The following is a 72089-nucleotide window of genomic DNA, read 5'->3' as shown; positions in this document are numbered from 1 at the left end:
TTGGCGGTGGGTCAGTCATGGTGTGGGGTGGCATTTCTTTGGGGGGCCGCACAGCCCTCCATGTGCTCGCCAGAGGTAGCCTGACTGCCATTAGGTACCGAGATGAGATCCTCAGACCCCTTGTGAGACCATATGCTGGTGCGGTTTGCCCTGGGTTCCTCCTAATGCAAGACAATGATAGACCTCATGTGGCTGGAGTGTTTCCGCAGTTCCTGCAAGAGGAAGGCATTGATGCTATGGACTGGCCCGCCCGTTCCCCAGACCTGAATCCAATTGAGCAAATCTGGGACATCATGTCTCGCTCCATCCACCAACGCCACGTTGCACCACAGACTGTCCAGGAGTTGGCGGATGCTTTAGTCCAGGTCTGGGAGGAGATCCCTCAGGAGACCATCCGCCACCTCATCAGGAGCATGCCCAGGCGTTGTAGGGAGGTCATACAGGCACGTGGAGGCCACACACACTACTGAGCCTCATTTTGACTTGTTTTAATGACATTACATCAAAGTTGGATCAGCCTGTAGTGTGGTTTTCCACTTTAATTTTGAGTGCGACTCCAAATCCAGACCTCCATGGGTTGATAAATTGGATTTCCATTGATTATTTTTGTGTGATTTTGTTGTCAGCACATTCAACTATGTAAAGAAAAAAGTATTTAATAGGATTATTTCTTTCATTCAGATCTAGGATGTGTTGTTTAAGTGTTCCCTTTATTTTTTTGAGCAGTGTATATATATATATATACACATATATACACACACACTACTATTCAAAAGTTTGGGGTCACTTAGAAATGTCCTTGTTTTTGAAAGAAAAGCACATTTTTTGTCCATTAAAATAACATCAAATTGATCAGAAATACAGTGTATACATTGTTAATGTTGTAAATGACTATTGTAGCTGGAAACATCTGATTTTTAATGGAATATCTACATAGGTGTACAGAGGCCCATTATCAGCAACCATCACTCCTGTGTTTCAATGGCACGTTGTGTTAGCTAATCCAAATTTATCATTTTAAAAGGCTAATTGATCATTAGAAAACCCTTTTGCAATTATGTTTGCACAGCTGAAAACTATTGTGCTGATTAAATAAGCAATAAAACTGTCCTTCTTTAGACAGTTGAGTATCTGGAGCATCAGCATTTATGGGTTCGATTACAGGCTCAAAATGGCCAGAAACAAAGCACTTTCTTCTGAAACTCATCAGTCTATTCTTGTTCTGAGAAATGAAGGCTATTCCATGTGAGAAATTGTCAAGAAACTGAAGAGCTCGTACAACGCTGTGTACTTATCCCTTCACAGAACAGCGCAAACTGGCTCTAACCAGAATCGAAAGAGGACTGGGAGGCCCCGGTGCACAATTGAGCAAGAGGACAAGTACATTAGAGTGTCTAGTTTGAGATACAGACGCCTCACGAGTCTTGAACTGGCAGCTTCATTAAATAGTACCCACAAAACACCAGTCTCAACGTCAACAGTGAAGAGGTGACTCCAGGATGCTGGCCTTCTAGGCAGAGTTGCACAGAAAAAGCCATATCTCAGACTGGCCAATAAAAATTAAAAGGAACTCTGCCTCAAAGGCCAGCATCCCGGAGTCGCCTCTTCACTGTTGACGTTGAGACTGGTGTTTTGCTGGTACTATTTAATGAAACTGCCAGTTGAGGACTTGTAAGCCGTTTCTAGCTACAAATGTCAGTTACAACATTAACAATATTTACACCGTATTTCTGATCAATTTGATGTTATTTTAATGGACAAAAAAATGTGCTTTCCTTTCAAAAACAAGGACATTTCTAAGTGACCCCTAACTTTTGAACGGTAGTGTATATGACTATTACAGTATTGCATGGTTATACTTTAGTCAATACACACGTGGGAGTTAAATTGGGCCATTGCACCCTCTAGTGTTAGTAATGGAGAATACATTACATGAAATGACATATTGGCTTTGATAAAGACACACAGTGCATGCTTGCCCTCTGCTGGTCAAAATATCAAAGTTGAAGGTTTGTGATAAAAACTGTATGGAAAAGTGTGTGCGAGATAATCTGGTAGATTTAGGGTTGGCTACTAATCAGTTTAGCTGACTGGTAAATCGGTTGGATGGCTTGTCCTCGCATTGCTTATCAGTGAGGAGGTGGATTGGTCCCTGAGATGTGTTGACCTAATCCCACCAATCGGGTTCATCCTGATTCACTACACCAACATTTAAGTGGTTACATCACAGCGAAGGCAGGAGGCAGGCACAGGAGAGCACTGAAAAAGAAGTGAATGAGGTCAATGGACAAATGGATTCTGAGTAGAGAGAGTTCTAGTGGTTCTTGGAAAGGTTCTGTCTTTACCTTCTGTGCCAGATAGTAGCGTTTGTGATGAACTGCAAACTCCCACAGCTGTCGATTACATCCACCCCGCATCAATTAGTTATGTAATGCAATGAGATATGATGGGTGTTTTGGGTAGGTTGAATGAGGTCACGCATGCCTAATCTTTATGTATGTAGGAGGCTATTCTCACTAAGATAAAATACAGTTTTCAAGACGAAGTGGTTAAAACAAGTATTTTAAACATTGCTGTCGTGGATTTTGGGCTCTCTTTGGCCTTGCACAAATCAATCAGATCCCTTGACTGCCTCTAATTGCATGAGAGACTCCTTCATGCTGTCATGTCACACAGCCACTTTCTCTGTGAAAGATGGATGTCAGCGCGACCCAAGCCCCCCATGGGGACACAGATCAGGGTGACGGAGGGTGCTGGATCTCCGTTTGGAACAGTGACGTGCGGGCGGGGTGAGGCGGCCCTAGCAGGAACAGATGGAGCCGAGCTGCTGCTCAGGGGACTGAAGCTACCTGATGACGTTCTGCTCCACTGAGACCCCCAGGCCCATGGCTGCCCGGCCTTCCTTCCCCTCCATCCATCCGGGGTGGTTTGTACAACGACCGGGGGCACAGAGCTGAGCCATAACATGTTTTTTTCCTGTGCAGATTTGTGAAGAGATATACTATGGAATCAAGCTTGATGCATTGCATTTTATAGTGAGCAGTGTTACTTCTCTTTGGTAAATGTTACATGAATGGATCTGGATGAATCAGTCTCATTCTCAGATTCATTTATTTTCATGTGACACTGGAGTGAGCGTTATGAACACTGACTCTAATTTCCCACCTGCATAGCCTCTCGTTTGACATTCACAGTAACGACACTAGAAATGACAGTTTCAGCATATACTGTAGCCTCTAATTCATCTCTGACAGATGATTTTAAAAGACAAAATGGGATAAGAGAGAAACCTCCTTCCTCTGGGTATCCAGTCAGGTAAGAAACAGCACAATGTGACTTGATTTCCTCCTCTTTGCGTCCTCCATTCTCTCTGCCTTGCAGTCTAACCAAGCCTACGCATGAGGTTATAGTTTCACACTCTCCCTCAACCATCATAGATCCTGCTTGTCAAATGTTTGACCCCAAAACCAACCTGCTTCATCTTCATCAACCACTCTGTCATGTAAAAGGGTGTCTATTCTGTCTAACCACCCTGGTACCTTTGGACTTCTTCATTGTACTGTAAGTTAATGCAGGGCAGGAGCAGAGAGACCAAGCTGGTACTTCTGACATGAATCATTGTCCAAATTCAGTACTTCAGCATAACATGTACTATATGTTTCTCAAATTGTTTTGATAACGTTAAGAACACTTTCCATAAAAACCACAACTTTAGTAACATTCAGAGAACGTTCTAAGAATGTTATTAAAAACATATATACATTCTGTTATCGGCATCAACAAAACTCTCTCTATCCTGTCTTGTTAAAGAGCGACTGCCTTTGAAAAGCAACAAATTCCTTTGGAAAAGGCCTATGTGGCATCGATATGAATCAGAAACAATTATTATAGTGTCAAAATTGACTACATAATGTAAATAATAATTTTGGTCATAAAGTCAGTCATCTAAAATGGAGTTTGGAACATCCATGGTAAACAGGTAACAGGTAAATTAAGGTTGGGTTTTGATGTCCATTAGCCCAGTAATATGGGATGAACAGCTGCGGTGATTGCATTCTATCCAATAGCATAAAGAGTGTGACAGAGCTGCTCAGCAGCTCCGACTGTTTAGATAGGATAACACCTCACACATTTTTTTTACTTGAGAAATACTGCAGCAAACACCTTAGTTCGATGTAGTATTGCGCAACTAAAACTACCTCTGCAAAAATTTCCAAATTAATTACAGATTTCTTGAGTTATCTTGGATTCATTCCGGGGATTTTGAGGAAGTGTTCAGTGGCTCTTTAAGTGTGTTCAGGTCTGTTGGCCGCGCCCACTAATTGACCACACCTGACTTTATAAGTGCTTTTTTCCATTTGAAATGGGGTTTGTTTGAATAGACAAAAATGAACAGCTTTGTATCTGTCAAAAAACATGGCATGCTAGCTCCATCCTGGTGGCGCAGTGGACTAATTCCATGGATAGAGAACAGAAGGTCATAGAGATGTGTTTGCGTGATTAACGCCTTAAGATCCTGCTTGTCAAACGTTCGACCCTAAACCACCCTCCTTCAACATCTTCATCAAACACTCTGTCATGTAATAGGGTGTCTATTCTGTCTAACCACTGTGGTGGAGGAATCAGAATTAGTTGGGTAACATAGATAATTAAGATGTTTTATTAGTATAATATGCTTATGTGAGATACTTGTCATTAGAAAGTGTCTTTTGGACTCTGGTGTCTTTCAGTTGCACGTTTCCCTTAGCTGGGGTTCAGACACTTGGGGCCCAGAGAGGGGAGAGGTCAGACTTGTTTTTTTACATGTCTCTGTTGCTATGCAGAATATCAGCAAGAGAGGACAGAATGAAATATTGTCTTCATATGTGAATGTCTTTACCTATTCTTAAACCATGTGAAGGGATGGCGTGATTAATGGGGAACCAATTATTTGTTTCCACAATGTCTGTGCGCAGATCACTCCCCTCAGTGAGCTTGTCCAGGAGTGGGAACAAGATGTGTCTTACTGAGGATGGGCCACTATGAGATAGCACTGACAGAGGAGATGTATGATGTATTTTGATAAGAACGCCTAAAAAGCATTCCAGAGGACATGAGCGAATGGTTCTGTTCAATACCGTACCAGGGAGGGACGGTTCTAGGGAGACCAGACACCGGTCTATATAATGAACACTGTTGAGATAGCAGTTGCTGTCTGCTGTGCTTTATAGATATCTTTTCATACAAAACTTAACCTTTGTGAACTGTTCCTAAGATTTGTGGTTCGTCAATGTACGTTGAAGGGGTGGTTCTTGGGTATAAAATATCTCAGTAGCCATTGTGTTAAAACCTTCCTGGTTCATTCGAGAGAGTGCATTATTGAAGGTCAAATATGCTTTTGCAAAAGTATCTTAAGTATTAAAGATGTAGTTAACTCGGACTGGTGTGTTTGTAACTCTCCTCATTTGGTAATGCAGAAATTTGCCACCACACCACCCTGGTACCTTTGAACTTCTTGATTGTATAGGATTGACCTGGGGTCAGTGCTTTGTGCATGTTGGTATGATGTGAATGTTAGTGACAGAGTTTGGAGCTGTACCGTAGACAAGAGAGAGCGCAGCAGCTCATCTGTGAAAGATACTGTGTGCAGCTTACCATTAGAGACCCTTTTTGTCTGTGTGTGTATACTGTATGAGTGCGTGACTCTGTGTGTGTGTGTGTGTGTGTGTGTGTGTGTGTGTGTGTGTGTGTGTGTGTGTGTGTGTGTGTGTGTGTGTGTGTGTATGTGTGTGTGTGTGTGTGTGTGTGTGTGTGTGTGTGTGTGTGTGTGTAGCCTTTTTTGCACTACAGTGAAATCACTGCACCTTAGGCATACAGTTGAAGTCGGAAGTTTATATACACCTTAGCCAAATACATTTAAACTCTGTTTTTCACAATTGCTGACATTTAATCCAAGTAAAAATTCCCTGTCTTAGTTCAGTTAGGATCACTACTTTATTTTAAGAATGTAAAATGCCAGAATAATAGTAGAGAATTATTTATTTCAGCTTTTATTTCTTTCATCACATTCCCAGTGGGTCATAAGTTTACATACACTCAATTAGTATTTGCCTTTAAATTATTTAACTTGGGTCAAATGTTTTGAGTAGCCTTCCACAAGCTTCCCACAATAAGTTGGGTGAATTTTGACCAATTCCTCCTGACAGAGGTGGTGTAACTGAGTCAGGTTTGTAGGCCTCCTTGCTTGCACACGCTTTTTCAGTTCTGCCCACAAATTATCTATAGGATTGAGGTCAGGGCTTTGTGATGGCCACTCTAATACCTTGACTTTGTTGTCCTAAAGCCATTTTGCCACAACTTTGGAAGTATGCTTGAGGTCATTGTCCATTTGGAAGACCCATTTGTGAACAAGCTTTAACTTCCTGATTGATGTCTTGAGATGTTGCTTCAATATATCCACTTCATTTTCCGTTCACATGATGCCATTATTTTGTGAAGTGCACCAGTCCCTCCTGCAGCAAAGCACCCCCACAACATGATGCTGCCACCCCCGTGCTTCACAGTTGGGATAGTGTCTCCCTCCCTGGTCTCCCTTTTTCCTCCAAACATAATGATGGTCATTATGGCCAAACAGTTCTATTTTTGTTTCATCAGACCAGAGGACATTTCTCCAAAAAGTACAATCTTTGTCCCCATGTGCAGTTGAAAACCGTAGTCTGGCTTTTTTATGGCGGTTTTGGAGCAGTGGCTTCTTCCTTGCTGAGTGGCCTTTCAGGTTATGTCGATATAGGACTTGTTTTACTGTGGATATAGATACTTTTGTACCGGTTTCCTCCAGCATCTTCACAAGGTCCTTTGTTGTTGTTCTGGGATTGATTTGCACTTTTTGCACCAAAGTACATTCATCTCTAGGAGACAGAACGCATCTCCTTCCTGAGCGGTATCACGGCTTCGTGGTCCCATGGTGTTTATACTTGCGTACTATTGTTTGTACAGATGAACGTGGTACCTTCAGGCATTTGGAAATTGCTCCCAAGGATGAACCAGACTTGTGGAGGTCTGCTGATTTCTTTTGATTTTCCCATGATGTCAAGCAAAGAGGCACTGAGTTTGAAGGTAGGCCTTGAAATAGATCCACAGGTACACCTCCAATTGACTCAAATTATGTCAATTAGCCGATCATAAGCTTCTAAAGCCATGACATTATTTTCTGGAATTTTCCAAGCTGTTTAAAGGCACAGTCAACTTAGTGTATGTAAACTTCTGACCCACTGGATTTGTGATACAGTGAATTATAAGTGAAATAATCTGTAAACTATTGTTGGAAAAATGACTTGTGTCATGCACAAAGTAGATGTCCTAACCAACTTGCCAAAACTATAGTTTCTTTACAAGAAATTTGTGGAGTGGTTGAAAAACAAGTTTTAATGACTCCAACATAAGTGTATGTAAACTTCCAACTTCAACTGTATGTGCCCTTCTCTCCAGTATGTTGTTAGGGATAAATAAATGATATCCTAGAGCAGAGAGAGGGATATCCTCCCATCTAGGAGCCTCCTGGTGGGCATGTAGAAAGCACAGCATGATAGGTTAATTTAGCCTCTCTGATGGTGTGGAACTGAGTATGAATCAGTTTTAATGTGCAGAACGATGGCATTCACAGGAGCAGTCATGTCTATCCTTACCCCCATTGCTGACTTATTAGGGTGTGTTTGTTTGTGAAGGTACTGGGGCCCACTGAGCGAGTGCACAGATCTGTGGCATGGATGTTTTGGATGTTTAGGGATAGCATTCAACCAGCCTTGGTTCAATGATTCATGCCATTTGGGGCGGGTCGATGTCCAACCAGAGATGCATTTTAACGTGTTAGCCTGGCCAAGTGTGTTCAGGAGCCGTCATGTCCATCCTTATCCCCATTGCTGACATATTTGTGAGGTCAGGTTACTTGAGGGTGCATGAGAAATGAGAAATGTCCATGGGAAATGAGTCAATCTAAGGACACACAAAATGAGATGCACCAGAGGTTGAAAATAAATTCACCTGACTGTGATGGTTCTAGACACCCAGTGGTCAATGACTCAGGTCAGAAGTACTATTTTGGTCTTTCTGCTTCTGCCCTGCATTAACTTATAGTCCCCTTTATTTTCTACAGTCTTAATGGTGCACTAGGTGCATTTCTAAAGAATAAAAGCTTAAATAAGGGACTACCTGCTGAGAACTTTGAAGGTAGTAATATCCCTGCAGTCAAACTGTTGGTCCATTTGACTCAGGCCCAAAGTGTTTTAAGATGACAAGGTAACTTTGTGTTTTAGACAACAGTAAGAAAAGCAAAGTCAATGTTAAGTGCCAACTGTACAGTTTATTTTTATTTTTTTATAATTTAAAGGCTCAGTGCAGTCAATTTTCTGTATTTCCTGTGTTTTGTATCACATTGTACAACAGCTGATGAAACTAACACTGTAAAAGTGTGGAAGAATGTGATATATTTGCGGTTTGAAAAAATCATTTACATAGGACCTTCTAATCAGCAGGTTTTTGCATGGGTGGAGTTGTGGCTTACCTGGTGACATCACCAGGCGATATAAGTTAATAGACCAATAACAAAGGAGGGTATTTAGTATGCTCACTTACTTACTTTATTGTGTATTTCATATTTCTTATTCTTATTTCTTGTGTTTTTTTCTAGTAATACATCGTTATTGATTATTGCATTGTTAGGTTTTGAGTTTGCAAGAAAGACATTTCAAAGTACTTGTGCATGTGACATTAAAACTTGAAACAAATCATTCCAAATTTCTCTACCAATGCTAGTTTTCAGGTTACATATCCCTCCCATTAAGCCCCTCCAATTAGGCCCCTCTATCAGGCCACTTCCACACAGTCCTAACAAAATTCTTGCTTGAAAGTATTTTTTGCTTATAAGTTATTTTTGACCATTGTTTTTAATGGAAACATCACAGTAAAGTACTGAATTGTTACCCAGAAAGGGTTTGATATTGAAATAAAAATGGCTGCTTTGGGCCTTTAAGCATGGTGAATTTAAAAAACGTTAAAAAAATATACTAACAGACCATCGCTTTGTGAGGAGTTCACATTGATTTTCTGCAGGATATCTGGCGATCGGTAACAGTCATGGCAGTTGCATGACATTTGAGTGCAGATGAACCCAGTGATGTGGAAGCATCACCTCTAAGCTAACACAAATTATTCCCTAAGGTCCCTACGGTTCTGCTTTGAAAAACATACATTTCTCACAAAGAGTTGAACTTGATCTGAGGGCACAACAGCAACATATAGGGAATAGAGTCCCTCAGGAGGACTATGTTCTGCTGCTATGAAGCTGTGATAGAGAAGACTCAACATGTACTAAGAGTACAAAACATTAGGAACACCTTCCTAATATTGAGTGGCACACCCTTTTGCCCTCAGAACAGCCTCAAATATTTGGGCCATGGACTCTACAAGGTGTCTAAAGCATTCTAAAGGGATGCTGGCCCATGTTGACGCCAATACTTCCCACTGTTGTGTCAAGTTTGCTGGTGTCCTTTGGACCATTCTTGAGACACACAGGAAACTATTAAGTGTGAAAAGCCCAGCAGCATTGCAGTTCTTGACACACTCAAACCGGTGCACGTTGCATCTACTACATACCTTGTTCAAAGGCACTTAACTTTTGTCTTGCCCATTCACCCTCTGAATGGCACACATACACAATCCATAGCTGCAGTTCAAACACGTTATTTTTACCCCCTTAGCCCTCGCGCTAGCCACTTTCCCTTTGGGGAATCACCGTCGAAACCGGATGCAGTTTGATTGCCATCGTAAGTGGAGGTCCAATTCACAAACGTTGCACCCTCGATTTAGCTTGAAGGAGCGAGTGAAGAATTTTGAATCACTTGTGGGGTTGATATGACCCACAATTCAATGCAAACTCCAGTGGCTGAGAAGTGTCAAATTTAATCAACACAACTGCATTTTCGGCATGTAAGACAAAAATTATAATGCTAGCTTGCAAAAAAAATATATATAGATGACATTGATTTCAGTATTAGCAAATTGGCTTAGTCTCATAGTGTGGTGCCTATAAAACGTAGCATTTATTGGAATAAATGACCAAACAATAAAATTAGCTAGCCAGCTATGGGTAACTTTAGCTAGCTACCTGACAGGAGTGCTTGCTATCTACGTTAGCTTGCTAGTTACATTAATAGCTTTAGGTTGAGTGTTTCTAAACTCAACTTCAAGATTTCCATCATGGTTTGTTGCCTCTCTGATCATCACACTCCCTAGCTTGGGCAAGGGACATTTAAGGTACACTCTGATGTGATGATGTAAAATGTAATTTTAGGGCTGAGGTTTTAAGTCCGAGGGCTGTCTACATTGAGTTTGGACTGTAGCCCATGTCTTAATGGTCTCGAAGACTTAAACATCCTTCTTTAACCTGTCTATTCCCTTTCATCTACACTGACTGAAGTGGATTTAACGAGTTACATAAATAAGGGATCATACCTTTTCAGTTGGTCAGTCTGTCATGGAAAGAGCACGTTCCCAATGTGTTGTACACTCAGTGTATAATTCATGAACAGCAACCGTTTTCACAGAACCAGCAACATCCTCAGTAATAGGGTACATTCACGCTCTGTGCCAGAAAGGGGGAGTTCTTTTTTTAAGCTAAACTGCCACTCTGGCTCAGAGAGAAGACATCATGCTGCTGCTTTCACAACTACTGCTGAAAACCTGACCCTGCTTCAACCCTGCTCCAAAAAGTGCTAGACCGAAAGTTAGGGGCACTGTATAGTTTTGTTCTGTTTTGTATAACGTCAAATCCAGCTAAAACATACATTGTGTTTTGTTATGTTTCTGTTGACAATAAACACCACTTTGCCAGTGGGTGTACTTTAACTGAGGGCTGTGACATAACTGCCTTTCAAAACTACACATTCTGCATAGCGCAGTTATCGTCTTTAAGTGGAGAGAGAAATGGGAAGGAGGTTACCTTTTCTTGTCACCCTGTTAACAACCAAATAGTGTTTTATTTTGAGAGAAGAACAGCAGCTAGTCCTATGGTGCTGTGAGCATTACACTTGAGCTCTTTCACTTTTTTCGCTATTATGAGATGTTTTAATTTTGAAATGGCTTAGAGGTATCCCCCCAAAAAAGGTGACCTTAAAAGTCTTACTTCAATTTGAAGTCACATGCAAAGGAAATTCATATTTTCTCATTTCATTATGAATTCGACCTGAACCTGATGGATTAACAACACAAGAGGAACTTGAGAATAATAGATACTGTATGTAATGTGTTTCCACTTTTGAAATACAGTACCTTGACGATGTTTTTATTTACGTTTTTGTACTACATGAGGAGAAATGCACAATTGCACTGCATAATCTTTGTTTTCAAGACCTAGGGCAAGTTTCAGAAGATTATTTTGCTTCATTACCCCATATGAACTGAAAATCCCTCCCGTCAGCAGAATCCGTAACAAGCTCTATTTGAAGCTCTTTGCCCATTACTAGAACAAAATTAGGAATTTGCATGTCAAATCCATTAAGAGAGGAGAAAACTGCCCTAACGGACCTAGTAACAGTGTCCTATCCGTCTCTCCAACAATCGCTTTACCTACGTGAGAGGGACAAACACACCATTGCACGTGCACTGTAGCATTAATGGGTCTCAATGTGATAAATTAACGTGGCAAAGTGAACGATAGAATACTTAATGTTGAGTGAACAAATTAGAGCAGTGGTCACCAACTGTTTCTTAGTCAAGATCACTTTCGCAGTCAAAAAGCAAGCTGAGATCTACCGCTCAGAATTTGTTTTAAACATGACTTAAACAATGTAACATTAAGCTAATAAAAACAGTTCTGTAGGAATGAGGTTTGTGTAGTACACTTGGTTACTCATTCATTGCAGCTGCAGCGCTAGTGGCTGTAGGGAGAAGTGGGTTTTGGAATAGTGTTGACAGTGCTGAACAAAAACTTAGACATGAACTCACTCATAAAAAAGCATCTCTTCGCTGTATCATTTGTCAATCTATCTCTGGTCATGGTTATAAAAGCTATGAAATCTCACGTATGCTAGTATTAAACTTTTGTGTGGCCAAGGTCGTGATTTGAGCTATCCGATTGGTCAGCGCAGTAGGCACACTTGATTTAACCACAGATCTCGTGGTTTTTGTTTTTTCAGACAAATAAAATTGTTCAAAATGGGAACACTTTGCCTACTCGATGCGCACGGCTTGAATCAAGTGCACGTACCGCCAACTGCGCAACACATAACAAAAAGGAGCATTTTATGCCCTTACGTTGGCTTTCTACAGAAATGTTTGGGTATCAACGAGGAATGCCTTGAATTAGGCCACTGCAGTAGAGGGTTAATGTGCAGAATCAGTCGGAGGGCCACTGAAAATAATAAATAAAATTGTTAAAGATTGTGCATTCACTGCAAGGACTGAAGAAGAAAGCAAGTAAGCTGAGTACCATAAGTTGGTGGACATATTGAGGTTTAAAGAGGCAGCCATCCACACGGAGTTGTTCTCAGGAGTGATGTGAAGTTCATCAGTACAATGACAGGGATATACCATAAAACCAACCAGTCTCCACCTATTTTGGAGAGGCTATTATTCATCATTAGTGGGGTTTGACTCTGCTGAGTGTACTTGTTGTGATGGTTGCAGTAATCCTACAGATGTGCAAGTGGACGTAACAAGCCACTCAGTGCATCCACAATACATTAGTCAGCATCAGCCCCCATTGTGTTCTCATTCCATTGAACAAGACTCCGTGCACTCTCCCGGTCACATGCTATAGCTACATTACTGTAAGCATTATCATGAGCTGAGGTGGTGGTGGGAGCTGTTTCAGGGGAAAAGGGGAGAAAGGTTGATGAGTATGATGGAATGGGGCCGAAACACGACCCGAGTGTCCCCCCTGCCACTGGTTCGTTGGTGCTAATGCAACACGAACCAAACACAAATAATGTCACTAGGATGCACGACTGGCGAATTACAGCGAGCATCATGCTTTTCTCAGAAACGTACGCAAAAGTACACCGCCATGGGTGGTTTGTGAATATAGCTGGCATGTGAGCCAAGATGAAAATAACTCTTGCTCAAGAAGTGCATAACCACGCTGCACTCTGATCCCCCAGCAGCAAGGAATGGGAAATTGGGATGTGGGTGGATACAGTAGGATGTAGGAAAATTGTCAATAACTGCACATCTCTTGACAGAGAAATTGATAACATTATCAGCTTGGCAATGTTAGAATTGCTTACAAGACTGCAACAATTGTTTACAACATTTTTCAGTACATTTTTTATTTAACTACAAAGACTCAATTTAACTATATGAGTCTCTCCTTGTAGATTTTCTAGTGCAAAATTCCTCCCAAAGGAGTTTATAAGCTCCAGCTGATGCCTTTTCAGTACATGAGCAACATGAGCAACTACTAAAGACAATTTAATGGTACTGTACAACACACTCGTTTCATATTTGATCTCCAGCCATGCAACAATATGGCACAAGCTGGAGCAAAACACTGTTCAGTGCCATATAAAGATGGCATTTTGAACTTAGACAGAAATTTGGCCTTCCCAAGTGTCCCCTGCGATAGAAAATGTACATATTTACCTGGTTTATTTGATATTAATGGTTAACAATTAATATGTAACTAATAGTAAGACATTCTAATAGTAAGACATCCTTACATCTGGGAAACTAAGTCAGGGTGGGATTAAGACAACAACCCACATGCAGATAACAACAGGATGAACCCAGAGTGACTTATGATGCTCCTTGGTCTAAATAAAGGGGGGTTGAACCAACCATGACTGAGCATTGTTAGTGTCAGCCATATATAGTACTCTGCATTTGTGTAAAGGTTAGGTTACTCGGTCCTACACTCAAGGGTGGGGGGTTGACCAGCCTCGTTATTGCAATAATTAATCGATGTTGAATAAAGATGATTGTTTTAATAATTGTCCGAGTCCTCCTCAAGAACCTCCTCAAGCACTTGTCCCAGTCCAGACTCGGGTGCGAAGGTGTAGCGCTTTCCTGCAGTCAAATGACCTAATGAGCTCATGGGTGGAATGGTATTAATATTTTTCAGAATGAATAAACATTCTTTCAAAAAAGCCGCCGAAAAGCTGGTGTTTCTATGGCAAACGGTTTTGTTTCAGTCTTCTGAGATGTGTATGTAAAGTCTAATATTTGGATGCAAAATCAGTATTTTATACATTTGAACTCTATCTGACATGGTACAGGTGTCTTCTTTTTTAAAAGCCCATAAGCATGTGTGTGAGGTGTATACTTTTGTTTCAAAGTAGATTTGTTTAAGACTACCAAGAAACACTTTTGTGTGACCCTGATTTAGCCCACTGCAGTTAAAGGTTAAACATCTGTTGGGAGTGTGTGGTGGTTGAGGCAGGTTCGTACCTATTACGGTTCGCCTGCCAATGTATGTGTTTAATCATATGACGCATAAGCTGCCGAGCATCCACGCATCCCACACAGTACCATTATGAATGCTGTGACTGTGATAGAGTGCAGTGAGGTCATCCCCTTGGAGTCTAGTAATTCATGACATACAGTAGAGAGAAGAGATGTGATTTGTTGTCATATACTATTGGTATAATAATATGTGTAGTACTGTAATAGTACATAAGGCGCAGCACTGATACACATTATCTATAGTACTACAGTAGTACTAATAGTAGTAGTTCATTCTTATTGGTGGGTGTAACAATGTGTTTGACTAAATAGGGAATATGTACTAATGAAAACTCAACAAACAGTATATACGGAATACTACTGTTTGCCAAAGGGGAAGTCCATCCTAATTTGCCCTGTGACGCTCACTCCTACTTTAGGGATACAGTGCCCTTGGCACAGAGCTTAAGGACAGATATCGATTCAGGTTTTAATGAGTTTGACCCGAATCCCATTCATCTTAGACAGAAAGGGAGATACAGATGATGGCAAGAGAAGAGGTCTAAAGCTGTGGCTGACACGCTCTGACAGACTCCATCTCAAGTATCTAAACATTGGCAAAATACTGTATTTCAATTGGATGTCAAGACTAGAAGCAGCAGCACAGTGTGTTAAGTGTGTTACAGGAAATTGAAGCGAAGACTTTTATTTTGGCTCTATACTTTCGATCAAATGTTACATATGAGGAGACAGTACAGAATGTCCAATTTGTTGGGGGTGTTTTCATACGACTAGTTCATTTCCCTAGTTAAATAAAGGTTAAATAAAATAAATAAATAAATCAAATACATATCTGTTTTACCATTTAGGAATGAAAGCGCTTTATGTATCTAGTCCCCCTATTTGAAGAAGTCATAAGTATCTGGACAAATTCACTTAAATGTGCATTAAAGTAGTCAAAATTGTAGTTTTTGATCCCATTTTTCTAGCACTCAATGACTAGATCAAGCTTGTCTACTCTGCAAACTTGTTGGATGCATTTGCAGTTTGTTTTGGTTGTATTTCAGATTACATTGTGACCAATAGTAATGAATGGTAAATAATATATTGTCATTTTGGAGTCACTTATATTCTAAATAAGAATAGAATATGTTAATGTGGATGCTTCCATGATTATGGATAATCATGAATGAATTGTAAATGACTGAGAAATGCTAACCTTCCCTGTTATTGGTAATGGTGAGAGGTTAGCATGTCTTGGGGGTATGATCTTTGTGCCTCTAACTTTCTCACTCATCATTATTCCAAATTCTTTTAGGATTATCTGTAATAATGGTAGCATCCACATGAATATAGAAGTGTTCAAAATCTTATTATTGTCACGTCTGCTCCTGCTCCTCCCCTCCGGCGTACAACGTTGCCAGAGTACTAACCCCCGGTCCTGGGATTCATCATTATGCACACCTGTGAATCATTATGATTCACACCTGTACTCCATTACTTTCAGAATTTCCTCCCCTTTATATGTCACTCTCCCATGTTCACTCATCAGTTGGTATTGTTCTGTGTATCGGCGTACTGCCGTATGTTAGTGCTGTGGTCTTGGTTTTGTTGTTTTATTAAAACGTTGCACCTGCTTCCGACTCACCGCTCCACCGCTCCATCATTACAGAATACCAACTCAAAATATGGAAGCAGCAGGACAACCGGATATCTCCCAGATGATCAATGAACAAGGTGACCTTCTTCATCAACACCATGATCAGTTGGCTCAACTGGGGACTGCCATGCAAGATGTTCTCCTCAGTCTACAACGTCTCAACAGCGGAGGATATTCTAGAGCCAGTCTACCCAACGAGTCAGCACACCAGCCCATTCAGCAACCCGCTCAGGTCAGCGACGCCCGTCTATCCCGCCCGGAGAATATGACGGGACACCATCCAAATGCCGTGGCTTCCTCCTTCAGTGCTCCCTCTATTTCGCACATCAGATGGGAGCTCCCACCACGATAGGTCTAAGGTTGCCACGGTTTTTTCTCTGCTGACTGGGCGGGCATTGGAGTGGGCTACGGCCGTCTGGGAGAGAGGAGGAGCTTGAGTCTTATAAGGGGTTCATGGCTCTATTTAAATGTATTTTTGATCCCAGATGAGCGACAGAATCTCCACACTAGATCACGATGACTGAATGGATTTGGCCTAGTTAGTGGCGCAGGTTTTTGATGACGACTAGCTACATAAAGTGCTTTAGTTTCTAAATGGTAAATCAGATATGAATAACAATGCCCTCCAATGAAAGGGGACATTCTGTGCTGTCCCCTCTTATGAAACATTTGATCTCAAATCCAAAATACTGGAGTATAGAGACAAATGAAAAGTTTCATCTTCACTGTCCAAATAAATACGTAGGGTAGTGTAACTTCAATGTGTGTCGTTCCTGGTATTTGCTCAGTGGAGCATCACCTGCACGAACAAAAATGACAGTGACATCAAAAACCTGCGCCACTAACTAGGCCAAATCCATTCAGTCATCGTGATCTAGTGTGGAGATTCTGTCGCTTAATCATGAACCTTACCTGGAACGAGGAGATAGACCGTGGCATGTCACCAAGCCATACTAGGCCTACCGGGAATCAGGTCATTAAAGTTACAGTAGTTCTGAGAACATGCTACATTACCTTCCAGACCTTTCTAACAATGCCAAAGGGGCCAAATTTACACATCACACGTCAAATCAAATCAAATCAAATGTATTTGTCACATACACATGGTTAGCAGGTGTTAATGCAAGTGTAGCGAAATGCTTGTGCTTCTAGTTCCGACTATGCAGTAATATCTAACAAGTAATATAACCTAACAATTTCACAACAACTACCTTGTACACACAAGTGTAAAGGAATGAATACGAATATGTACATACAAATATATAAATGAGTGATGGCCGAACGGCATAGGCAAGATGCAGTAGATGGTATAGAGTACAGTATATACATATGAGATGAGTAATGTAGGGTATGAAAACATATAAAGCGGCATTGTTTAAAGTGGCTAGTGATACATTACATCAAGATGGAAAGATGCAGTAGATGGTATGGCGTACAGTATATACATATGAGATGAGTAATGTAGGGTATGAAAACATTATATAAAGTGGCATTGTTTAAAGTGGCTAGTGATACATTTAATTACATCAAGATGGCAAGATGCAGTAGATGGTATAGCGTACAGTGTATACATATGAGATGACCAGCTTATTGTTTGTTTTTGATTACCATGTATTCTTGTGGGAGAAGCATCTCATTTGGAAGTGAGAGAGGCAATCTATCTGCCAATAAACATTTGAGTGTCCTGGCAGTTTTTAATAATGTTCTGTTCATAGATTCAGTCAGGTGCCACACGCAGTGTCCTCCTCTAATAATCCAAAGTCAGTCAATGCTTGTCCAAATCCAAACATAAATCTAAAGGTACAACTTATTGAGGGGAGACATGACTAACAGATTGCTAGAGGTGTAAGCTCTTTCTGAAGAGAAACTCTGCTAATATGTCATTGTGCGCTAGATGGACAGATCTGTTTTTGAAAATCACTGAAGCATTCACCAGTTTCCCTGTGGACAATAATACGATTCATGTAAGAAATATTTTAGGCAGAAACGGAGAGGCTTTTTATGACCAATTTCTCTTTTGAAATGAAAAGCTAAGGGGGGTGAATGAGTAAAGACTCCTTTTGAATAGCCACTGAAAACTGTACACTGGGCATCTGGGCTTCAGGGAAGGTGGCCATCATTATTATCTAACGTGGAGGCAAGTGCAAAGGGGGTGAAAACAACAAAACAAAAAAATATTACTATATTTAGGCGTTGGTTCATGCAGTGATAATTTCAATTCAGGAAAGTTAATGGGTAGCTATTAAGACAAACTTTGTAAGTTACCCAAGGCTTCTTTTTAAAACAATTCCATTCCCAAATTGAAAAGTTGAATAAGAACACTGACTACCCAAATGTTAAATCTGTTTTGAAAGGGTGATATGCTTCTGAATCTTCAGAGGATTTCTCTAGATGTCATCATTTCATCAACAGGGGAAAGCTTTACCCTCTCATCAAAGTAACTCCAAGAGGAATGTTTTGTATACTCAAGAGGTCATCTTTCTCTTATCTTAGTGTAGAGTGTGATTCCTCATGAAACTCAGACCAAATAATACCATGATTTTCACAAAATGTAATGCATTGAATAGTCCTTTGGAGGTAGGAGTGTTGACATATATCTGACATTTTTGTATCTAAAAGCATAATTGAGAAATAATCGAAGTTTGCACATTTATTGCATTTTGACTTCATAATGTTTCTTTATCTTTAGAATAAGAATGAAAATACATGTCTATTGCATATATACTGAACAAAAATATAAAACGCAACATGCAACAATTTCAAATACTTTACGGATTTATAATTCATATAAGGAAATCAGTCAATTGAAATACATTCATTCGATCCTATTCTATGGATTTCACATGACTGGGAATACAGATAGGCATTTGTTGGTCACAGATACCTTTTTTATTTTTGGAGCGTGGACCAGAAAACCAGTCAGTATCTGGTGTGACCAACATTTGCCTCATGCAGCGCGACACATCTCCTTGGCATACAGTGATTTGCGAAAGTATTCCCCCCCCTTGGCATTTTTCCTATTTTGTTGCCTTACAACCTGGAATTAAAATAGATTTTTTGGGGGTTTGTATTATTTGATTTACACAACATACTTCTTTGAAGATGCAAAATGTTTTTTTTTATAATTGTGAAACAAACAAGAAATAAGACAAAAAAACTGAAAACTTGATTGTGGACAACTATTCACCCCCCCAAGTCAATACTTTCTAGAGCCACCTTGTGCAGCAATTACAGCTTCATTGGTGCCGCTTGCTTGGTGGTGCCCCTTGCTTAGTGGTGTTGCAGATTCTGGGTCCTTTCAGAACAGGTGTATATATACTGAGGTCATGTGACAGATCCTGTGACTTATGAAGGGAATTGGTTGCACCAGATCTTAATTAGGGGCTTCATAGCAAAGGGGGTGAATACATATGTACGCACCACTTTCCGTATTTTTTTGTTGTTGAATTTTTTGAAACAAGTTATTTTTTTAATTTCACTTCACCAATTTGTACATGTCCATTACATAAAATCCAAATAAAAATCAATTTAAATTACAGGTTGTAGTGCAACAAAATAGGAAAAACGCCAACGGGGATGAATACTTTTGCAAGACACTGTAGAGTTGAACAGGCTGTTGATTGTGGCCTATAGAATGTTGTCCCACTCCTCTTCAATGGCTGTGTGAATTTTCCTGATATTGGCGGGAACTAGAACACAGTCGTACATATCAATCCAGAGCATCCCAAATATTCTCAATGGGTGATGTGTCTGGTGAGTATGCAGGCAATGGAAGAATTGTGTACAGATCCTTGAGACGTGGCAGTCAGCAGGCAATTTGCACATTCCCTCAAATCTTGAGAGATCTGGGGCATTGTTGTGACAAAATTTCAGAGTGGACTTTTATTGTCCCCAGCACAAGGTGCACCTGTGTAATAATAATACTGTTTAATAAGCTTCTTGATATGCCACATTTGTCAGGTGAATAGATTATCTTGGTAAAGGATAAATGCTCACTATCAGAGATGCAAACACATTTGTGCCCAAAATGTTAGAGAAATACATTTTTTGTGCATATATGACATTTCTGGGGTCTTCTATTCCAGCTCATAAAATACTTTACATGTTGGTTTATATTTTTTTTGTGTGTGTGTGTGTGTGTGTGTGTGTGTGTGTGTGTGTGTGTGTATGTATATATATACAGATGAAGTCAGAAGTTTACATACACCTTAGCCAAATAGATTTAAACTCAGTTTTTCACAATTCCTGACATTTAATCCTGATAAAAATTCCCTGTCTTAGGTCAGTTAGGATCACCACTTTATTTTAAGAATGTGAAACGTCAGAATAATAGTAGCGAGAATTATTTATTTCAGCTTTTATTTCTTTCATCACATTCCCAGTGGGTCAGAAGTATACATACACTCAGGTTTGTAGGCCCCCTTGCTCGCACACGCTTTTCAGTTCTGCCCACAAATTTTCTATAGGATTGAGGTCAGGGCTTTGTGATGGCCACTCCGATACCTTGACTTTGTTGTCCTTAAGCCATTTTGCCACAACTTTGGAAGTATGCTTGGGGTCATTGTCCATTTGGAAGACCCATTTCAGACCAAGCTTTAACTTCCTGACTGATTTCTTGAGATGTTGCTTCAATATATTCACATAATTGTCCTCCCTCATGATGCCATCTATTTTGTGAAGTGCACCAGTCCCTCCTGCAGCAAAGCTCCCCCACAACATGATGCTGCCACCCTTCACGGTTGGGATGGTGATCTTTGGCTTGCAAGCATCCCCCTTTTTCCTCCAAAGATAACGATGGTCATTATGGCCAAACAGTTCTATTTTTGTTTCATCAGACCAGAGGACATTTCTTCAAAAAGTACAATCTTTGTCCCCATGTGCAGTTGCAAACCGTAGTCTGGCTTGTTTATAGCAGTTTGGAGCAGTGGCTTCTTCCTTGCTGAGCGGCCTTTCAGGTTATGTCGATATAGGACTCGTTTTACTGTGGATATAGATACTTTTGTACCTGTTTCCTCCAGCATCTTCACAAGGTCCTTTGCCGTTGTTCTGGGATTGATTTGCACTTTTCGCACCAAAGTACGTTCATATCTAGGAGACAGAACGCGTCTCCTTCCTGAGTGGTATGACGGCTGCGTGGTCCCATGGTGTTTATACTTGTGTACTATGGTTTGTACAGATGAACGTGGTACCTTCAGGCGTTTGGAAATTGTCTCAAGGATGAACCAGACTTGTGGAGGTCTACAATTTTCTTTCTGAGGACTTGGCTGATTTCTTTAGATTTTCCCATGATGTCAAGCAAAGAGGCACTGAGTTTTAAGGTAGGCCTTGAAATACATCCACAGGTAAATCTCCAATTGACGCAAATTATGTCAATTAGCCTATCAGATGCTTCTAAAGCCATGATATAATTTTCTGGAATTTTCCAAGCTGTTTAAAGGCTCAGTTAACTTAGTGTATGTAAACTTCTGACCCACTGGAATTGTGATACAGATATAAGTGAAATAATCTGTTTGTAAACAATTGTTGGAAAAATAACTTGTGTCATGCACAAAGTAGATGTCCTAACCAACCTCACAAAACTATAGTTTGTTAACAAGAAATTTGTGGAGTGGTTGAAAAACGAGTTTTAATGACTCCAACCTAAGTGTATGTAAACTTACGACTTCAACTGTATATACACACAGTACCAACAAAAGTTTGGACACACCTACTCATTCAAGTTTTTTTTCCTACATTGTTGAATAGTGAAGACATCAAAACTATGAAATAACACATATGGAATCATGTAGTAACCAAAAAAGTGTTCAACAAATCAAAATATATTTTAGATTCTTCAAAGTAGCCACCCTGTCACGGAATCCCCGGTACTGCTGCTCATTCCGTTTACCAGCTCCGGAGGTCTACGTCACCGGCCTTTTAGGAGTCACTGAACTGGATCATTACCACCAACCCCGGACTGTCTTGTCTCATTTCGCACACCTGGTTCTCATTCCCCCTGATTAGTGTGTGTTTATGTGCCCTCTGTTCCCCATTGTCCATGTTGATTATTGTTCCATGTCCGTTGGTCTTGTGAGTACCTGTGCTCAGTTGTATGGCTTGCATGTTACCGTGTTAGTGTGCACTTGTTATTACGGGTCTCGTTCCGTCTATTTATTAGAGGTTTACACCTCGCTCTTTGTTTGGGTTACAGCCCTGTGTTTTATATATATATATATATATATATATATATATATATCCTGTTAGGGCTATATATATATATATATATATATATATATATATATATATCCTGTTAGGGCTAGGGGGCAGTATTTACATGGCCGGATAAAAAACGTACCCGATTTAATCTGGTTACTACTCCTACCCAGTCACTAGAATATGCATATAATTATTGGCTTTGGATAGAAAACACCCTAAAGTTTCTAAAACTGTTTGAATGGTGTCTGTGAGTATAACAGAACTCATATGGCAGCCAAAAACCTGAGAAGATTCCTTAAAGGAAGTGCCCTCTCTGACAAGATCTTGTTCTTCTTGTCTCTGTTTATTGAAGACTGAGGATCTTTGCTGTAACGTGACACTTCCTACGGCTCCCATAGGCTCTCAGAGCCCGGGAAAAAGCTGAATGATGTCATTCCAGCCCCAGGCTGAAACACATTTGCGCTTTTGGCAAGTGGCCGATAAGAGGATAATGGGCTTAGGCGCGTGCACGAGTCGATCCATCCCGTGCTTTATTTTCTTTCGTCTATTTACCTAAACGCAGATTCCCGGTCGGAATATTATCGCTTTTTTACTAGAAAAATGGCATAAAAATTTATTTTAAACAGCGGTTGACATGCTTCTAGGTACGGTAATGGAATATTTAGAATTTTTTTGTCACGAAATGCGCCATGCTCGTAACCCTTATTTACCATTCGGATAGTGTCTTGAACGCACGAACAAAACGCCGCTGTTTCAACATAACTATGGATTATTTGGGACCAAACCAACATTTGTTATTGAAGTAGAAGTCCTGGGAGTGCATTCTGACAAAGAACACCAAAGGTAATCAAACTTTTCTAATAGTAAATCGGAGTTTGGTGAAGGCTAAACTTGCTGGGTGTCTAAATAGCTAGCCCTGTGATGCCGGGCTATCTACTTAGAATATTGCAAAATGTGCATTCACCAAAAAGCTATTTTAAAATCGGACATATCGAGTGCATAGAGGAGTTCTGTATCTATAATTCTTAAAATAATTGTTATGCTTTTTGTGAACGTTTATCGTGAGTAATTTAGTAAATTGTTAGTATATTCGCCGGAAGTTTGCGGGGGGTATGCTAGTTCTGAACGTCACATGCTAATGTAAAAAGCTGTTTTTTGATATAAATATGAACTTGATTGAACAAAACATGCATGTATTGTATAACATAATGTCCTAGGTGTGTCATCTGATGAAGATCATCAAAGGTTAGTGCTGCATTTAGCTGTCTTCTGGGTTTTTGTGACATTATATGCTAGCTTGAAAAATGGGTGTCTGATTATTTCTGGCTGGGTACTCTGCTGACATAATCTAATGTTTTGCTTTCGTTGTAAAGCCTTTTTGAAATCGGACAGTGTGGTTAGATTAACGAGAGTCTTGTCTTTAAAATGCTGTAAAATAGTCATATGTTTGAGAAATTGAAGTAATAGCATTTCTAAGGTATTTGAATAACGCGCCACAGGATTCCACTGGCTGTTACGTAGGTGGGACGATTTGGTGCCACCTACCCTAGAGAGGATATATACACACACACGTGTTTGTTGTGGGCTTCGTCCATGTCATGTTCATGACGTACACTATTTTCGGTAGACAAATAACACCTGTTTCGTATTCCTGCGCCTATCTCCTATCATTATACAACATGACACACCCTTTCCCTTGATGACAGTTTTCCACACTCTTGCCATTTTCTCCAACAGCTTCATGAGGTAGTCACCTGGGATGCTTTTCCAACAGTCTTGAAGGAGTTCCCACATATGCTGAGCACTTGTTAGCTGCTTTTCCTTCACTCTGCCGTCCAACTCATCCCAAACCATCTCAACTGGGTTGAGGTCGGGTGATTGTGGAGCCCAGGTCATCTGATGCAGCACTCCATCACTCTCCTTCTTGGTAAAATCGCCCTAACACAGCCTGGAGGTGTGTATTGGGTCATTGTCCTGTTGAAAAACAAATGATAGTCCCACTGAGCGCAAACCAGATGTGATGGCGTATCAATGCAGAATGCTGTAGTTGCCATGCTGGTTAAGTGTGCCTTGAATTCTAAATAAATCACAGACAGTGTCACCAGCAAAGCCCCCCACACCATCACACCTCCTCCTCCATGCTTCACAGTGTGAACCACACATGCAGAGATCATCCGGTTGGAACCAAAAATCTAAAATTTGGACTCATCAGACCAAAGGACAGATTTCCACTGGGCCATGTCCATTTCTCGTGTTTCTTGGCACAAGCAAGTCTCTTCTTCTTATGTGTGTCCTTTAGTAGTGGTTTCTTTGCAGCAATTTGACCATGAAGGCCTGATTCATGCAGTCTCCTCTGAACAGTTGATGTTGATGTGTCTGTTACTTGAACTCTGTGAAGCATTTATTGGTAAGTTGGTGGTTGATGGTAAGTTGGTGGTTGAAGTTATCCCTCTAGTGGTGTGGGGGCTGTGCTTTGGCAAAGTGGGTGGGGTTATATCCTTCCTGTCTGGCCCTGTCCGGGGGTATCGTTGGATGGGGCCACAGTGTCTCCTGACCCCTCCTGTCTCAGCCTCCAGTATTTATGCTGCAGTAGTTTGTGTCGGGGGGCTAGGGTCAGTGTGTTATATCTGGAGTATTTCTCTTGTCTTATCCGGTGTCCTGTGTGAATTTAAGTATGCTCTCTCTAATTCTCTCTTTCTTTCTTTCTCTCTCTCGGAGGACCTGAGCCCTAGGACCACGCCTCAGGACTACCTGGCATGATGACTCCTTGCTGTCCCCAGTCCACCTGGCCGTGCTGCTGCTCCAGTTTCAACTGTTCTGCCTGCGGCTATGGAACCCTGACTTGTTCACCGGACATGCTACCTGTCCCAGACCTGCTGTTTTCAACTCTCTAGAGACAGCAGGAGCGGTAGAGATACTCTCAATGATTGGCAATGAAAAGCCAACTGACATTTACTCTTGAAGTGCTGACTTGTTACACCCTCGACAACTGTGAATATTATTATTTGACCATGCTGGTCATTTATGAACATTTGAACATCTTGGCCATATTCTGTTATAATCTCCTCCCGGCACAGCCAGAAGAGGACTGGCCACCCCTCATAGCCTGGTTCCTCTCTAGGTTTCTTCCTAGGTTTTGGCCTTTCTAGGGAGTTTTTCCTAGCCAACGTGCTTCTACACCTGCATTGCTTGCTGTTTGGGGTTTTAGGCTGGGTAGCTGTACAGCACTTTGAGAGATCAGCTGATGTAAGAAGGGCTATATAAATACATTTGATTTGATTTGGCCTGCAATTTCTGAGGCTGGTAACTCTAATTAACTTATCCTGCAGCAGAGGTAACTCTGGGTCTTTCATTCCAGTGGTGGTCCTCATGAGAGCCAGTTTCATCATAGCGCTTGATGGTTTTTGGGACTACACTTGAATAAACTTTCACAGTTCTTGAAATGTTCCGTATTGACTGACCTTCATGTCTTAAAGTAATGATGGACTGTCATTTTTCTTTGCTTATTTGAGCTGTTCTTGCCATAATATGGACTTGGTCTTTTACAAAATAGGGCTATATTAGGTATACCCCCCCCCCCATCTTGTCACAACACAACTGATTGGCTCAAATGCATTGAGAAGGAAATAAATTCCACAAATTAACTTTTAAGAAGGCACACCTGTTAATTGAAATGCATTCCAGGCGACTACCTCATGAAGCTGGTTGAGAAAATGTTAATAGTGCGCAAAGCTGTCATCAAGGCAAAGGGTGGCTTCTTTGAATAATCTCAACTATAAAATATATTTTGATTTGTTTAACACTTTTTTGGTTATTACATGATTCCATATGTGATAGTTTTGATGTTTTCACTATTATTCCAGAATGTAAAAATGTGTAAAAATAAAGAAAATCCTTTGAATGAGTAGGTGTTCTAAAACTTTTCATGTAACACGTACTTTTGGGTGTCAGTGAAAATGTATGGAGTAAAAAGTACATTATTTTCTTTAGGAATGTAGTGAAGTAAAAGTTGTCAAAAATATAAAAAGTAAAGTACAGATACCCAAGAAAACTACTTAAGTAGTACTTTAAAGTATTTTTACTTAAGTACTTTACACCACTGCCATCAACATGTTTTCTGTCTGAGTTAGAATCAGGGGCGGACTGGGAGCAATAAGAATCTCTGGCATTTCTGACAAATGGGCCAATTCTTTCCCCCCTTGAGGCCCCCACACTGGCCCATTTTGTTCCTTGAGGACCCGATTATTAGCCAGATAATGATCATTTTGTGCAAAAAAACAAAAACAAGTTAAGACAGGCCTATTAGGCTAAAAATGGAGCAGCCCATCTGGCATTTGCACGAAATGCCAATGGCCAGTCCAATCATGTTTACAAGGGGGAATAACAGAGCTTGCCTATCTTGTGTCAATTAACTCAAACATAAATACATAATTCAAGTATCCATCTCCAATAGAATGTCCTCCCCTCAAAACATATGAGGGAAAAGGGGATGTAGTGAGTAGAAGTGTCAGAGTTTAACTGTCAAAGGCAAACTTGCATCAATAATTCTGCAAGGTTGCCTTGCACGCCTGCAGCACGAATCCACTGGGTGGGCTCTTCCATTAAGTGCGTTTAGACGAATCAAGATCGTGCTGTTCCAGCGAAGCGTAGTAGTGTGCACCACGGATGAGACGTCGCTGAATACGAAGCTTTCGTACTCAATCTTACATTTTACACACTGCTAGTGTATTGAATTTTCTAACAGCCTGCCGATTTCCGAACCCCATTAACCCAATGATGGAGTTATCCTTGATGTCAGCGCAGGTAAGAAACCTTCAACGACATCACGGTTTTAAGGCTACAATTACGCTAATCAAGTAATGTAGTGAACACTTATTATGAGATTTCGGACAGACTACTGTTTTTCAAGGTAGGCTACGTCATAGCACGTGTGGCGCAACAGTAGCCTGCAGTGTCTCACTTACTTCAGCACAGGTGGATGGCATTTGGATGCAGACAGGTGACCAACATGGTGCGCGCTGTTGTGTCGGGTAGGCTATCAGGTGCAGTAGAGGGTCTGAAAGGGATTAGGCTATTTCTTGCTGTTGGTAAATGAATGACTGCGGAAAATGATCACCTCTGGCAAATTGTTCCATTAGGAATATTGTGCTTTTTTTGTTGTTGAGTATAAACCTGGTAACTTAGTACTTTTACTAGCCTACCTCAACCTCCACCACTACTAATAACAGCCTAATAATAAGCATAATCATTGTCATCCATTTATAATGAGATGGAAATTATAGCCTAATTATCATGCAGATTTGACACTGAGTTTACCTTTCACTGACATCCATGTGTGTACATACCCAGTGCTATTGCATTATTCCTTTTAAATTCAGAGGTTTCCTGGACTCCTGCTGGTTATTGCAACAATTTACATTACCCACTTCATCATTTTTTGAAAGGTTATGTACACGGAACAAACATAAACACAACATGCAACAATTTCAAATATTTTACAGCGTTACAGTTCATATAAGGAAACCAGTCAATTTAAATAAATTCATTAGGCCCTGATCTATGGATTTCACGTGAGTGGGAATACAGACATACATCTGTTGGTCACAGATACCTTGAAAAAAGAAGTAGGGGCGTGGATTAGAAAACCAGTCAGTATGAACCTTATGCAGCGTGACACATCTCCTTTGCATAGAGTTGATCAGGCTGTTGATTGTGGAATGTTGTCCCACTCCTCTTCAATGGCTGTGTGAAGTTATTGGTGGGAACTGGAACACGCTGTTGTACACGTCAATCCAGAGCATCCCAAACATGCTCAATCAATAGGTGACGTACCTGGTGAGTATACTGGCCATGGAAGAACTGGGACATTTTCAGCTTCCAGGAAATTTGTACAGATCTTTCCGACATGGGCCCGTGCATTATCATGCTGAAACATGAGGTGATGATGGCGGATGAATGGTACGACAATGGGCTTCAGGTTCTCGTCACATTATCTCTGTGCATTCAAATTGCTTATGCCTGCCTGCCTGCCCATACCATAACCCCACCGTCAGCATGGGGCACTCTGTTCACAACATTATCTGCAAACCGCTCGCCCACACAACTCCATACATGCTGTTTGTCGTCTGCCCGGTACAGTCAAAACCTGGATTAATCCGTGAAGAACACACATCTCCAGCATACCAGTGGCCATCGAAGGTGAGCATTTGCCCACTGAAGTCTCTTACGACGTCGAACTGCAGTCAGGTCAAGACCCTGGTGAGGACGACGAGCGGGCAGATGAGCTTCCCTGAGACGGTTTCTGACAGTTTGTGCAGAAATTCTTCAGTTGTGCAAACCCACAGTTTTATCAGCTGTCCGGGTGGCTGGTCTCAGACGATCCCACAGGTGAAGAAGCTGGATGTGGACGTCCTGGGCTGGCCTGGTTACAAGTGGTCTGCAGTTTTAAGGCTTGTTGGACATACTGACAAATTCTCTAAAATGACGTTGGAGGTGGCTTATGGTAGAGAAATGAACATTAAATTCTCTGGCAACCGCTCTGGTGGACATTCCTGCAGTTAGCATGCCAGTTGCACACTCCCTCAACTTGAGACATCTGTGGCCTTGTGTTGTGACAAAACTGCACATTTTAGAGTGGTCTTTCATTGTCCCCAGCACAAGGTAATCAACTGTTTAATCAGCTTCTTGATATGCCACACCTGTGAGGTGGATGGATTATCTTGACAAAGGAGAAATGCTCACTAACAGGAATGTAAACAAATTTGTGCACAATTTGAGAGAAATAAGCTTTTTGTGCGTCTGGAAAATTTTTGCAATATTTTGTAAAAACAAATATATATACTACCGTTCAAAAGTTTGGGGTCACTTAGAAATGTCCTTGTTTTTGAAAGAAAGGCTAATTTTTTATCCATTAAAATAACATCAAATTGATCAGAAATACAGTGTAGACATTGTTAATGTTGTAACTGACTATTGTAGCTGGAAACGGCTCACAAGTCCTCAACTGGCAGCTTCATTAAATAGTGCCCGCAAAACACCAGTCTCAACGTCAACAGTGAAGAGACGACTCCGGGATGCTGGCCTTCGAGGCAGAGTTCCTCTGTCCAGTGTCTGTATTCTTTTGTCCATCTTAATCTTTTCTTTTTATTGGCCAGTCTGAGATATGGCTTTTTCTTTGCAACTCTGCCTAGAAGGCCAGCATCCCGGAGTCGCCTCTTCACTGTTGACGTTGAGACTGGTGTTTTGCGGGTACTATTTAATGAAGCTGCCAGTTATCATTTATTTTCCTGAGGCCCCTTTTGTCATTGAAATGCTCATTCTTATTGTGTGGGCGTGTTGATAAAAATGTTAAATACTTACATAAACAGCCCTGATTTGCAGATCATCTAGACTCTAGAGCCTACCCTGCTAACCCCTTCAAAGTGGGAGGATACATAAGCAAATAAAAGATGACTGGTCATTAGTCAGAATAATCAGATCTGATTGGGATGTCATGCTGTGGGTCAGAAACTTCACTCCCACCTAAACAGTCTGAAATTCCAGGCCAAGAAATGTAATAAAATATCCTACACTAAAAGGGCATTATCATAATTTTAACAATTTCAGTGTTATTTCAACCTCCTAGTGCGGAAATATCATTAAAAAAGCATTGACTGCACTGCTCATACTTAGGCCTATTGCATTCTCAATTATTTACTTTGAATCACATTTCATGTTAGATGCTAAGATCCTAAACCGATAGAAAGGCACGTAATTTAAAAACATACTTTGTTTTTACAGCTTTTTCCTTTGTTTGTACATGTACATTCTACACACATTTTTACATTCATGGCACTTTTTTGATTTTACGGTAGTTACAGCAAAAATAAAGTATTTGATGTTTTGATGTAATGTACATCTAGATATGACTGAAAACATGATTTATAATGTATAAGTACTAACTATTATACAGTGCATTCAGAAAGTATTCATACTCCTTTTTCCACATTTTGTTACATTACAGCCTTATTCTAAAATTGATTAAATATTTTTTTCTTCATCAATCTACACATAATACGCCATAATGACAAAGTGAAAACATTTTTATAAATGTATATAAAAAAATGAAAACACGTTCACATAAGTATGTATTCAGACCCTTTACTCAGTACTTTGTTGAAGCACCTTTGGCAGCGATTACAGCCTCGCGTCTTCTTGGGTATGACGTTACAAGCTTGGCACACCTGTATTTGGGGAGTTTCTTCCATTCTTCTCTGCAGATCCTCTCAAGCTCTGTCAGGTTGGATGGGGAGTGTCGCTGCACAGCTATTTTCAGGTCTCTCCAGAGATGTTCGATTGGGTTCAAGTCCGGAATTATGTATTCCATTTCAGAATAAGGCTGCAACGTAACAAAATGTGGAAAAGTCAAGGGGTCTGAATACTTTCCGAATGCACTGTAACTTTAACCCATTGTATATCAGATTCTCTAAAACTTGAAATAGTCCAGGTATTTATATATAAATTCTAGTTGTACTTCAGAATCTGCTATGAATACCAGACCTGGTTTCCTAGAGTGATCTATTGTTTCAAGTACTTGTCTTATATTATCGTCAATGTATCTTCCATGTAAAAAACCTGTCTGATCAGGATGAATAATATCCGACAACACCTTTTTTAATTTTATATGCTATGCATTTTGCGAGGATGTTTGCATTACAACACTGAAGTGGCCTCCAGGTGTTTTTGACTGTATCTTTATACTTACCACCTCCGTACTGTTTCAGTAATAGTGAAATCAAACCTTCTTGCTGAGTACCTGATAGTTTACCATTTTTATAGCAGTGGTTAAAACATGCTAATAGTGGATCTTTGAGAAGATCAAAAAAGGTTTCATATATCTCAACTGGTATGCCAACATGCCCTGGATTTTCTCCTGGACTACAGACTTTAATTGCATCAAGAAGTTCCTCCCCTGCAATTTCGCCCTCACACAAGTCTTTCAGTATAGGTGTTAATTTTACACTATTATTAGGAAAAAAATCCTTACAGTTAACTATAGTTAGTGGAAATGGAGGAGGCTGAAAAGAGAACATATGCTTAAAGTACTTTGCTTCTTCTTTCAAAATAATTTCTTGCTTTTATAAACGTTATGTAAAAGTTTTGAATTTTCAAAAGTTAACCTCTCTGGGGTTTGTGGGATGCTCGCCAACAGCCAGTGAAATAGCAGGGCGCCAAATTCAAAACAACAAAAATCTCATAATCAAAATTTCTGAAACATACAAGTATAATACACCATTTTAAAGATAAACTTATCGTTAATCCAACCACAGTGTTCAAAAAGGCTTTACGGCGAAAGCATACCATTAGATTATGTTAGGACAGCACCTAGACAAGAAAAACCACACAGCCATTTTCCAAGCAAGGAGAGGCGTCACAAAAACCAGAAATACAGCTAAAATGAATCACTAACCTTTGACAATCTTCTTCAGATGACACTCCCAGGACTCAATGTTACACAATACATGTATGTTTTGCTCGATAAAGTTCATATTTATATCCAAAACCCCCATTTTACATTGGCGTGTAATGCTCCAAAACTGCCGGTGAATGAGCACATCAATTTACAGAAATACTCATCATAAACGATGATAAAATATACAAGTGTTATGCATAGAATTAAAGATAAACTTCTCCTTAATGCAACCGCTGTGTCAGATTTCAAAAAAGCTTTACGGCGAAAGCACACCTTGCAATAATCTGAGTACAGCGCTCAGTCACCAAAACAAGCCATACAGATACCCGCCATGTTGTGGAGTCAACAAAAGTCAGAAATAGCATTATAAATATTCACTTACCTTTGATGATCTTCATTGGAATGCACTCCCAGGAATCCCAGTTCCACAATACATGTTTGTTTTGCTTCGATAAAGTCCATATTTATGTCCAAATACCTCCTTTTTGTTCGCGCGTTCAGTTCACTATTCCAAATGCAAAATGCGTGAACACTAAGTTCAGACGAAAAGTCAAAAAAGTTCTATTACAGTTCGTAGAAACATGTCAAACGATGTATAGAATCAATCTTTAGGATGTTTTTATCATAAATCTTCAATAATATTCCAACCGGACAATTCCTTTGTCTTTACAAATGAAAAGGAACTCAGCTCGCTCTCACGGCCGCATGCGTGACTGAGCTCATGGCATTTTTCCAGACACCTGGTTCAAATAGCTCTTATTCTCTCCCCATTCACAGTAGAATCCTGAAACAACGTTCTAAAGACTGTTGACATCTAGTGGAAGCCTGAGGAAGTGCAATATGACCCCACAGACAGTGTATATTGGATAGGCAATTACTTGAAAAACTACAACCTCAGATTTCCCACTTCCTGGTTGGATTTTTCTCAGGTTTTTGCCTGCCACATGAGTTCTGTTATACTCACAGACATCATTCAAACAGTTTTAGAAACTTCAGAGTGTTTTCTATCCAAATCTACTATACTATACTATACTATACTATACTATACTATACTATACTATGCATATCCTAGCTTCTGGGCCTGAGTAGCAGGCAGTTTACTCTGGGCACGCTTTTCATCCGGACGTGAAAATACTGCCCCCTACCCCAAAGAAGTTAAGGCATATAAACTCAAACAATCTCCTCCATTATTTGGATTATTTTACAGCTGAGTGAACTTGATGGAAGGGCATAAGCAGCTGGTAATAGTTTAATTAACCTCTTTATTTAGCTTTTTTTTATCAAGTGGCAGAATGAAGTAGGGCACAGGCTTGCATGTACTGAGCATCTCCTCCATTGCCAAGCTGGTATAGTTATACTGTAGAAACACAATGTTTGACAGTAAAAGCCATCGAGTGCTATGCTTATTAAATGTCTATAGACACAATTTCAAACTGATTTAGTATATAGTCCTCATTCTTGAACTGTAAGTGAGGAAATGTTTAGTTTTTTCAACATGTTTTTCTCCACGTGTGCACACGAGGAACAGTGGCATTGTTTTGTATTGACAAATTGTGCTTGTATTGACAGATCATGCCAAAGTGTGATGGAAGGAACAAAGTTGAGCCAAAGAGTTTCACCATAATGTCTGTGGCACAACAAGGCACACAGTAGATACAGGTGGAGGATGATGGTAACTGACAGAGACTGTCAAGTGCAGCGACTCCACTGCACTTGAAATGTACTAGGTCATCCTCTTTCAAGAGATTTACTGTCACAGGCCAACAATCCCCTTCAGAATGTGCGTGCGTGCATAGATGCTTGCATTTGCGTGTATGTACATGCATGTGACCAAATAAGTGCGTGAGAGTGCAGAGCATATGTGAATGAGGTTGAGTAAATAAGAAAGCAACAGTGAGGATGTGTATGTTTCAGTGTGCCCTTATCTCTCGGGTTTATGTGAACTTCTGGTCAGCTTCATCTGTCGTTAGTTCTCAGTCCTCTGGTCATCGCAGCAGATGGAGAGTCAATTATTGTGGCTTACAAGCATTGGACCAGACATCCCTGTTTTTTTGTGTTTTCTTTTTTACCATATACATCCTCTGTCCAGACTGTAATTCCTCTATGCTCCATGGACTTTTGGATGGGGGGCATAATTGAGAGGGTGGGGGACTGGGGGTGGAGAGGGTGATGAAGCGTTAATAATGGAACAAAATGAGTCACATTGCAGCTGAGAATTGGGATACATAGTGGCTAAACTACTGTTATCCTAATGGCCATGTAACCGGGACTCTTGAGTTAGTCATAACACCTAATACAAATGCATCAGGGGGTGGGTTACAAGATCATAGAAATGTTTAGTGTCCACATTAACAGTGGAAATGTTCGCTTGTGGTATTATCCTACTTTAAAAAATAATAATTTATTCTTCATGGTCCAGTTTGACAACGACACATCCGAGTCTCCATAGAAAATGTAATTGGTTGCACTTTAAATGCTTCCGCAAGCTAATCTCATGCAAAATGACTCAGATGTGCCTATAATAACTTTAGTAAAAGAGAGCTTTGCTACTTTCAACTCGATTTGGTTAATGTCTTTGTTTTCTGGGAGCTGAACCAAGGCCATTTCCAATTTGAATAATAATGAAAAGTAAACCGCTTACGGCAATCTAACAAATCAGCCAATACAATTTTTATATTCTACCTTTTGGGAACTGTTTTATCTGAGAGTTTAACGTCTCCAGAGAATTTGTAGTGGATAAAATGGTCAGATAACTTCTTAAATCGAAAAAGAATGTCTGAAAGTTGTGTATTATCCACTGACTCGCTGGAGAAGGGTTGGGTAACTTTGATGGGAGTGGGGGGCCACAAAAAATCTGAACTCGTCATGAGGGGCTGTAGTGGCTTGCTAGTTCTGCGTACCCACATCCATACCCACACATGCTGTCAGAGCCAGCCCTACCCTTTTGGGGGCCCTAATCCCCAAGAGTGACCAAAAAAAAATGGGTTCCCCCAGTCGGTAATTCGACCATGATTGCTACAAGTTTAGATTAGAGGTCGACCGATTATGATTTTTCAACGTCGATACCGATTATTGGAGGGCCAAAAAAGACCGATACCGATTAATTGGCCGATTTTTATATATATACACAATGGGGAAAACAAGTATTTGATACACTGCCGATTTTGCAGGTTTTCCTACTTACAAAGCATGTAGAGGTCTGTAATGTTTTATCATAGGTACACTTTAACTGTGAGAGACGGAATCTAAAACAAAAATCCAGAAAATCATATTATATGATTTTTAAGTAATTAATTTGCATTTTATTGCATGACATAAGTATTTGATACATCAGAAAAGCAGAACTTAATATTTGGTACAGAAACCTTTGTTTGCAATTACAGAGATCATACGTTTCCTGTAGTTCTTGACCAGGTTTGCACACACTGCAGCAGGGATTTTGGCCCACTCCTCCATACAGACCTTCTCCAGATCCTGCAGGTTTCGGGGCTGTCGCTGGGCAATACGGACTTTCAGCTCCCTCCAAAGATTTTCTATTGGGTTCAGGTCTGGAGACTGGCTAGGCCACTCCAGGACCTTGAGATGCTTCTTACGGAGCCACTTCTTAGTTGCCCTGGCTGTGTGTTTCGGGTCGTTGTCATGCTGGAAGACCCAGCCACGACCCATCTTCAATGCTCTTACTGAGGGAAGGAGGTTGTTGGCAAGTAGTTAAAGAGCAGCAGTAAAATAACAATAGCAAGACTATATACAGGGGGTACCGGTACAGAGTCAATGTGCGGGGGCACCAGTTAGTAGAGGTAATTGAGGTAATATGTACATATAGGTATAGTTATTAAAATGACTGCATAGATAATAACAGAGAGTAGCAGCGGCGTAAAAGAGAGGGGGGGGGGCAATGCAAATAGTCTTGGTAGCCATTTGATTAGATGTTCAGGAGTCTTATGGCTTTGGGGTAGAAGCTGTTTAGAAGCCTCTTGGACCTAGACTTGGTGCTCCGCTTGCTGTGTTGTAGCAGAGAGAACAGTCTATGACTAGGGTGGCTGGAGACTTTGACAATTTTTAGGGCCTTCCTCTGACACCGCCTGGTATAGAGGTCCTGGATGGCACAAAGCTTGGCCCTAGTGATGTACTGGGCCATACGCACTACCCTCTGTAGTGCCTTGCGGTCGGAGGCCGAGCAGTTGCCATACCAGGCAGTGATGCAACCAGTCAGGATGCTCTCGATGGTGCAGCTGTAGAACCTTTTGAGGATCTGAGGACCCATGCCAAATCTTTTCAGTCTCCTAAGGGGGAATAGGTTTTGTCGTGCCCTCTTTATGGCTGACTGTCTTGGTGTGCTTGGACCATGTTAGTTTGTTGGTGATGTGGACACCAAGGAACTTGAAGCTCTCTAAAGCTCACTAAAGCCCCATCGATGAGAATGGGGGCGTGCTCGGTCCTCCTTTTTCTGTAGTCCACAATCATCTCCTTTGTCTTGATCACGTTGAGAGAGAGGTTGTTGTCTTGGCACCACATGGCCAGGTCTCTGACCTCCTCCCTATAGGCTGTCTCGTCGTTGTCAGTGATCAGGTCTGCCACTGTTGTGTCATCGGCAAACTTAATGATGGTGTTGGAGTTGTGCCTGGCTGTGCAGTCATGAGTGAACAAGGAGTACAGGAGGGGACTGAGCACGCACCCCTGAGGGGCCCCTGTGTTGAGGATCAGCGTGACAGATGTTGTTACCTACCCTAACCACCTGTGGGTGTCCCGTCAGGAAGTCCAGGATCCAGTTACAGAGGGAGGTGTTTAGTCCCAGGGTCCTTAGCTTATTGATGAACGCTGAGCTGTAGTCAGGGCAGTGTGGAGTGCAATAGAGATTGCATCATCTGTGGATCTGTTGTGGCGGTATGCAAATTGGAGTGGGTCTAGGGTTTCTGGAATAATGGTGTTGATGTACAGTATATATTGTTTTCCCTTTTTTGGGATATTGATCCGCGGGCCAACAAAAGGGGAGCATGGCCCGCAGGCTGCCAGTTGCCATCCCTACACTAGAGGAACCAAAGGAGACATGCAAAGTACCTTCCTCCCCTAAGCCACCCAGTGAGAAGAGCCCTGTACCATCTTACCTCCAGGGGCACTGGCGCATCCGAGTTTGACGGATCCTGTCACTTTGGGATCCAAACAATGGCAATCAAATAAATGTGCTCTCTCATGTCATCTGGGACGATAGCATGGCAAACCTGTCCAATTAATAGGGGATAACATAGAGGAGCAGATGAAGTTACTTATATAACCCAGAGCCCTGTTTTGAGGAGATGACAAAACCCCGTGTTAACAAAAATAATCTACAGTTAATTCCCACATGAAAAAAGGGATCATCCATCCACACACACACCAGATAATCTGACAGTGCTGGAGTAATGGACACAATGCTTTGTGCTGCTCACTGGGATGAGAGAAGAGATGGAGGATTTAAGAGCTATTCAGGCGTTGAAAAGATGAGGGTGCATTAGGGGAATCTGATGCCCTCAGAATGGACATTCTATCCCAGTGCTTAATACTGACCATAGGTTTACATACACACCAATAATCGAGGAGAGCTACTTTAGTACAAGATAATCACCATGGTTATCCACCATCACATGGAACAACAATTGGACATCATCACATCCTCCTTTTGAACGCACAACCCCTCCTGACCTGAAATCAAGGGACTGTAGTGTTCCGTTCAATTATGACTAGATGAAACTACCGCTACTGTGTAGCGGCCTCATCTCCCACCAATGAAATGTATACATGTATACAAATAAGTTTCATGCTGTCACGGAAGTCGGCTCCTCTCCTTGTTCAGGCGGCGCTCTGCGGTCGACGTCACCGGCTTTCTAGCCATCGCCGCTCCATTTTTCATTGATCCATTTGTTTTGTCTTGTTCCCTGCACACCTGGTTTACATTCCCCAATCACACTGCATGTATTTATTCCTCTGTTCCCCCTCATGTCTTTGTGTGATATTGTTTGTGTTACGTGTTATTTGTGACGCGCCAGACTGGTGTTCTTATATTCCGTGTTGTTCACGAGGTATGTTTATTTGTTAAACAATATTTTTGTGACTGTTTGCGCGTTTTTGCACTTTTGCCAATTTGCTGGAGGTTTTGACGCTGTTGCGTCCGTCTGTTGCTTTCTCCTGCCTCAATAAAGTGTGTGCCTGTTCACAACCCTCTGCTCTCCTTCACCTGATTTCGCTACCAGTACGCACACCGTTGACACATGCGATGCTCTCAACTCAGCAGTTCTCTCAAGCATGATGAACATGCATGTGTGGAAAAGCTTAACAGTGCTAACATGTCAATTCAACAGAGGAGGGTGTAAGCAAATTGAGCTGTTTGTGTGCGTGTGCAGAGAGAGTACTGTGAGTGTGTGTGTATGTATGTGTGTGTGTGTGTGTGTGTGTATGTGTGTGTGTGTGTGTGTGTGTGTGTGTGTGTGTGTGTGTGTGTGTGTGTGTGTGTGTGTGTGTGTGTGTGTGTGTGTGTGTGTGTGTGTGTGTGTGTGTGTATGGGTGTGCAGTTGAAGTCCACTGTATAGCACAGTGAGTTTTTAGAAGTGGGGTAAAGCAAGTCAGACAGTTAGCACTGTGTACCCCTTCCTTTCTCCCCTCGCTCCAGGCCAAATCCAGCCACTTTTCATGTTCATAGTGCATTTCTCTTCAACTTGTCAGGGGCTCTTCAATAAAAGAGAACACACGACCATTTTATTGTTTTTGTCAATGAATGTTCTGAAAAGAAATTGCAGACAATATGGCTCACTACAAGAGTAGGCAATACACAAGACATAGACGGACATGCCATAACAGTGAGTTTGGACTTTAAGTGGATGGGGAGACTGGTGTGATGTAGAAAAGCCCATTGTTGTGTCTGTCTGTCACCTCATGAAGACAATCTTTCATCCCCAGGGATAATTAGATGGACAATTATAATCCCCCCCAAAATCAGTTTAGATCAGAGTTGGAAACTCATCACTCCGTATAGTACTTTAGACTTGTGATCTGGGGTAATCTATCTGAAGGAAACGTTGTTATGAATATAACTTCTGTTCCCTGAAGTAGGGAATGAGGTACAGTATAACATATTATGGGAAGTCAACGACCAATCATATTCACCTGAAGATGGGCCAATGGATGCCGAGCCCGCCCTCGGAAGCCCCGTCTTCCTGGCCAAACCCCTTGATGGTGCGGGGCCAAAATGTGTTATACATCATTCCCTTCAGGGAACAGTAGTTATATTCATAACTGTATGTTCCCTTTCAGTTGGTCACTCTGTATAACATACTATGTGGACATACAATCACGCCCCATGATGGCTCAGAGGCTACCAAACTAGGAGGCCCACGGCAGCCCAAGCACACCCAGTTCCCACCGGCTCCAAAAAGGGTTTTACAGAAGACACCTTTTTCCCTAATACTCACCCAAGAAGCCTGAACTGTCAGAGCCCCATATAGGGAACCAGAACCTGCTGCTTCATGGCTATACGCACTGACAAGCTGCCAATAGACCCCACTGTTCCAAGAACATTACTTACCTTGCGAACCTGAAATGTCAGAACTTATACAAGGAACCACAAGTCCAAAATAACAGAACTCCTGACTTGGTGAAGTGCACGGCAGCCCGAGGCTCAAACCCACTGGAAACCTACAGTAACCCGGAAACTGTGTACTCACACGTTGCCACGACAGCCCGAGGCTCAAACCCACAGGAAACTGTGGTAACCCTGATAATGCACACTTTACGCTGTGCCGCACCTCAAGTCAGCCCAAGGCGCAAATCCACAGGGAACTGTGGTAACCCAGACAAGTCCGCAACCTGGACGCTGCCTAACACCCACTTCCGGACTCAGCCATAAGAACACTATGAGCCACACTGGGAGCAGTTACATTCAAGCGATAAAATCTCACAAAGGTATGTGGGGAACCCCAACTCGCTGCGGCTCAGATATCACCAATCGTCAGGCCCCTGAACAATGCCCAATAAGCCACCACACCCCAAGTGGAGTGGGCACGCACACTGCTAGGCAACCTTTGTCCTTTGCTGTCACGTGACAGGGAGATAGCATCCTAAATCCAATGAGAAAGTGCCCTACCCCGAGCTGGATTAGCGAAACAGACAAAAAGCTGGGCACAAACGTAGATATCCTTGTTCCTATCTATATACGTGCGTAAAGCGCTCACCGGACACAGGCCATGCAACCTCGGTTGTTCACTGGAAGCAAACGGAGGGGTGGGAAAGGGAACATCTTGACAGTCAGGGACCTGTAAAACATAGCTATAATCTTGGGAACAAAAGCTGGATTAGGAAGTAACATCACTTTGAAGTTGCCAGGCTCGAACTCCAAACAGGAAGGGTGTACTGATAGTGTTGAGATATATGGAGATTCCCAACGTTCTTGGCCGACACCAAGGCCATGAGCAGGGCAGTTTTGAAGGAAAGGACCTTTAGGTCCACAGACTCAAATGGTTCAAACGGAGGCTCACACAGAGCGTCCAGCACCAAAGCTAGGTCCCAGGTCAGTGCCATAGGCTTAGACACTGGTTTGAGCTGACGAACACCTTTCAGAAACCAGACCACCAGAGGATGAGTCCCTGGGGTAGAGCCATCAAGCCCAGCATGACACGCCGAGATGGCTGCCATATAAAACTTCAATGTGGAAAAAGAAAGGCCCTGCTCAAAAAGCTCTCGCAAGAACGTCAACATTACCACCAAAGTGCTCTGAAAATGAGAAACGCCTTTAACCTAACACCAACCCTCAAACGTGCACCACTTTTATATAAATACTAGCCTCTCGTAGAGGGTGCGCACGCTGACTGTGTAGCCTTAATCACATTCCAGGGTAAACCCATAGCCATCAAATTCAACCTCTCAGGGAAAAGGTTTTTCTGAGAGTTTCATGTCTCCAGAGAAATTGTAGTGGAGTAAATGGTCAGATGACTTTTTAAATCGAAAAAGAATGTCTGAAAGTTGTATATTATCCACTGACTCACTGGAGCAGGGACGGGCAACTTTGATGGGGGTGAGAGGGCACAAAAAATCTGAACTGATCACATCTATACCCACATATGCAGTCAGAGCCTTTTGGGGGCCCTAAGTGGGCAAAACCTTTTCGCCCCTGTCTCCTGAGGTGAGGTTGACCAAAAAATATATATGGGTACCCCCCAGTCGGTAATTCAACAATGATCACTACAAGATTAGATAGCTGGCTAGACTAATTTTCCAATCTAAAAATGTTTTGCTGACATAAGCTAATGGAGTGACTGTTAGTGACAACAAGAGAAACTGCTGATACACAACCACATTTCGATATTGAACCTGTGCGTTCTGCTATTCTAACTCTAAGTAAGTTGAGACCCCAACTTAGCTTCAATAAAAACATTTATATACTCTGTGTGTGTGTATGTATATACAGTACCAGTCAAAAGTTTGGACACACCTACTCATTCAAAGGTTTTTATTTATTTTTACTATTTTCTACATTGTAGAATAAAAGTGAAGACATCAAAACTATGAAATAACACATGGAATCATGTAGTAACCAAAAAAGTGTGAAACAAATCTAAATATATTTTAGATTCTTCAAAGTAGCCACCCTTTGCATTGATGACAGCTTTGCACACTTGGCATTCTCTCAACCAACTTCATGAGGTAGTCACCTGGAATGCATTTCAATTAACAGGTGTGTCTTGTTAAAAGTTAATTTGTGGAATTTCCTTTCTTAATGCAATTGAGCCAATCAGCTGTGTTGTGACAAGGTAGGGTTGGTATACAGAAGATAGCCCTATTTGGTAAAAGACCAAGTCCATATTATGGCAAGAACAGCTCAAATAAGCAAAAAAAATTAACAGTCCATCATTACTTTAAGACATGAAAGTCAGTCAATCCGGAAAATTTAAAACACTTTGAAAATTTCTTCAAGTGCAGTCGCAAAAACCATCAAGCGCTATGATGAAACTGGCTCTCATGAGGACTGCCACAGGAAAGGAAGACCCAGAGTTACCTCTGCTGCAGATGATAAGTTCATTAGAGTTACCAGCCTCAGAAATTGCAGCCCAAATAAATGCTTCACAGAGTTCAAGTAACAGACACATCTCAACATCAACTGTTCAGAGGAGACTGCGTGAATCAGGCCTTCGTGGTCGAATTGCTGCAAAGAAACCACTACTTAAGGACACCGATAAGAAAGAGACTTGCTTGGGCCAAGAAACACAAGCAATAACATTAGACCGGTGGAAATCTGTCCTTTGGTCTGATGAGTCCAAATTTGAGATTTTTAGTTCCAACTGCCGTTTCTTTGTGAGACGCAGAGTAGGTGAACGGATTATCTCTGCATGTGTAGTTTCCACCATAAAACATGGAGGAGGAGGGGTGGGGGTGCTTTGCTGGTGACACTGTCTGTGATTTATTTAGAATTCAAGGCACACTTAACCAGCATGGCTACCACAGCATTCTGCAGCGATACGCCATCCCATCTGATTTGCGTTTAGTGGGACTATCATTTGTTTTTCAAAAGGACAATGACCAAGAAGGAGAGTGATGGAGGGCTGCATCAGATGACCTGCCTCCACAATCACCCAACCTCAAACCAGTTGAGATGGTTTGGAATGAGTTGGACCGCAGAGTGAAGGAAAAGCAGCCAACAAGTGCTCAGCAAATGTGGAACTACTTCAAGACTGTTGGAAAAGCATTCCTCATGAAGCTGATTGAGGGAATGCGAAGAGTGTGCAAAGCTGTCATCAAGGCAAAGTGTGGCCAGAATCTAAAATATATTATGATTTGTTTAACACTTTTTTGGTTACTACATGTTTCCATTTGTGATATTTCATAGTGTTGATGTCTTCACTATTATTCTACAATGTAGAAAATAGTAAAAATAAAGAAAAACCTTGAATCAGTAGGTATGTCCAAACTTTAACTGGTACTACATATATATATTTTTGGTGGGGGGTATTGATTGGCCGGCCTACAAAAGGGGGGCATGGCCCCGGCCCACCACTTGCCCATCCCTATACTCGAGGAACCAAAGGAGACTTAGATCCCTGTAGTCTTATTGAAAACAGTCAGATGATGTGCTCAGTCCCTAAGCCACCCAGTAAGAAATGAAGAGCCTTGTAGCATCTTACCTCCTGTGGCACTGGCGTATCAGTTTGATGGATCCCATCCCAACAATGGCGGGGCGAATTGACTCTGCTTGTTCTCATTGGATTTGCATGGCAATAAAATAAATGCCCTCTCTCATGTCATCTGGGACGATAGCATGGCAAACCAGTCCAATTAATAGGGGATAACATAGAGGAGCAGATGAAGTTACTTATATAACCCAGAGCCCTGTTTTGAGGAGATGACAAACCCCCGTGTTAACAAAACAAATATACGGTTAATTCCCACACGAAAAAAAGGGATCATCCGTCCACACACACACACCAGATAATCTGACAGTGGTGGAGTAATGGACACAATGCTTTGTGCTGCTCACTGGGATGAGAGAAGAGATGGAGGATTTAAGAGCTATTCAGGCGTTGAAAAGATGAGGGTGCATTAGGGGAATCTGATGCCCTCAGAATGGACATTCTATCCCAGTGCTTAATACTGACCATAGGTTTACATACACACCAATAATTGAGGAGAGCTACTTTAGTACAGGAGAATCACCATGGTTATCCACCATCACATGGAGCAACCATTGCAACAACCAAATGCAGTAAAATCTATAGTATTTTGCTCTGACTACATGTTCAGAACAGTTATTATATTAATGTGAGGCTTAGGTTTTAGTGCTGTAGTGTTCCATAAAAAATGACTAGATGAAACTCAAAACGATGCTTGCGTAGCGGCCTCATCTCCCACCAATGAAATGTATACATGTATACAAATACGTCTCATGCGATGCTCTCAACTCAGCACTTCTCTCAAGCGTGATGAACATGCATGTGTAGAAAAGCTTAACAGTGCTGGTATGTCAGTTCAACAGGGGAGGGTGTAAGCAAATTGAGCTGAATAGAGTGAGTAGAAAGATGTGTGTGTGTGTGTGTGTGTGTGCGTGCGTGCGTGCGTGCGTGCGTGCGTGTGTGTAAGAGCAGTGGTTGAAAAAGTATGGTGGAAGTAAAGATACCTTAATAGAAAATGACTCAAGTATAAGTGAAGTTAATCCAATAAAAAGTCTAAAAGTATTTGGTTTTAAATATACTTAAGTATCAAAAGTAAATGTAATTGCAAAAATATACTTAGGTATCAAAAGTAAACGTAAAAGTAGAAATAATTTCAAATTGCGAATATTAAGCAAACCAGACGGCACAATTTTCTTGTTCTTTATTTATTTACGGATAGCCGGCGAGACACTCCAACACTCAGACATAATTTACAAACAAAGCATTTGTGTTTAGTGAGTCCACCAGATCAGAGGCAGTATGGATGAGACGAGGTGTTCATTTGAGTGATGAATTGGACCATTTTCCTGTCCTGTTAAGCATTAAAAATGTAATGACTACTTTTGAGTGTCAGGGAAAATGTATGCAGTAAAAAGTACATTTATTTTCTTTAGGAATGTGGTGAAGTAAAAGTTGTCCAAAATATAAATAGTAAAGTACAGATACCTCAACAAAATACTTACAGTTGAAGTCTGAAGTTTACATACACTTAGGTTGGAGTCATTAAAACTCGTTTTTCAACCACGCCACAAATTTCTTGTTAACAAACTATAATTTTGGAAGGTCGGTTAGGACATCTACTTTGTGCATGACACAAGTAATTTTTCCAACAATTGTTTACAGACAGATTATTTCACTTCTAATTTGCTGTATCACAATTCCAGTGGGTCAGAAATGTACATACACTAAGTTGACTGTGCCTTTAAACAGCTTGGAAAGTTCCAGAAAATGATGTCATGGCTTTAGAAGCTTCTGATAGGCTAATTGACATCATTTGAATCAATTGGAGGTGTACCTGTGTATGTATTTCAAGGCCTACATTCAAACTCAGTGTCTCTTTGCTTGACATCATGGGAAAATCAAAAGAAATCAGCCAAGACCTAAGAAAATAAATTGTAGACAGCCACAAGTCTGGTTCACCATGGGACCACGCAGCCGTCATACCGCTCAGGAAGGAGATGCATTCTGTCTCCTAGAGATGAATGTACTTTGGTGCAAAAAGTGCAAATCAATCCCAGAACGACAGCAAAGGACCTTGTGAAGATGCTGGAGGAAACCGGTACAAAAGTATCTATATCCACAGTAAAACGAGTCCTATATCAACATAACCTGAAAGGCCGCTCAGCAAGGAAGAAGCCACTGCTCCAAAACCGCCATAAAAAAGCCAGACTATGGTTTGCAACTGCACATGGGGACAAAGATTGTGCTTTTTGGAGAAATGTCCTCTGGTCTGATGAAACAAAAATATAACTGTTTGGCCATAATGACCATTGTTAATTTTGGAGGAAAAAGGGGGATGCTTGCAAGCCGAAGATCACCATCCCAACTGTGAAGCACGTGGGTGGCAGCATCATGTTGTGGGGGTGCTTTGCTGCAGGAGGGACTGGTGCACTTCACAAAATAGATGGCATCATGAGGAAATAAAATTATGTGGATATCTTGAAGCAACATCTCAAGACGTCAGTCAGGAAGTTAAAGCTTGGTCACAAATGGGTCTTCCAAATGGACAATGACCCCAAGCATACTTTCAAAGTTGTGGCAAAATGGCTTAAGGACAACAAAGTCAAGTTATTGGAGTGGCCCTCACAAAGCCCTGACCTCAGTACTATAGAAAATGTGTGTGCAGAACTGAAAAGGCGTGTGCAAGCAAGGAGGCCTACAAACCTAACTCACTTACACCAGCTCTGTCAGGAGGAATGGGCCAAAATTCACCTAACTTATTGTGGTAAGCTTGTGGAAGGCTACCTGAAACGTTTGACCCAAGTTAAACAATTTAATGGCAATGCTACCAAATACTAATTGAGTGTATGTAAACTTCTGACCCACTGGGAATGTGATGAGAGATAAAAAAGCTGAAATAAATCATTCTCTCTACTATTATTCTAACATTTCACATTCTTAAAAGAAAGTGTTGATCCTAACTGACCTAAGACAGGGAATTTTTACTAGGATTAAATGTCATGAATTGTGAAATACTGAGTTTAAATGTATTTGGCTAAGGTGTATGTAAATTTCCGACTTCAACTGTAAGTAGTACTTTAAAGTATTTTCACTTAAGTACATTACACCACTGACTGTGTGTGTGTGTGTGTGAGTGTGCAGTTCACATTTTTAGAAGTGGGGTAAAACAAGTCTGTGTACCCCATCCTTTCTCCCCTCGCTCCAGGCCAAATCCAGCCACTTGTCATGTTCCCGAGTGCATTTCCCTGGTCAGGGGCTCTTCAATAAAAGATAACACACGTCCATTTTATTTCCTGTACGTTTTTGTCAGTGAATGTTCTGAAAACAAATTGTGGACAATATGGCTCACCTCAAGAGTAGGCTACACACCGAGACATGCCAAATCAGTGAGATTGGACTTTAAGTGGGTGGATAGACTGGTGTGTTGTAGAAAAGCCCATTTGTTGTCTCTGTCACTTCATGAAGACATCCTTTCACCCTCAAGGATGTTTAGATGGACAATTATAATCCTCCCAAAATCTGTTTAGGTCAATGTTGGAAACTCATCACTACATATAGTACTTTACACTTGTCATCTGGGGTAATCTATCTGTAGAAAACTGGGTCAGCGCTTTTCCCTATTTGTTTTGTGTATACTTTCTGTCACATTGACAGTTTAGACAACAGAACGCCACACTATTTGCCCCACGGCTCATCTCTTTCTAGCTGAAGCTGCATGAAAACATACAATATTTATATTCCACATTTCTTTTTTTAACAATAAATATGCCCAAGACTCTATTGTGGACTGATGCCTTTTCTCTTGCTGATGCTCTTACCTTTTAAATGTGTCCACCACTTTGTTTTGAGGTGTACTACTAAAATGGGACAAACAGTAAAGTTCTGCAACTGATTACCTATTGCTCAGACAGATGTTACAGAGGGGAGAAACATCTGCTTGCTCTGCAGCCTTTTCCCCTCGCTTCTCAGAAGAGGCAGGGGAGACAAGCCACACCCCCTTCAATTTCTTCTACATAACAGCACTTTAGAGCTGGCTAATTGCACTGTAAAATGTCTGGTCTCGGTAAAAGGGCTCTGTACTGTAACAAATTGGGCTTGTTTTTGTGCTTGTTGATGTATTTTTAACACCCGCCCTGTCATAAATGTATGACGGGTAGAAGGAGCTGTGATGATGCTGTTAACATGTGAGAGAGTTGGTCCATTGTTTCCCAGCGTAGAATGTCATTACATAATTGGTACCTTGAATATTTTAGCTTCTTTGTGACGGCATCCATAATTCATGTTAATGCAGGCGCAACAGGCTGGTGGTTACATGTAAAAGTCCTTATTTTCCTTTCTCTCATCTTTCCTTGTTTTTCTTCTTTACATTTTAGTCATTTAGCAGACACTCTTATCCAGAGCGACTTACAGTAGTGAATGCATACATTTCATACAATTTAATACATTTTTTTTTTTTTTCCCTGTGCTGGCCCCCTGTGAGAATCGAACCCACAACCCTGGTGTTGCAAACACCATGCTCTACCAACTGAGCTACAGGGAAGGCTTCTCTCCCTCTTTTAAACACAATGCTGACTAAATAATAGTAAAATATTTACAAAATACAATTACAATGTACCCTAAAGCCTAATGTATCAAAATAAAATACAAAATACTTTTGCAAGTACAGTATCTATTTTCAAAATATATTAGCAATTTCCCCCCTTAACCTCAAAAACATTCTCAGTAATGGTAACAAAAATGTTTGACTTGCTATGACTGTGATCTGTGGTTGTTTATCTACTTTAGTTGAATGCACTGAATGTAAATCGCTCTGGATGCTAAATTACCTAAATGGAAAAATGACCACTTGCAAAGCATGTTGGGTATTATTATTCTAATGAGCTCCACCCCCAAATAAGACCACATTTGAATGACTAGAGATGGGCAAAGATACATCTAAATGTATCTTATAAAATACCGTAAAGAACATATACAAATAAAATACTAAATATTGTTGTCAACGATACATTTTTAAAATACAGAAAATATATTTAAAGTAGGCAACAACAAAAAAGAGACTATTTAAGTAAAATATCCTCTGCAATTGTAAATGGTGTGAACACCATTTTTTAAATTTCAACTTATTTTATAAATAGGCCATATATCATTTTTTTTTATCAGGACTGTTGAAAAGTTTTTAGGAAATACGAAATACAGTTCTCTAGAGTATATTGTTACAAAATACACTGAACTGTAGTTCAAGCCAGTGAAAGAAAAATTGCAAAATACTCAAGTTATTTAAATACGTATTTCAAGTACATGTAGCATAATACTCCCAATCTCTGATAAATATGACCCTTGGTTAAGATGAGCTCCCTTCATCCCACGATTCACGATCGGCTCTTTTCATGTCTCCATCTCCTCTTAACCAAGTAATAATATCATAATGCAACTACCGCTCCATTGTCTGATTAGCCACCTTCTCTCCCCTTCCCTGAATGGAACATAGTGTTTAAAGTTATTAGTCCATCAGAGCCAAGGCCCACAGCAATGTCAGGAGTCCATCGTGTCAACTGTCTTTGCAGGGCTTTACACATTAGTGTAATAATGATATTATTTGCAAAGGGGGTGGGGGCTGCTGGGGAAATGGTGACTTAGTGTGGCTGTACACATGTCAGATCCAAGGTTGGGACTGGGACCAGGTGGACTGTGTTTGTTGGGGCTTTAGATTCCCAGAGAGTTAGCTCTAAGCGACCACATCATTGTAGATTGACCTTAATCTGTTTACTGAAATCCCACTGCTAAATGATAGACTCACCCCTGTTCCTCTGCATCCCTTGCCCCTCCCTCATGCAGACCAGACCAACACAACCATGACTTAGTCTCTCTGCACTGGTCCAATCGCTGCTCAGTGCCATCTGAGTCCAGCGCTCTCCTTTTAAAAATCCCCCTCTCTGTGGTGAATCAGCACTCGCAGCGCAGCCCTCCGGTGATACAGCAAGTGGTAGAGAAGTCTACTGAAACAGCCTACAGTAGGTACTCACTCCTTCTCTCTCTTCTTTTTCCCACTCTCTCCCCCTCCTCAAATATTACGTGTCGTCCCCATCACCCGTTCCCCTGGGTCGACTCTCGACTTTGTGTGTCTTCCATTGTCCCTGCATCCTCTAACATAACTCAACTTTGTACTTTGCTTGTTTGGCTGACAGCGTGGCGTATGCGGTTCACCGTGCAGTCAGTTTCACTTGAAGCGGCTCTTGCGCTTTCAATCACTCTGCCTAGTGATTGTAATGCACATTGAAGCACGGACACATGGGCAGAGCATGTTTGGGACATGCTAAACAAAGTACGATTTGTGCATGTGAATTGTGAAATGCATTGGAAAGTTAGTGGTGCATGGCAAAATGACCTAGGCTTTTAGCCTTCTGAGCTGGTTGACTAATGACCTGACTCTCATGACTTCACATGGTGGTATTACCATTTAAGCTGATATAACCATCACTTTCATTTTGGCTGGGTTGACAACGGTCCCATTTATGTCAGTCATTTCTCTCCCCGTGAGAGTGGAGACGTGGTAAATAAATCATTAGACAAGGGATTGCGTGTTGATCTTTAAATGTTGTTCTCAGGATTATTCTGACACATCCCTATGTTTTAAGATGTTTGGAATTAGAGGCATGACTTTGCATACAAAATGTAAACAAACAAGACCAATAGGTCACAAATGCTAGCTGTCTTACTCATTGATGTTGCGATATAATGCGGGGTAATGAGGATAGATAGTTAAACTACAACCATATATAGATATTTAGTTATTTCTGGCTCAGTCTTTACTAAGAAAACAAAAAGGGGAACTACAGGCACTCAAATCTCTTAAACGGCCTTCCTTTATTCTCTGAAAAATATTGGCACTTTAATTAAAAAAATACATTTTAAGAATTTTATGGAAATTTCTTCGCTTTTTTACAACCAATTCAAACATTTTTATGTAAATGGGATGTTATACAAGGGTCCAGAAATAGTTTTTTGCAATTTCACTTGTTTTTGAGAAACTTACCCACAACCAGCAATACATTTTCTCATCCTCGTTGTGCGTTATGGGGGCTCTGAAAAAACATGAACAAAGGCTCCAAAAACACCCAAATACACCTCACTCAAAAAATCTCTCAATATAGTGATGCAGGTCTTTACATGTTGTTCACATTAAATTGTGTCATTCCAAACATTTTCGGCAACGTTATATCCATTTTGTGCGACGCAATCCGTTACCTTTATCCAGCTGTCCATTCTCAGAGTAACCTGCTGCTACAGGTAACTGCCAAAATAAAGGAAACACCAACATGAAGTGTATTAATACGTTGGGCCACCATGAGCTACGTTGGGCCACCATGAGTTCATGGGCTACCAGAACAGCTTCAATGTGCCTTGGCATCGATTCTACAAATGTCTGGAATTTCCTGTGTGGATGCGCCTGCTTTTAATATACTTTGTAACCCTCATTTACTCAAGTGTTTTCTTTATTTTGGCAGTAACCTGTAGACTGGACAGAGAGGTATCACTCGAGTCGCAACTAAATTGAATATAACGTTGCGGATAAGGTTTGTAATGACACAATTTCATGTGTACAACATCTAAAGACCTGCATTACTATACTGAGAGTGTTTCCGTTTCTAAAATGACTATTTGGGTGTTTTTGGAGCATTTGTTCATGTCTTTTCAGAGCCTCCGTAAATGAGGAAATGAATCGCTAGTTAGAGTTCCTGAAATACAAGTGAAAGCAACAACAACAAAAAGTGTCTGGACCCCTCATTTACTCAATTGTTTCCTTTATTTTGGCAGTTACCTGTAGACTGAATGGAGAGGTATTGCTCGAGTCCCAACAAAAATAGAAATGTGGTAGTGAAAAAGCAAACGCCTCCTTTAAAGGTTGCTTAGAAATGATTGTTCCTAGTCTAAATTGCATTTTAGTTATTCTTCTTCCCTGTCATCGCTATTGGAAGAAAGAGTATCTGGAGCATAGCACTTGAGTGGAGACAGATGATGAACTTCTGTGCTAAGAGATCACTTAAGTGCTGCTATGCATATGTGAATATGAATATGACGTTCAGGATGTTTCATAGATATGTTCCGTCATCCTTCACACAGGCCTCCTCTGTGTGACCATGTGAGTTGATATTTTCTATTCTCTCTTAGAAGATGACACCTAAACCATCTGGATATTGGATTTTGGATATCAAGCAATCCATATCGGATATTGCCTTGGATATTATCTTGCATAATACAAATAATTTTCCACTGTGAGAAAGGTCCTTGTTTAGAACTTTCGCTTTGACACCATGGGCTGTACTCGAGCCTTAAATTAGGTTTCTTTATCTGCACTGATAATTGGTGAGGTGAGGGAGACTTTATCAGACCTACTGATCATTAAAAGAAGAATTGAACGGTGAACTCTCACCCTGCCTCCACTTCAATGACAACGTCCTCGGACAACTCTTCCATCCAAACGCGACAGGGAACATCACCTCTGGTTGCTTTTAAACCAAGTTAAGGAGTAAGGTCTTTAGGACCTTCGTGTACAGTATATAGCTCATGTATGGATGGAATGACGCCTTCAGAAGCCTCCCTGGAACCTAAGCTGGTTATTATCTCTGCTGAAAGGAGTTGCTATGAATATCCAGTGTCCTACTCTTTATGGGTTTCTTAATGCTGTGGAGTATCACCAGAGCTTTATTTGGGACCCAGATGTTTGTTGACTGTGATATATGTTTTGGTGGACAGTTCGTCTTTAGTTGCCTCAGTGGAACACATTTTTGACACAAACTTCAGCACACCTGATACCATCAACTGTAATCAACTGTAATCACACTGCATTGCAGTGCTAGAGGCATCACTACAGACACTGGTTCGTTCCCAGGCTGTGTCACAACCGGCCGTGTTCGGGATTCCCATAGGGCGGCGCACAATTGGCCCAGCATCATCTGGGTTAGGGGAGGGTTTGGCCGAGGTAGGCTGTCATTTTAAATAAGAATTTGTTCTTAACCTTTATTTAACTAGGCAAGTCAGTTAAGTAAAATCATGCAAAACAACACAGCCGCGGGGCCTGTATGGTATTAACTTCAACATTTATTGTCCCTGTCATGACACCACACCTCTCTGGTGGCCCTGGGGTGCCCTTATCTGTGTGTTCCTCCCAGGTTTTAATAGCACACTGAAATAGAACTGGGATGACATAATCAAAGACATGATTTTTATTTAGCTGGGATCTCCTCTCGTGTTGTGACAGGAAACAGAAGCTTGTCAGTTAGGCTCCCCAGCCTGCCAGTGAATGCTTGGCTCTTTTCCCATTGCCTTGTTAGAGAGTATTAATTACAACTCCTAACAGCGATCACTATTGATGAACCTCAAGTCTTAATTTGCTCCTTCCTTCTGTCTGTTTCAATGGGTTTCTCATTGGCCTCTAGGGACAGACAGAGCTCATTGTGAGCCAATCAAAGTAATTTGTGTCATTCCCTCACTGGGCCTGTGTCTCTGCAGTCTTTCACAGTAGCTCAGGGCCTTAGACACATCCTCACCATTGAGAAGCATTGGGCAGGTTTCCATTAACCCAGGTTTATTTGATAAAAGCAATCATTGCGACCTGTGTAATGGAAATGGAAGATATAGGAGACATTTTCTAAAGATTGACAACATTTTTATCCTTTCCACAGGGGTGGATTTGTTGTCTAACTATTTATTGCGACAAATTATAATGGAAACTGATTTTCGAATAAATTATGATTGTCAAATACTTTTGAAGGTAGGTTGGGCATGTGATGTCATAACATAATTATAAGCAAATTTACCAGATATTGAAAACCAGTCAATATCTGGTGTGACCAACATTTGCCTCATGCAGCACGACTCATATCCTTTGCATAGAGTTGATCAGGCTGTTGATTGTGGCCTGTGGAACGTTGTCCCACTCCGCTTCAATGGCTCTGCGAAGTTGCTGGATATTGGCGGGAACTGGAACACGCTGTTGTACACGTCGATTCAGAGCATCCCAAACATACTCAATGAGTGACATGTCCAGTGAGTACAGTGGCTTACGAAAGTATTCACCCCCTTGGCATTTTTCCTATTTTGTTGCCTTACAACCTGGAATTAAAATGTATTTTTGGGAGGTTTGTATCATTTGAGTTATACAACATGCCTACCACTTTGAAGATGCAAAATATTTTTTATTGTGAAACAAACAAGAAATAAGACAAAAAAATGGAAAACTTGAGCGTGCATAACTATTCACCCCCCCAAAAGTCAATACTTTGAAGAGCCACCTGTTGCAGCAATTACAGCTGCAAGTCTCTTGGGGTATGAGTCTCTAGACTGAAACATGTTTCCCCCAAGAATTTCCGTGTATTTAGCATCATCCATCATTCTTTCAATTCTGACCAGTTTCCCAGTCCCTGCAGATGAAAAACATCCCCACAGCATGATGATGCAACCACCATGCTTCACTGTGGGGATGTTGTTCTCGGGGTGATGAGAGGTGTTGGGTTTGCTCCAGACATAGCGTTTTCCTTGATGGCCAAAAAGCTCAATTTTAGTCTCATCTGACCAGAGTACCTTCTTCCATATGTTTGGGGAGTCTCCCACATGACTTTTGGCGAACACCAAACGTGTTTGCTTATTTCTTTCTTTAAGCAATGGCTTTTTTCTGGCCACTCTTCCGTTAAGCCCAGCTCTGTGGAGTGTACGGCTTAAAGTGGTCCTATGGACAGATACTCCAATCTCCGCTGTGGAGGTTTGCAGCTCCTTCAGGGTTATCTTTGGTCCCTTTGTTACCTCTCTGATTAATGCCCTCCTTGCCTAGTCCGTGAGTTTTGGTGGGCGGCCCTCTCATGGCAGGTTTGTTGTGGTGCCACATTCTTTCCATTTTTTAATAATGGATTTAATGGTGCTCCATGGGGTGTTCAAAGTTTTGGATATTTTTTTATAACCAAACCCTGATCTGTACTTCTCCACAACTTTGTCCCTGACTTGTTTGGAGAGCTCCTTCGTCTTCATGGTGCTCCTTGCTTAGTGGTGTTGCAGACTCTCTGGCTTTTCAGAACAGGTGTATATATACTGAGATCATGTGACACTTAGATTGCACACAGGTGGACTTTATTTATCTAATTATGTGACTTCTGAAGGTAATTGGTTGCACCAGATCTTATTTAGGGGCTTCATAGCAAAGGGGTGAATACATATGCACCACCACTTTTCCGTTTTTAATGATTTCTAATTTTTTAAAACAAGTAATTTTTTTCATTTCACTTCACCAATTTGGACTATTTTGTGTATGTCCATTACATAAAATAAAAATAAAAATATATTTAAATTACAGGTTGTAATGCAACAAAATAGGAAAAACGCCAAGAGGGATGAATACTTTTGCAAGGCACTGTATGCAGGCCATGGAAGAACTGGGACATTTTGAGCTACCAGGAATTGTGTACAGATCCTTGCGACATGGGGCAATGCTTTATCATGCTGAGGTGTTGGCGACAGATGAATGGCACGACAATGGGCCTCAGGATCTCGTCACGGTATCTCTGCGCATTCAAATTGCCATCGATAAAATGCTATTGTTTACTTTGTCCATAGCTTATGCCTGCCCATACCATAACCCCATCGCCATCATGGGGCACTCTGTTCACAACGTTGAAGTTGATTCATCCTTAAAAAGCACACTTCACTAGCGTGACAGTGGCAATCGAAGGTGAGCATTTGCGCACTGAAGTCAGTTACGACACCAAACTGCAGTCAAGTCAAGATCCTGGTGAGGACGACGAGCACGCAGATGAGCTTCCCTGATACGGTTTCTGACAGTTTGTGACAACACTACACAACTTTAATTGTTGTTCAATTGAAACTTTGGTGGACACCAAGTTCTCCCTGATCACTCTTCCTGATAGGAGGTGTAGTGGAGGTAGCCCGGTGGTTCCTCCTTGTTCCTCTCTCTTCTTATCAGTGGCAGATGGGAGTAAGAGAATGATGACAGTGTCCCCTCCTGATGGATCGAGCCTGTCCCTGTGGAGACGGTAGGGGCAATGAGGCGCGGGGACAAGGAACAGCTAAATGATTGAGCCATCACTACGTGCAGTTGTCCCGTCTGGCTGGTCCAGCCATATGTTAAGAGCTTGGTGGGCCAACTCAGACTTAGCTGATAAATGGATGTGTGTTTTAAGCCAGGCAAGGTGAAGAGGGGTGAAGAAAACAAACCTGTCCGTGTCCTCCGAACGTTCCTCCAAATAACAACAGGGACACTCTCGTCTGGTGACTCATTTAGCTAGTTCAAGGCTGCACATTTGCAAGAATCACACAAAAAAAGCCACAGCAAATACATTTTCTTATCATATTGTATGTGTATGTATGTATGAAATCCTTTAGGTGGTTAACTGCACCTTTTAAATTGTTCATGGGTTTTAATCGTGAGTATTATAGTTTGACTCGGTAAGTTATTTGAGGACATCTTCTGCACAAACACTGGTGAGTCCCATAGGAGAGAGGGAGACAGTGCCTGACTGTGTTGTATAATATAGGTCATGCAGCTGTGATCGTCAGAATAGGACACAGGGTAGAAACGCCACAGTGACTAACCAGATGCTCTGGATTGTTCTTGTTCCCCCGTCTGCCCTCACAGCACTGAGGGTATTTCCGTTCACATCATACAGTCCACGTTGTACATGGGATGTTCCCAAGTACCTACATGCACATGTCTCTCCGACGTGTTTCTATTCTCATCTCCCTCTATCGATTCCACTTGATATACCCTTTTAAAACACATTTAGTGTTCAGTACTTCATTAACTGAGTGGTGGACCATTTTATCAACCTTATGATACCTGTTACCCTCCAGATGCCGTTTTTTGGACAAAGGGTTTACAGAGCTGCTGTACATATAGCCTATCTCTGATATGCTATTATCCTGGCCTCGATCCAAGTCATCTTCTCATCTCTCTCCTTCTTTTGTCCCTCAGCATTTTCCGGCTGTGAGTGGGGCCTTCATGGATTCCCCGTACAATGGCAACACGTCCCTCCAGACCTCCACCTCCAACCTCAATGCCAACTTCTCCCGGCCGACCGAGGCGGAAGAGGAGGGCAAGTACTCCAGCGACGCCATCTGGCTTTGGGTAGCCGTCATTGCAACCATCGGCAACATAGTAGTGGTAGCAGTGGTTTGCGCCTGTGCCTTCTAAGACCCGTTAGTTACAAGCACACAGCCGAACCTCCCTCTTGCCACCTTTTTCCCCTCCACTTTAACCTATCCGTGTATTAATTTTCATCTTGTATGTGTCCATCCATAATATTAAAGCCAAGGCCCTGTTCTGAGGGTCGACGGAATATGATAGTGTAAATATAGGGATTGGTTTAACTGATGTTCTGTAGGACTATGAATGCATTTATAAGTCTAGGAATGAGAGAGAGACAATCCTCTGGAGTTACCATACTGTATCTTACCTAAAGCCTATGTCTCTGTGTTACTATTTTTTTTATGATAAACGTGGGAAGTGAGCTGATGTGGGCTGTGCCTTTGTAAATGAGTTATGGAAATGGACATTATCTAAAGCAGCTGAGTGAGCCTCCCTGATCACCAGAGGTCAGTTTAAAGGATTAGTGTACAGCTGTGAGATCCCCTCTGCCTATGAACCTGAACAGAACACCACACCATATATCTTTGTCTGGTTGATGTCATGTGCCTGTTTGTCTGGAATGAATGTGCTGATGCTGCTGTCTTGGTCCAGGTCTCTCTTGAAAATTCGATTTTTTATCTCAATGAGACTAACCTGGTTAAATAAGGGTGATATAATTAAACACCAAATCAGCAGTTCTCGTTGTGGTTGGCCACTGTCTCGGAGACCAGTAGAGAGATATGTGACAGATGGTGGCTGGTAGGGGCGCCGAGGGGACAGCGGAGGGGCCCGGGGCAGACTTGGCAGTACCCCCAGTACTCGGTGTTCTTTCCTGTGACTGCTGCACCCCTGCACTACCATTCACCATTACTGCTCTGTCCTGTCCTCATCAGCCTCTGTGATAGAAATCTCCCCAAGCACTTTATAAAACCCAATAAACTGGGGAGTTTTCTTCCATTTTAACTGCAGTGTTCAGTGCCCACCTGTTGCATCTCTGCAGTGGCTGTAGACCTGTGCCAGTTTAACTATGCAGTGATGACATCCCACTGGGCACACACTGGTTGAATCAAAGTTGTTGCCACGTCATTTCAATTAAATGTTCCCAGTGGGATAGCTGTGGATAATGTTTATAAGTGAGACCGATGTATACAAACACAGTATCACCCACAAGCCAAATGAGGGAATTAAGTTGTCAGCACAAATCTTTTGTTATACCACCCCTGCTGACATTATCTGCAATTACGGAGCCACCAATTACATCGCACTAAATCATTGAGCCGCCCACCATAACCAGACTATCCCAAATGACCAGACCGCCGCTACGAAGGCCCCAAGCTGTTGAGCTAGCAATTAAATGATTTTGCTCCTGTCATAAGAAACCCCATTGCGGTTAACATTAGTTTTTTGTTGTTGTTGTGCCAGGCAGGCAGAATCTCACATTCACCTCAGATTGTCTCTCAGTAGACTAGTGTGTGTAAGTGGCAGCAGCCCCAGTAGTTCTGTGCTGTGCTGTCTCCCATGCACCCAGGGGAGTGGGGCCACAGACTTGTCAAACGGCAGGGCTGTAATGAGATGTAATGCCTCTCTCTCTTTCCTAAAGCGAACACTGACCTCCCCGTTGCGCTGCGGTGATCAGAGCAGATCTGATCCCTGCTGCACTCGGCTGCGCTGAACAAAGATAGTGCTTCAAAGTGCATTTTTAGAGTGTGACTTCCTCATTTAATCAGCACCCGTTGTGATTGAAAGGGAGAGGAAGGGGAGAGAGGAGTGACTGCATGGGATTTGATTTATAACAGCCAACTTCCATGTCATCGCTTTGAATTACAGGACTTTTTTTGAAGTATAATGGAAAATAGTTTAAAAAAAAATTGAAACCAACGAAGTGGAATAAAAGGTTTTAAGATGGAGAGATTTAGGATCAAAAGTCTGGCTGAGACATCACTCCACACAGCTAATTGCCCTGATCTCACTGTACAGTAGAGTTAATGAAAACAAGAGACAGATTCATCATGGCATCTCTGAGCAGTCCTTTTCAGGTTCCTTAGAGGGCTTAGTCAGAAGAAACCTGTGGGAACAGTAATGCATTGTCTCTTACAATAAACAACAACAAGTTGCACAGTATGAGGTCATAAGTATCTGCTGGCAATAACTCAAGATGACGCTAACAAGTTAGTAATATACATCCCCACTATATGTAGTTGCTTTAATACAGTAACTATTCTGAAGCAACATTCATATGAACTAGGTGAGGAATCCCAGTTAGCTACAATATGAATTTATTCTACCCTTGTGTCGGCTGTGTGCTTTGACATGGGACTGGTTAAGGCTCAGGTGCCCACTGTCTACGGCTCGAATTATGTGCCTGAACTGACTTACACAACTCCTACCCATCAACTGCTTATTGACCGTGGACGCCCCTTGACCACCATGGATGATGGTCCTCCTACACACGACAAGACGTCATCACAGCCTCAAGCCCAGGTACCGTATGAACCAGTTTGCAACGTCACTTAGGCGCGGTTCACCGGACACGGACGAATAAAGCTAATCCTGGACTCAACAAAAAAAAAAAACATTCAGATGGAGATTCTCTATTGAGCCGAATGTTTATTCCAAGACTAGGCTTAACCCGTGTCCGGGAAACTGCCCTTTACTGTTTAAGATTTGTTGTTAATTACCGCCTGTTGTGCTATGCAGTATGCATCTGCCTGTTAAAGGAAACACTTATTTGTTTTAGTATTGGGGAACTTGGAGGGATGCTTCATTCATAATCAGATTTGTTTTTATGTACTGTTTCTTTATTTCTACAAGTCAACATTACTTCATTCGTACTAAGTCTACTGTAGATCTTGAGTTTAAACATTCCGTTAAGCATGTCATCTCCTTATTCGTTCTAATGGATTAATAGTACCTCTCAATAAGGTGTTAACTGAGAGCCTGTGTAGACTTGTCATGTATCCTCTACTGCATTATGATAAATGTCACATTCATAAAGAAATACTACTATGACAAAACTCTTGTAGACCCCGCCAGTTACAGCTGTTAAATGGGGGAGACGTGGCTATAGGGCGCTCCCTCCACCAACAGATGTATTTCACCACGTTTGACTTCCTCCCTCCATAGGCCCAGAGGGGACTGCTTAATTACACCCCATAGAGCACTGCACGTTCCATCCTCCTTCTCCTTTCCCCTCTGTTCTCTCTCCTTCCACCCCATCCCCCCATCCCTCCATCCATCCCTCCATCCATCCATCCATCCATGCAGAGCACTAGACCGTGGTGTCTGCGTTGGCACTGACCTCTGACTCGAGGCAGGGCACCTCATGCCCACATGCCTCTTCCTTCCCAGGCAGCAAGAAATAGTCCGGCCGTTGCTGGGGAAATGGACGAGTCACTCCTACGAGAGGAGAATTGTAGGAGCAAGGAGCAGCTGGGTATATAAGCGAACACACACACAATGTAAATGTGCCTTTCCGTAACATGGTTGTGATGACAATGCTATGATGTCATTATGTGCTCTCAGGGTTTGTATTTGTTCGTATCTTTCAATACATTTTCAATGTTTTACACCATTTTTCTCACCATGGTTATAATTAGCAAATGAGAAAAATGTATAGGGGCCATTAAAAGGGGAGCTAGTCTTCCTGGGCTAAATTACTTACGCTTCAATTTTGGGCTCTATTCAATCTTTATCTCTGAAGCGGTACAGATTGCGCAATAGAAATGTAAAGGTCATTTCCATTTGAGCCGACTTATGCAGCCTTTACCAAGAATGCAGTCTCCACTAACATTGCCTTTAAATTTCAATCACACTGCAACGCTGAACTTCCTCGATACGGATTGAATAGAGCCCTGAGGCTAATATTCTCTCCAATTACACTAGTTATAATTTAGCTTGAATTAATAAGCACTGTATTGCCTAATGTCATAGTTATTCACACACAGTCAAACATGCTTACTGCTGAGGTAGCGCCCTAGACTATGTTACATAAATATGCTGCCCCACACTAACTTGGAAGTTCTATAATTCATAAGCATGATAGTCTTTGTAAATATTTAATAACTTATGAATGCAACATTTCACATATCGTGATATACCCATGTATGAATTGACAAATGACCTAGCGGGGTAATGAAAATATAGTCAGACTTCCGTGGGTGTCTCTATATGTTGTTGCTATGGGAACACCCTCCATAGATCACCTCACTTTTGTGGTGTTCTATCGCTCTGGGTCCTAAGCATCCCAGCTCTCATCCTCGGCGGAGTGTTGCATTACGAGGCTACGCTGCATGTTTGGTTAGTCGGAGATATGAGAATGCTTCTTGACTTTAATGCTGCCGGACATCATATGCACTCCCTTCCCTCCTGATTCACAGCGGCTCCCTTAACCCGTGGCTTGTTTGTGTTTGTCTCTGCAGACTCCCAGGAATTGTCCATCCTTCCTCTGCCCCCAGGAACATATAGGCTCATTAAAGCAGACTTCCTGTATCCTCAGTACAGCAGAGACCGTATGGGTGACTAGGGACTGTGACTTTTATAAAAGCACCTACAGGGAACACATAAAGACTACATGGGGGCTAGGAGGGATATTATGGAAGAGGTGGGACTTGAGAGGTAACAGACATCGTATTCATGACTTCAACAAATAATACCATATCTTATCCAAGGTTACTTGTAGTTGACTTTATTTGGAATGTGCTGTGACTCATAACACTCAAAGAACATAGAAAGTGAAACCACACTAGGAAAAGAGCAACATCCTTCTGGAGTCCTGTACGTCTTGTTTTGAAATGGATTTCTGACAGCGATTCACACATTCATTGCAATGAATGAATGGATATACATCGACTTCGTTGACTCTGAACACTTGGATTCTACTTTTCTGTGCATCCAGTTGCAGGGTTGTACGTTCTGATACCTCCCTGTAGGTGTCAGGGTTACCGCTATGAAATACTGATTATCAAAAGGCTATTGGCTAAATACAGTCACCGTGTTAGTTAAATTCATTCACAAAAGCATTCTATAACAATTACTTCATACAAAATACTGCACAGAGTCACATTACTGCAATGTGTTTTAAATGACATTTCTAGGGGGGGGGATACTTATTGTCTTGACTTTCCATAAATATATGACCTACATTCCTTGTTTAAAAAAGGAAATGAAACATTTTGGGTTTTCTTTTCATTTCAGTGTGTGTAATCATGATTGCAGTGTACAGTATAAGCACTATGAAAGTTATTGAAACCAGTTTTATTTTGAACCTGATATTTGAGGCTCGTTATTATTTTGTTCCCATGCTAGATTAACCAAAACACACACACACACACACACATTGTGGCTTGCATTACAGGAGCCAGGATTCAATATGTGCACCTTATAAGGATAATGGTTGTGTACACATCAGTAAATTAGACCAGCTCTGTTGTTCATATGCTCCTCATTAGTCCCAACATCCAAGCCATGTGTGCATGCTCATTGGAAATATATCTTAATATGGAAAACACTTAAATGCAGCTGGTGCGAGACCACATGACAGTTCAACAATGATCATTTTCTTGTGTTTTCAGTTTCTATTGTGATATTTTGATTTAGTATAAGCTTACTTACCTAGCTTGTTTGCATGTGTTGGATTACTTCCATCCCAACATTTTGTTAGTTGACTACTCTGCAAGCTGCGCTCCAGTAAGGGATAAATAATGTAAAATTCATTATCTTATTTTATGGAATATTGCTAAATGATTATTTACTTTGTACATGAACAAATATGTAGAACTAATGTTTATTTGTTTGAGGAATATTTTTTTGTAAACTTTTTATCGATCGTGTACTTTTTCCCCAATGTTTTAGTAATTCAGTCAGTGCAGAAACATTGCTGCTAAAAGTCTTGATGTATTTATTTTTTATTTTTACACACTCTTGCAAGCGAACAGAAAAAGCTTAGAAGTAAACGTGTTTTTACCTGCATAATTAAAAATCTATATTGTCTGTTAACCTCATGATTTACCATCCTTTATGATTCAATTAAATTGCTAAGAATGTGAAAATGATGGGCTGTCCTGTCAGGCTCTTATTCTTCATTTGAATGTGAATGAATAATATTATGCTATCACAAATCTGTCAATGTCATGCTCATATGGGGTTGAATCCACAGTGGACTAATTTCACCCTTTGAACAAATGTTTTTCCCCAAACTCATTGTAATGGGTTACTCATCAGAATTTAACGAGGGGGCTTTCTCTTGCTCTTTCAGAATTAGCTCTGAAATGGCAACTCCAGTTCAAAACTGAAATCAGCTTATTCATTCTGGCACATCCACACTCAAGTGGCCTTCTGGAGATATGGAGTGTTATAATGCAATATGAAATGAATGTGGCTTTTTTGATTTCTCATATATACAATTAAAACGGCAATCAATTAGTGTCAGTAGCAATTTGACTGAAAATTAAATCCTGGGCTTTTTCATGGCCATTTGTGCATTTGTCAAATATTTTTTCTCTGAGAGCAACTGGGGTAAATCACGAGGTAAAAGCACTAATCCAACTGAAGTTTTAGAGCTGGAACAACCTTGGATTGTGGGAACTAACTTTGCTTGGCTGATATGTTACATAATATGTCAGGAAAGGGATTTACATAGGAATTAGGAATATTAATGTAAAAGTATTGGTGTCGGCCTGATCCTGTTAGTACACTGGAAAACCAGTAAATCGTCAGGATAAAGGCGAATATTAATTTGGCAACAATATCTCGATAGGTGGTAAGAATGTACAGAGTGTATATTAGATTTGAAATGCATGCTTGGATAGTTTTATACACTGCTCAAAAAAATAAAGGGAACACTTAAACAACACATCCTAGATCTGAATGAAAGAAATAATCTTATTAAATACTTTTTTCTTTACATAGTTGAATGTGCTGACAACAAAATCACACAAAAATAATCAATGGAAATCCAATTTATCAACCCATGGAGGTCTGGATTTGGAGTCACACTCAAAATTAAAGTGGAAAACCACACTACAGGCTCATCCAACTTTGATGTAATGTCCTTAAAACAAGTCAAAATGAGGCTCAGTAGTGTGTGTGGCCTCCACGTGCCTGTATGACCTCCCTACAATGCCTGGGCATGCTCCTGATGAGGTGTTGGATGGTCTCCTGAGGGATCTCCTCCCAGACCTGGACTAAAGCATCCGCCAACTCCTGGACAGTCTGTGGTGCAACGTGGCGTTGGTGGATGGAGCGAGACATGATGTCCCAGATGTGCTCAATTGGATTCAGGTCTGGGGAATGGGCGGGCCAGTCCATAGCATCAATGCCTTCCTCTTGCAGGAACTGCTGACACACTCCAGCCACATGAGGTCTAGCATTGTCTTGCATTAGGAGGAACCCAGGGCCAACCGCACCAGCATATGGTCTCACAAGGGGTCTGAGGATCTCATCTCGGTACCTAATGGCAGTCAGGCTACCTCTGGCGAGCACATGGAGGGCTGTGCGGCCCCCCAAAGAAATGCCACCCCACACCATGACTGACCCACCGCCAAACCGGTCATGCTGGAGGATGTTGCAGGCAGCAGAACGTTCTCCACGGCGTCTCCAGACTCTGTCACGTCTGTCACGTGCTCAGTGTGAACCTGCTTTCATCTGTGAAGAGCCTAGGGCACCAGTGGCGAATTTGCCAATCTTGGTGTTCTCTGGCAAATGCCAAACGTCCTGCACGGTGTTGGGCTGTAAGCACAACCCCCACCTGTGGACGTCGGGCCCTCATACCACCCTCATGGAGTCTGTTTCTGACCGTTTGAGCAGACACATGCACATTTGTGGCCTGCTGGAGGCCATTTTGCAGGGCTCTGGCAGTGCTCCTCCTTGCACAAAGGCGGAGGTAGTGGTCCTGCTGCTGGGTTGTTGCCCTCCTACGGCCTCCTCCACGTCTCCTGATGTACTGGCCTGTCTCCTGGTAGCGCCTCCATGCTCTGGACACTACGCTGACAGACACCGCAAACCTTGCCACAGCTCGCATTGATGTGCCATCCTGGATGAGCTGCACTACCTGAGCCACTTGTGTGGGTTGTAGACTCCGTCTCATGCTACCACTAGAGTGAAAGCACCGCCAGCATTCGAAAGTGACCAAAACATCAGCCAGGAAGCATAGGAACTGAGAAGTGCTCTGTGGTCTCCACCTGCAGAACCACTCCTTTATTGGGGGTGTCTTGCTTATTGCCTATAATTTCCACCTGTTGTCTATTCCATTTGCACAACAGCATGTGAAATTTATTGTCAATCAGTGTTGCTTCCTAAGTGGACAGTTTGATTTCACAGAAGTGTGATTGACTTGGAGTTACATTGTGTTGTTTAAGTGTTCCCTTTATTTTTTTGAGCAGTGTAGTACGGTAAGCAATTGATGTGTATACTTAAGAGACACTGGGTGTGTGTTTTGTACTGTTTGGGATGTTTTGGCTCCTGGCAATCCATGATATGATATATGTAGTCACGCCATGATGTGTCTTTGGGGAGAGAATACGCACACATTGGGAATACCCCTCTCTGTTAGCCCACTGGGAATTCTAAAGCTTAACAAAACATGTTCATTTGCTGCCATCCCCATGATGTCACAGCAATGTACTGTCGAGTGCCATCCTCAATCCTCAACACAGTCTCCACTGGTCCACAATGAAATATCTGTCCTTTTATTGATTTTACCACTGAAAGATACCTTGTAATTCAGGTCAGAGTATTTGGATTGCTATAGTCTACACAGACACAGTAAAACCATATGTAGCTAAAATGTTCAGTCGCTGGAGCCGGGTTCGAGTCCCTGTCGGAGCTACTCCCGAATTCGCTTCATTGATGTCAGAAGTCGGGATGGTGCCTGGGAGGCCATCGCAGAGGCGTGTTCACGTGAGGGACTTGGTATAGAGAAGCGTGGGGACAAGGTCTCTGGAAGGAAGGGGGGGTAGTGTAGTATGATTGATCGACACAAAAATGAACTCTAAAGGTTAATACAGTCAGTCGTCTCATACCTTTTTATCACCACTTTTATCAAGTTTTGGAATTGCGTAACAATCATGCAGTCACTGTTAATCAAACCAAAATGTAACTTCATAAGAAATAATTCTTAGTGATGCTAAACTAAAGGGTGGATTTGGCTGTGTTTCATTCTGAAAGAGCAGCGCAGTATACTGGTTACCCCTGAACGACCCCAGACACTCATGACTTTCCTGTGCGAGCCGAATGCACCCTCTCCCTCCTTCACTCACACGGTCTGGCTCTTAGGTTGGAGATGGAGGGAAGCGTCAGAGCATGAAATGCACTGCTCCAGCGTTGTCTCCGGAGTTAATGGATACTCAACCCTGAGATGATACTCTGAGGCAGGCAGGCAAGGAGAGGAAGAGGGCGATAGCAAGATATAGACTGAGGGTACAAAACATTAGGAACACCTTCCTAATATTGAAATGCACACCCTTTAGGCCTCAGATCAGCCTCAATTCGTCGGTGCATGGACTCTAGAATGTGTTGAAAGTGTTCCACAGGGATGCTGGCCCATGTTGACTCCAATGCTTCCCACAATTGTGTCAAGTTGTCTGGATGTCCTTTGGGTTGTGGACTATTCTTGATACACACTGGAAACTGTTGGGTATGAAAAATCCAGCAGTGTTGCAATTCTTAACACAAACTGGTGCACCTGGCACCTTCTACCATATCCCATTCAAAGGCACTTAAATCTTTTGTCTTGCCCATTCACCCTCTGAATGGCACACATATACCATCCATGTCCCAATTGTCTGGAGGATTAAAAATTCTCATTGTTTTACATTTTTTTATATGTTTATTATTTTCCAATAGATTACCGGCCCAAAAAATCCTTCTTTAACCGGTCTCCTCCCCTTCATCTACACTGATTGAGTGGATTTAATAAGTGACAATAAGGGATCATAGCTTTCACCTGGATTCAGCTGGTCAGTCTATGTCATGGAAAGAGCAGGTGTTCTTAATGTTTTGTACACTTCAGAGCAGTTTGAGCCCCACCTGTTTATCAAAAAAATTAAAAATTATAGTAATAATTGTTTACCTGTTATTTTGGCATTAATACGTGTCACATATCAGTTTGCAAACAATGAACATTGAGTTAATACAGCCGCATGCAATCTTGGTCTCTTTTTTGTTTTCTTGAGTAAGGCACCTCCAAAATGCCGGTGTTTCAGCCTAGCTCAGTGCTTTCTGTGGTTGTGGGGCAGCCAGCGGAAAATATGTAGTGTAGGGGTTGGTAAAGTTCTCTACTTGCGCCGTGATTGGCTCAGTATTCTGTCACTCATGGGGACACTACATCACCGTAAAACCTATGTGTAGAGCTAAACAAATTCAAGCAAATTCAAGCCCCATAGATAAAATGATCACATTATAACTACAGTAGCTTTGATTGGAATGATCATGTCAACATCATACTTCCAAAATCTTAGCTAGCAAGCTACCAGTCATCATGAATCAAGTCAACAATCTACTGGCAAATCCTTTTCAATCCTTTTCATATGACGAGAATTAATTAAGTTAAATGATAGATAAAACGAATCCGTGCTTATCGGCCATTGAACATAAACATTACACAAGTTGGAAATGGCAAATTCAACAATTAGTGGTTTGGAAGGAATCAGTGCCTAACTGCAAGCATCGCAAAGCAATTACTAGCCTGCTATTCAGTGCAGTGGGTGTGTGGTCCAAGTCTGGGTTTAAGGGTCTCTTTTCCAAGCTTAAAAGGAAAAACAGTCAACATTGGCCATGCTGTCAATCCAGCATGACTTCTGTCTCGCTCAAAACAACTGGAAACTCAGAACTGGGAAATGTCAGACCTTAGTGAGTTCAAGACATCTGGGAACTCTGAAAAAAAAAAGTTCAGACTGGGAAAATACGTTTTGAACGGTCATCCAACTCAGAATTGCAAGTCGGGAACTCGGGCCTCTTTCTAGAGCTCCGAACTGAAGATCCCTGACGTCATCATGATTCGACCTTGTTTTTTTCAGAGTTCCCAATTGTCCCTGCCTTTTTTACACCCCCCTTTGTTGCTATAACAGCCTCCACTCTTCTTGGAAGGCTTTCCACTAGATGTTGGAACATTACTGCGGGACGTGCTTCCATTATTCCTCCTCCACCAAACTTTATAGTTGGCACTATGCATTGGGGCAGGTTACGTTGTCCTGGCATCCGCAAACTTAGATTCGTCCGTCGGACTGCCAGGTAGTGAAACGTGATAAAACACTCCAGAGAACACGTTTCCACTGCTCCAGATTCCAATGGCGGCGAGCTTTACACCACTCCAGCCGATGCTTGGCATTGCGCATGGTGATCTTAGGCTTGTGTGTGGCTGCTTGGCCATGGAAACACATTTCATGAAGCTCCCGACGAACAGTTCTTATGCTGACCTTGCTTCTAGAGGCAGTTTGGAACTCAGTGGTGAGTGTTGCAACCAGAGACAGACAACTTTTACACACTACGTGCTTCAGCACACAGCGGTCCAGTTCTGTGAGCTTGCGTGACCTACCACTTCGTGGCTGAGCCATTGTTGCTCCTAGACATTTCCACTTCACAATAACAGCCCTTACAGTTGATCAGGGCAGCTCTAGCAGGGCAGAAATTTGATGAACTGACCTGTTGGAAAGGTGGCATCCTATGACGGTGCCATGCTGAAGGCCACTAAGCTCTTCAGTATGGCCATTCTACTGCCAATGTTTGTCTATGGATATTGCATGTCTGTATGCTCGATTTTATGCACCTGTCAGCAACGGGTATGGCTGAAATAGCCTAATCCACTAATTTGTAGGGGTGTCTACATACTTTTGTGTGTATATACAGTACCAGTTAAAAGTTTGGACACACCACTCACACCTACACATTTACTATTTTATACATTGTAGAATAATAGTGAAGACATCAAAACTTTGAAATAACACATGGAATCATGTAGTAACAAAAAAGTGTTAAACAAATGAAAATATATTTTATATTTGAGATTGTTCGAAGTAGCCACCCTTTGCCTTGATGACAGCTTTGCACACTCTTGGCATTCTCTCAACCAGCTTCACCTGGAATGCTTTTCCAACAGTCTTGAAGGAGTTCCCACATATGCTGAGCACTTAAAGCGACCAGTGTTCAATGACTATGTACAGTGCCTTCATAAAGTATTTACACCGTTTGAATGTTGTTGTGTTACAGCCTGAATTTAAAATCAAATAAATACAGTATATCACAAAAGTGAGTACACCCTTCACATTTTTGTAAATATTTGAGTGTATCTTTTCATGTGACAACACTGAAGAAATGACACTTTGCAACAATGTAAAGTAGTGAGTGTACAGCTTGTATAACAGTGTAAATCTGCTGTCCCCTCAAAATAACTCAACACAGCCATTAATGTCTAAACCGCTGGCAACAAAAGTGAGTACACCCCTAAGTGAAAATGTCCAAATTGGGCCCAATTAGCCATTTTCCCTCCCCGGTGTCATGTGACTCGTTAGTGTTACAAGGTCTCAGGTGTGAATGGGGAGCAGGTGTGTTAAATTTGGTGTCATCGCTCTCACACTCCTTCATACTGACTGGTCACTGGAAGTTCAACATGGCACCTCATGGCAAAGAACTCTCTGAGGATCTGAAAAGAATAATTGTTGCTCTACATAAAGATGGCCTGGGCTATAAGAAGATTGCCAAGACCCTGAAACTGAGCTGCAGCACGGTGGCCAAGACTATACAGTGGTTTAACAGGACAGGTTCCACTCAGAACAGGCTTCGCCATGGTCGACCAAAGAAGTTGAGTGCACGTGCTCAGCGTCATATCCAGAGGTTGTCTTTGGGAAATAGACGTATGAGTGCTGCCAGCATTGCTGCAGAGGTTGAAGGGGTGGGGGGTCAGCCTGTCAGTGCTCAGACCATACGCCGCACACTGCATCAAATTGGTCTGCATGGCTGTCGTCCCAGAAGGAAGCCTCTTCTAAAGATGATGCACAAGAAAGCCCGCAAACAGTTTGCTGAAGACAAGCAGACTAAGGACATGGATTACTGGAACCATGTCCTGTGGTCTGATGAGACCAAGATAAACTTATTTGGTTCAGATGGTGTCAAGCGTGTGTGACGGCAACCAGGTGAGGAGTACAAAGACAAGTGTGTCTTGCCTACAGTCAAGCATGGTGGTGGGAGTGTCATGGTCTGGGGCTGCATGAGTGCTGCCGGCACTGGGGAGCTACAGTTCATTGAGGGAACCATGAATGCCAACATGTACCGTGACATACTGAAGCAGAGCATGATCCCTTCCCTTCGGAGACTGGGCCGCAGGGCAGTATTCCAACATGATAACGACCCCAAACACACCTCCAAGACGACATGATGGACTGGCCAAGCATGTCTCCAGACCTAAACCCTATTGAGCATCTGTGGGGCATCCTCAAACGGAAGGTGGAGGAGTGCAAGGTGGAAGAGGAGTGGAAGAGGACTCCAGTGGCAACCTTTTTTTGTTTGTTTTTACGTTAACCCAAGAGGGTTAAGGCAGTGCTGGAAAATGATGGTGGCCACAGAAAATATTGACACTTGGGCCCAATTTGGATATTTTCACTTAGGGGTGTACTCACTTTTGTTGCCAGCGGTTTAGACATTAATGGCTGTGTGTTGTTATTTTGAGGGGACAGCAAATTTACTCTGTTATACAAGGAGTACACTCACTACTTTACATTGTAGCAAAGTGTCATTTCTTCAGTGTTGTCACATGAAAAGATGTACTCAAATATTTACTAAAATGTGGGGTGTACTCAATTTTGTAATATACTGTATATATATTTTTGGCACTGGCCTACACACAATACCCCATAATGTCAAATTGGAATTATGTTTTTCATTTTTTTTAAATAAATTAATAAAAAATGAAAAGCTGAAATGTCTTGAGTCAATATGCATTAAACCCCTTTGTTATTGCATGCCTAAATAAATTCAGCAGTACAAATTTGCTTAACGAGTCACATAATAAATTGCATGGACTCTGTGTGCAATTATAGGGTTTAACATGGTTTTTGAAGGATTACCTCATCCTACCCACACATAAAATTATCTGTAAAAAATACATATATAGATATTGAATATCCCTTTGAGCATGGTGGAGTTATTAATTACACTTTGGATGGTGGATCAATACACCCAGTCCCTACAAAGATACAGGCGTTCTTCCAAACTGATTCGCTTGAGAGGAAGGAAACCGCTCATAGATTACACCATAAGGCCAATGGTGACTTCAAAACAGTTACAGAGTTTAATGTTTGTGATAAGAGAAAACTGAGGATGGATCAACAACATTGTAGTTATTCCACAATACCAGTGGTTTAAAGTACTTGAGTACAAATAATTGAAAGTACTACTTACTACTACTTAAGTGTGTTTCTTGTTTTGTTCATTTATTTATTAAATGTATTCACTCCCTGAACTTACTTCCTGACTCTCTGCGTACATCGTTACAGATGTACTATTTACTCCATATATTTTCCCTGACACTCAAAAGTGCTCATTACATTTTGAATGCATAGTTGGACAATAAAAGGGTCTAATTCACACACTTATCAAAAGAACATCCCTGGTCATCCCTACAACCAATTATCTCGCGAACTCACTAAACACATGCTTCGTTTGTAAATTATGTCTGAGTGTTGGAGCATGCCCATGGCGATCCATAAATTTAAAAAATTTTTTAAAAATGATGCCGCCTGGTTTGCTTAGTATGAGGACTTTGAAATGATTTATACTTTTACATTTGATAGTTAAGTATATAATACTTTTAGACTTTTACTGAAGTAGCATTTTACTGGGTGACTTTCACTTTTACTTGAGTCATTTTATATTAAGGTATCTTTACTTTTACTCAAGTATGGCAATTGGCTACTTTTTCCACCACTGCACAATACTAACCTGATTGACAGAGTGAAACGGAGGAAGCTTGTACAGAGTAAAAATATTCCAAAACATGCATCCTGTATGCAACAAAGCACTAAAGTAATACTGCAAAAAATGTGGCAAAGCAATTGACTTTTTGTCAAAATACAAAGTGTTATGTTTACGCAAATCCAATACAACACATTACTGAGTACCACTTTCCATATTTTTATTAATAGTGGTGGCTGCATCATGTTATGGGTAAGCTTGTAATTGTTAAGAACTGGGGAGTTTTTCAGGATAAAAAAGAAACAGAATGGAGCTAAGCGCAGGCAAAATCCTAGAGGAAAACCTGGTTCAGTCTGCTTTCCACCAGACACCTTTCAGCAGGACAATAACCTAAAACACGAGGCCAAATCTACACTGGAGTTGTGTACCAAGAAGACTGTGACTGTTCCTGAGTGGAAGAGTTACAGTTTTGACTTAAATCTGCTTGAAAATATATGGCAAGACCTGAAAATGCTTGTCTAGCAATGATCAAACAACCAATTTGACAGAGCTTGAATCATTTTAAAACGAATAAGGATGAGACTACTTTTTCTCTTTCTCTAAAAATAGCATTCTGTAGTATTTAACTAATTCCCAGAAAGCAGATGAACTCACTTACTCTGGCTCACAGCCGTTTCACCTCAATAAAGCACTAAACACGGACAACAATGCAAGGTCTGAAAACATCCTAGAAGGAATTAAAAATGATAGCGATTTGAATAACCAATATTTGATTAATGAGCTTGTTATCCAGCCTTTCCTCTAATAATATGGGGCTGTATTTATTTATTGGGATGCATATGGTTAAATATCCACATTTTCAAAATGTGTAATTGAAAGAGGAAATATAAACAGTTCCTAAGTTGTTACCAGAGTGTGCTCTGCAATGTGCCACATCTGAAGCCAAGTACATGGGAGGGAGGTGGTTGAGTCGAAATGAAAGACATACGACAGTGATATTTGTATACCCTGTAGGTCTAGGACACAACACTTAGGAACTGTAGAAAGTCAATTCAAAGGCTGTCATGCCTCTTATCATTCGCCTCAATTCACTTTAGGGTGGATTTTCAGTTGATCTCTATTGGTTTTAGAGACATTTCATATCACCAAGTGGTTCACAAATGCCTGTTGAATAACGGCAGAAGCTTATATCAAACAGCGTTATCCATG

General features: G+C 41.5%; 1 protein-coding gene across 5 annotated transcripts; it reads left to right on the top strand.

Annotated features, from left to right (window-relative positions):
• Nucleotides 1-26798: 26798 nt before the first annotated feature.
• On the top strand, nt 26799-62448 carry LOC115205989 (uncharacterized protein C14orf132). 5 transcript variants are annotated; one of them, XR_003880723.1, is made up of 5 exons: nt 26803-27070; nt 48683-48858; nt 55827-58460; nt 59290-59412; nt 60398-62448. XR_003880723.1 is itself a non-coding variant. In XM_029772472.1 (2 exons), the coding sequence occupies exons 1-2, from the start codon at nt 27041-27043 to the stop codon at nt 56043-56045; spliced, it is 249 nt and encodes an 82-aa protein (XP_029628332.1). In that variant the 5' UTR covers nt 26799-27040; the 3' UTR covers nt 56046-57857. The 5 variants fall into 5 exon arrangements, 1 of the variants encoding a protein (XP_029628332.1); XR_003880724.1 differs by having other exon boundaries at nt 48683-48862; nt 59328-59412; XR_003880722.1 differs by having other exon boundaries at nt 26804-27070; nt 59328-59412.
• Nucleotides 62449-72089: the final 9641 nt, after the last annotated feature.

Source organism: Salmo trutta, chromosome 13, assembly GCF_901001165.1.
Source record: "Salmo trutta chromosome 13, fSalTru1.1, whole genome shotgun sequence".
Taxonomy (NCBI): Eukaryota; Metazoa; Chordata; class Actinopteri; order Salmoniformes; family Salmonidae; genus Salmo; species Salmo trutta.
Note: the sequence above shows the minus strand (reverse complement) of the source record. Positions and strands in the feature narration are given on the sequence as shown.

What these genes read in the sequence shown, in the direction of transcription:
- LOC115205989 (XM_029772472.1), top strand. Translation starts at nt 27,041, where the DNA reads ATGATGGAGTTATCCTTGATGTCAGCGCAG. An exon ending in TATCCTTGATGTCAGCGCAG is followed by an intron (nt 27,071 to 55,826) that starts GTAAGAAACCTT and finishes TTTGTCCCTCAG; the next exon opens with CATTTTCCGGCTGTGAGTGG.